This window comes from Loxodonta africana, chromosome 5, assembly GCF_030014295.1.
Source record: "Loxodonta africana isolate mLoxAfr1 chromosome 5, mLoxAfr1.hap2, whole genome shotgun sequence".
NCBI lineage: Eukaryota > Metazoa > Chordata > Mammalia > Proboscidea > Elephantidae > Loxodonta > Loxodonta africana.
In genome coordinates, this window is record NC_087346.1 from 26,981,054 (window position 1) to 27,053,142 (window position 72,089).

The following is a 72,089-nucleotide window of genomic DNA, read 5'->3' on the forward strand; positions in this document are numbered from 1 at the left end:
AATTTGAGAATTAAGAATGTAAAACTCTGAAATCACATTTTCAAAGGCTGAGCATATACTTAGTCACTTCACCTCAGCTAATATTGTTAACAGAGTTAAGATTTTCAATTTTACATTTGTGTGATACTGTTTACTGCTATAGGGTTCTAAAGACCAGGTTATGTATCAGTTAAGAAACATGTTGGAGTTGAATAGGAGTCAAGCTATGAGCTTTATTGTTAAAGTGAGATTAGAAAACAGCTTTGGTCTGTGACTCCAATTGGGCTTGTCCCAACCTGTTTCTGTACCTTTAGGCATACCTTAGGGGAAGACATTTAAAGCAAACAGCTGTAAGATTTGTGACAGGCTTCTACACCATTTTCAACAGAGACATGAAGATTCCAAGAGTCTGTTGGGCCTCTAGACCTGGCCTGGACTCATTCAGTTTTGCTTACCATAGATAGATGAATGAAAACATGTTCCCGTTGAGCCCATCAAAGTCTGAAATAGAGCCCAGAAGGGACTGAGCTACACCTGGTCTCCAGGATCCTTCTAGTGTCTTCAGTCTGAGAAGTCAAGCCTTCATGGGAATGTTCAAGCAGAGGTATAACAATCTCATGTATTAGTTGGCTTTTGGTGCATAGTAAAGAGCCGTGGGATATCAATAAGCTCTTATTCTCACGCAAGTCTACAGGTTAGCTGAAGTTGTTCTCTTCCACATACCTCATTCTGCCTTCAGAGGGGCAGTGACTAGTAAGACTGTTAAGGCTTGGCTTCAGAACTGTCACACTGACGTTTTTCCCACATTCGCCTAATGAAAGCAAGACTCATGGCCAAGCCAACTATCAGTGGGCAGGGGAGGATACATGGAGATAAGGGAGGGGAAACAAAAGCAATCTGGTAAATCAGGGGTTAACAAACTTTTTGTAAAGGGCCAGATAGTAAATAGTTCAGGCTTTGTAGGCATCTGGTTTCTGTTGTACCTACTCAAGTTAGCCACTGTATTTCAAAAGCACATGTAGACAGTACATAAAGAAATGAGCCTGGCTGTGTTACAATACTAAAAACCAAGTGATGGGCAGGATTTGGCCCAATGGTTGTAGTTTGCCCTGTATTTGATCATAGTTTGCTCTTTGGTCACAAATATTAAAACCCCTCCCTACCTCTGAGGATTTGATTTTGTGACATTTATTTAAGGCTCACATGTAAAACTATCATTTGTTGTCTCCATCCTCAGTATCTCAAATCATATGGCAAGTCTCCCTATTTTATCTTAATTCCATAGTCTCTGAAGCACAAATCAAGCACACAATTCTCGGAGGTATTTATTCCCCAGGAACACCCCATAGTAAATTTTGGTCTGAAAACTTGGGAAGTGACTTCTATGGCATTGAATGTGTAAAAAGAGACTCAGCACAGCGTAACGGCTCTATATCTACATTTTCAATCATTCTTTTCACTAAATAAAGTCAAATGCTTGATAAAAATTCTTTTTATTATTAGAATGTACGTGAGTTTCTTATGTGTATTAACCTCCTGTGTATTTTATAATACAGACCCCCCAAAACTTAATAGCACAGTAAGGTATCCTCATAGACATTTTTTTCTTCACCTTTATGTTTTCGTTTGGAAACCCTGGTGGTGTAATGGTTAAGAGTTGGGCTGCTAACCAAAAGATTGGCAGTTCAAATCCACTAAGTGCTCCTTGGGAACCCTATGGGGCAGTTCTACTCAGTCCTATAGGGTCTCTGTGAATCGAAATTGACTCGACGGCAGCAGGTTTGGGTTTTTTCGGTTTTCGTTTAGTTGCTTAGTATCTAAAATTTATTTTAATTACTAAACATGAAAAATTCAAATATCTGTAATAATGCTACATTGTAACTCTTATATTTTCCACCAGATGTCACTAATGTTGTGATATTCAGATTAAGATGAATTTTCTTTTTTACTTTAATGACTATAATATTCAGCTCTTTAAATTAGAGGTTAGCTTTTGGATAATTTGAAAGTTATAAAAGTATAAAGATATTGGAGAAAACACATTTAACATCTATTATTCGCTAGGCACTTTATGTGAATTATTTAATTCTCACAAGAACAATTTGAGTTAGTTTTTAATAGTATTGATTCATCATTTAGGAAATGGAGTTTCAGAGAATTCAAGATATTTACCAAGGCCTTTCTTTCAGTAAATGGTTGTGCCAGGATTCAAAATCAGGTAAGCCTGTCTTCCAAACCCACTCACATTCGACTATATTACCGACTTCCTCTTCCCTCCATCCCCCCGAGTGTGGGCAACTATGGAAACATGGAGACTAGTTACGAAGCTATTGAAGCCGTCAAGGAGAGAGACAGTGCATGTTTGGATGAGTGTAGTGATGGTGGAGGTGGTTAGAAGAGGTTGCTGATGCACTTACTGACGGATGGGATGTGGGTATGAGAGAAAAAGTGGAATCAAAGATACCACTGAAGTTTTTGGCATGGCAATCAGGTGAATGGTGGTGTCATCAACAGAGAACACTTGGTATGGTATTTTGAGGGAGAAGAAACACGTATTCTGTTTTGAATAAAATTTTTGATCGAAGGTGAAAGGAGATGTATGTCAGGTGGACAGTTGAATATTTAATGAGTCTGGGGCTCAAAAACTGAGGAGCTGGAGATTTGTGAATCATCAGAGCATAAACTCACCTGCAGAAAAAGACAGCGAAGAGACAAATGCTGAAGACTGAGTACTACACCACACCAATGTTTAGACAGAGCAGACTCTGTTACTTTTCCATATAGCTGGGAGTTGTTTGGACAATCTTGGCTATCCTGTATTTTGTAATGTTAATATGGTTTTTTAGTCTGTGCATTTGAGTGTAGGAGGTCCTACCTTTTGAGAGAACATTAAATATTAGAACACGTGCAGAAAAGGTAGCAGGGCTGATGAGGAGTTTGGAAGAACTGCCACATGCAGAACATTAACTGGTAATATCTGTAAAATTGAAGACTTAAGGTGTAAGCGTGGACAGTGTGATTATTGTTGTTAGCTGCCATTGTGTTGGCCTCCGACTCATGGTGATCCTGCACACGATGGAATGAAATGCCACCTGGTCTGTGCCATTTCCTCACGATCAAATGGGAATCTGATCATTGTAATCCATGGGGTTCTCCTTGGCTGATTTTTGGAAATAGATCACAGACCTTTCTTCCTACTTGGTCTTAGTCTGGAAGCTCCAATGAAAACTGTTCAGTATCATAGTAACACGCAGTCTTCCACTGGCAGATGGGTGGTGACTGTAGTTACTGTCAAGTGTTGGGATGGTCATGTTGGGCAAGGATAGGATTCATTTTCTTTGGCATTCTAGGACAGAAGTAGAAGTGATTGGAAACTATACAAGATTTATTTGCTCAGTTATAAAGTAGAATTTTATAGCAATGAGTGTTGGGCAACAGTGGTAATTGGCAATATTTAATTCTGAGCTCTCTCTTCCTGAAAATGTTCATACATATCATAAGGAGGTTGTACACTTTCCTTTTTTGATGGAAGATTGAATTAAATGACTTGTAAGTTTCCTCCCACCTCAATGACACTGTGAATCCGTAAAGTACAGTCTTAATAAAGAGGGTAGATTTACAACTGGTAGACCTTTCCACTGGAATGAAAGATAAGTCGGTGAATCATCCATGAGTTCAGTCAGTTGGGAATAGGACAGGTAGTACAAACTGAGTGATAGGACTCCTTGCTCCTCTGACAAATCTAATTTCCAATAAAGTTAAATTTCCTAAGGTAATATATTTATGTAAGAATATCCAATCAACAGTTATGAATTTTCTCTTTCTGTTTCAGGTTGACACTGTTGTTATTGGAATATAAATAGACTCAAACACACTGTTGCTCTTATACTTGAAGTGGTTTTTCATACATTCCACATTGCCAGATAATTTTTATTTCACTTAAAAATATTGTTGATTTCTAGGTTTATTCAGAGTAGTTCTGTTTTAAAAAAAAAAGAAGTATCTTATTTTACAGAAAGTGCTTTTTTAAGAGAAAATTTAATCCAAATAAAAGTATTTAAATCCAAATAAATTTTTATTTATCTCATGACATGGGTCTATATCTACTTTCTTGCAATTTTTCTGCTGGAGTCATTCTAATTTTAAAGTGCTTTATTATAAACATTTGTTTTTTGTTGTTAGTGTGTGGTCTTTATTGTTAATCATGTATGTATATCATACATCAGCCACCAGAGTAACAGAGAACTTTAATTTGTGATAGAAGTCTCTGGCCTTGTATTACTTAGGCTGTGTTTAAGTGAGGTTTGCTTTTCTATTAACTGAGACTTTTTAAAAACATATGGTCAAATATATATTGCTTTTATTAAATATATAGTAAATACTGTACAATTGTAAATGATAGTAGTGTATAAATGAAATAAAAGTAATCACTTTTAATGGGTTGGCATACAGTCTTTGAAACATTTTTCTATAGAAATATATATATATGTATGTGTATGCATATATATATATATATATATATATATATATATATATATATATATATATCTTGGAAGAAGTACAGCCAGAATACTCCTTGGAAGGATGGTGAGACTGTGTCTTAAGTATTTTGAACATGTTGTCAGGAGGGATCAATCTTGGAGAAGGACATCGTGCTTGGTAGAGGGTTAGTGAAAAAGGGGAAGACCCTCAACAAGACGGATTGAGACAATGGCTGCAACAATGGGGTCAAGCATAACAACGATTGTGAGGATGGCGCAAGACCGGGCAGTGTTTTGTTCTGTGGTACACAGGGTTGCTATGAATTGGAACCAACTCAACGACACCTAATAGCAACAAGAACAACATATATATGTGTATATGTTGTTGCTAGGTGCCATCCAGTCAGTTCCGACTCATAGAGACCCTGTGTACCACAGAACAAAACACTGCCTGGTCCTGTGCCATCCTCACATGTTTGCTAGGTTTGAGCCCATTGTTGTAGCTACTGTGTCAGCCCATCTCGTTGAGAGTGTTCCTCTTTCACTGACCTGCTATTTTACCAAGCGTGATGTCCTTTTCCAGGGACTAGTTCCTCCTGATAACATGTCCAAATTATGTAAGACAAAGTCTCACCATCCTCACATCTAAGGAGCATTCTGGCCATACTTCTTCCAAGACAGATTTATTCATTCTCTGGCAGTCCATGGTATATTCAATATTCTTCACCAACACTATAATTCAAAGGCATCAGTTCTTCTCTGGTCTTCTTTATTCACTGTCCAGCTTTCTCATGCATGTGAGGCAACTGAAAGTACCATGGTGTGGAACAAGTTGTTACTTTTGTGTATGGCCTTTCTAGCCATGGTCTTGTGACTCCCAGCCAGGTGATTGTGTGATAGGGTAGTTGTGGTCTACCAATGGGACTGGTCAGTTTGCCTTAAAAGAGCCAATTCCAGAGCAGAGAGGAGGAGCCTACCACCAAGGAAGGAGACACCCAGCAGCAGAGACCCAGCAGCAGGAGACAGCATGGTGGGGTTTCTGGCCCATGGCATGAGAACGCTGAGTGCCTTTGGGCAGAGACCGAGGGCCAAGGAGAGACATGCCTGTGAACACAGCTAGGAAGAGGCTATCCTGATGGAAGAACTGTATCTTGACTCTTCCTGAGCCTGAATTGTAACTGTTATTTCCCTAATAAACGCCATAATAGTGAAAATTGTGAGTTCTGTGCAGCCATTGCAATGATTTATCAAACCCAGTAGAGAGTGCTATGGGAGGAATGGTTGGTGTCAAATTTGGTAAAGATGGCGGAGAGAGGAGGCATGTCTGACCCCCACCTCATAGGAATCAGCCTTGCACTGTTGATGTTGGTAGCCCTTCCCACTTGTGAGGTCTGAGGAGGTCAGACACTGGCCCCAAGCTGCTTCTGCACATGGCTTGGGTCAGGTGCACCTTATTCCTCAGAATGACATCTTTGCTCTTTAACACCATAAAGAGGTCTTTTGCAGCAAATTTGCCCAATGCAATATGTCATTTGATTTCTTGACTTCTGCTTCCATGGGCATTGTTTGTGGATCCAAGTAAAATGAACAACGTCAATCTTTTGTCGTTTTATCATGATGTTGCTTATTGGTCTAGTTGTGAGGATTTTTATTTTCTTTATGTTAAGGAGTAACCCATACTGAAGGCTGTAGTTTTTGATCTTTGTAAGTAAGTACTTCAAGTTCTCTTTGCTTTCTGTAGGCAAGTTTGCTTCATCTGGATATCAAAGGTTGTTGATGAGTTTTCCTCCAACCCTGATGCCATGTTCTTCATATAGTCCAGCTTCTCGGATTATTTTCTCAGCATACGGATTGAATGAATATGGTAAAACATACAACCCTGAGGCAGAACTTTCCTGATTTTAAACCATGCGATATCCCCTTGTTCTGTTCAAACGACTACCTCTTGGTCTATGTACAGGTTGCTCATGAGCACAATTAACTATTCTGGATTTCCATTCTTTGCAATGTTATCCATAATTTGTTAAGATCCACTCAGTCGAATACCTTTGAATAGTCAATAATACACAAGTAAACATCCTTCTGGCGTTCACTGCTTTCAGCCAAGATCCATCTGACATCAGCAATGACATCCCTCTTTCTACATCCTCTCCTGAATCCGGCTTGAATTTCTGGCAGTTCCTTGTTGATGTACTGCTGCCACCATTTTTTGATTGTCATCAGCAAAATGTTACTTGCATGTTATTCATGATAGTGTTTGATAATTTTCACTTTCTGTTGGATCATCTTTCTTTGGAATGGGCACAAATACATATAAATGTATGTATATTTTTTTAAATAATTTTTATTGTGCTTTAAGTGAAAGTTTACAAATCAAGTCAGTCTCTTACAAATAAACTTATACACCTTACTTCATACTCCCATTTACTCACACATAAATATGTTTTATTGGATCTTGTTAAATACATTTTCCTTGTGCCTCTTTTTTCATTTAATACTATATAGTGAAGTCTTTAGTATTATACAGCAAAGTATTTAGTACTTTTTAACCTTTTTATTACATAACTTTTTGTAATAAACATTCCTAATTTTTATGATAAAATGTATTCAAACATAGTGGAGTCTAAAGTGAAAAGTAAAAGTTCATCTTCTGCCTTTCCCCCTTCACTGAATTAACATGATAGTCCAATTGTCAACTTGATCATGGAGATGACACAGACCAGGCAGCCTTTCTTTCCATTGTGCATAGGTTTGCCATGATTTGGGGGTTGATTCCACAGCAGCAAACTGTAACAACAGTTTCTTATCCATGCTTCTACACGGAAGCATTTATGTATTTTATATTTACAGATATATATAAATAGGTTCATACAAAAGATGTTATTTCACAACTTGATAATTTCAATGAATACATTTTTTCAGTATAAATTTGCATGTATCTGTCTTTTTAAAACTGTTCTGTAGTATTCCATTAATTTATTTAATGAATCTCCTCTTGATGGCACTTAAGTCATTTTAACTTTCTTGCCTTTCCAAAATAATGCTGAAAAACATGTCTTAGCGCATGTGCCACGCTTTAGTCAGAAGCGGAATTGTGGGGTCAATGAGTAAGTAACTGGTCCACAGCCAAGGAGAATCCTCTTCTGACTCCCTGACAAGCCTATCAAAAGGAGTGTTTCCCCACCTTTTCCCAATGGCTTTTAATTTTTATATCCTTTTAGAAACTGAGTTTCTGGAACAAATTGGTATTCCTTTACTGTGCTTTACAAATTTTGAACTTGTTTTATTGGATGACTTTGTATTTATACTCTCCTTAGATATTCCATCTTTACTTTTTTAGATATTCCATCTTCAGATGACCTCGACAAATGGATGTAAGGAACCAAAAGACAGAGGACTTAATCCTACACCCTACTTGTGCTCTCTAAAGAGTAAATCAGGCATGAATTTGTGAACAGGTATGACATGTAATTTTTTGACTAATAAGATTTGTTCATTAAGCAACCTCAGTTACTTAAAATCTCTGAGGAATTAATTTTTGGCTTAATTTGACAATTTATTTTTCATTAAATATATGAAATTCTATTTCACATTATTTTGTTCAGCGTGACCATGATAAAAGTTTGTGTTGGAATAACTATAGAATGAAACTTGTCTACTAGATTTCAGATGTTATTAGTTGTACTTACTAAAAACAGATCTTTAGAAATCTTTCCATTTTTCTTATTATGGCTTTGAAAGCCAGAAGTATTCACTGATGCTTATTTAAAAAAAAAAAAAGAAAAAAAATCTAGTTGGGCAAGCGACTTAATCTCTATTAGAGCTGACAATCCTGTTCCAGTCTGGCAAAAACATTGTAGCCGTAGCAACAAGACTGTTAGAAAAGGCCTAGAGAGAAAAATGTCAGAATTGGCCCTCTGATTACACAAGTCATTTTATGTTACCATTTCACCTATTTTTGTACTCTTACCATCTGACCTATTTTTATGCTAGAGAAATGTAATACAGTTTCATTTATTTGTTCAAAGTCCATTTTCATCTGCATTTATCTGCCCCATTTTGCTCCCCAAGGTTATTTGCACAAAAGAACTTCTATCAGAGAAAGATCTTTATCGTCTTGGCATTCTACCTATGCCACAACAGGTCTTCGAGCATAAGCTGGACCAGCCAGACTCCATTTCCATGCAAGGGAAAGATCTCAAACGTGTTTCAAAACGATCTAGATATGGACATAGCCAGTGGATGCCTAGACACGGATGTGAGTTTCCTTCTGAAATGGCAGTTTTGCTAAATGCAGATGTTAGTGGTTTTGAGGATTGAGGCTGCAATGTCCAAACTATTTCATGTCTAACATACAGTTACTGGATCATTGTGTTCACAGTCATAATAGCCAGTACAGCTCTGTAAAGAACTGTCTGTCCAGTCCACAGCTGCAAGGATGAAAAAGGAAATTCCTGTGTATTGATCATCTACTGTGTGCCAGGCACTAATTAGGTGCTTTTCACCTGTTCAGCTCGGTGCCTCTAAATGAATGGAGGTTGGAGTTGGAGAGAGTGTGGGGGTGCTTGGGTCATAGTCTTGGCTGTGGTCTTGGAAATATGGGGTTAACCATGAGGCAAAGGAAATGATGAAGTCTCATTCCTAAATGAGGAGTCCTCAAATGAAAGAAACCGCCACCCTAAAGCCTCAGTTCATACCCATGGAGGAAGAATAGTACAGAGAGAGGAAAAGAACTGGATCCACAATGAAGATTTATAACTGCTGATGCCCAGTGAATTCCAGTGGAGAGCCATAAAGCAAAACCATGAGAAAATGCTATTAAGGATGAGAGAACCCTTTATAAAGTATTTTTAATTCAACTTGTGAACAGGGAGGGAGTCACACATGAAATTCTTTCAAACATGTGTTCTCAGTCCTCACAACAGCCCTGTAAGTGTTATTATTCCCATTTTACAGATGTGAAAACTGAGATTCAGGAAGGTTAAATAATTTTTCCACTTCAGTCATCCAAAATCCAACCCAGGCTGACTCCAAAGCCAATATTCTTTCCACTATTATCTCATTTCTTTTCCATTACTAAGAGACAGAAGAGTCCACTTACTCCGGTATGCCCAGACTTAGCTTCAAGAAGACTAGAATATCACATGAATTGCACCCTAAGTTGGGGAAGTGAGAACCTGTCCCCACAATATTTGAATATGACTTGCATTTACTTTCGAAAAAACACTTCTTTTTCCCGTTATAAGCTCTCATTAAATGTTAGTATCCTGCTGTGGGACAGAAATATTCCTTTTCCTCTGTCACCTTTTTCTTCTGTCATTTTTTTGTTTTTGTAAGCAAGTGATGTATTTGAATTTGGGCTTAACACAAATACCAACCTTGTACTCTATAGGTTTTAACCAGTTTGTGAAATAGACACAGGAAACAAAAGGGGATTGAAATATAATGTCTACATTATTACCCGAATTAGGGGGTTCCCTGGGTAGAAGAATGAGGTTTATACCTAAGGCAGAAATAGGATTTGCTCTTTCTTCTGACGTGAACTGAGCAGCGCGTGTAGTCACAGGTAGAACAGGCAGATTACCTTAATCTTGTTCACCTCTGTCCGCCCTGCATCTGGGTGTAAGCCTGCATGCTGAACTGTCCAGGGCAGATGTACTTCAATGCCTAGAAATCCTGGAAAGAGGTGAGCTGTGGCATTTTCTCTTTGTTGCTTGGGGTGGAGTGAGAAAGAATCCTGTTTCCCTCATCAGGATTGAAATGGAAACCTGAAGCATGGAGTAGCAAGCATCCCTCTCAACCTTTGCCAGCTTTTTATTCTCTTAGTATATTGCAGTATGTATTCATTATGTGAGTTTATTTTAGGTAGTATGTTGACAGGCTTTTTGTTTTTAAATTTTAGTACATAATTATGTATTTTTATCAGTGTGTATAACTAACACACTTAACACATTGCTTATCATGAGCCAAAGATTCTTTTAAGAATACACACTCAACATTTAAAGAAAAATATTAGATCAGCCTTCATATGAATGATGGGCTGATGTGAAGGCAGCATGTATATGACGGAAAGTTTGAAAAGAATGTCCTATCCAGTTGGACTTAACAAGCAAGCAAAAAGGAAGCCAGGATTGGCTGTCTTTCTCAGCAGGGAAATATGCATGCTTGCAGGGCTACTGTGTTCTTATCCTGAACCCTGCTTCTTTCCACACTTAAGTCCTTTTGGAAACTGCTGGTGGGAATTTCACTTTTTGTCCACAAAAGACTAACAACATGAGTCAGAACAGGGTGCCATACAGCACCCTAAACTGAACATGCATTCCCTATCCTATTTCTTATGGCTAATTATGTCGTCATGTTGTCCAAAATAGCTCAGCAGATTTTATGAAATGAATGCGAAAACTGTATCAATGTAAAAATGTCCCAAATATGAGCACTATGAGACTTTTCTCTTTATCAAACTTCTTAATCCTCTTGCAAGTGAAAGCCCATAGAAATTAAAGTCCAAATTACTTCATTCCCAATTTTATACATTTGGCTCAGTCAGCCAGTCTTTCTGAGATTCCCAGGTTCCTGTAGCTACAACTGTATTGTATCCTGGGTTGTCTTTCGTAGGAATTAATGTAGGTTCTTTAGCCTCTTCAAAGTTAAATTAATTCAAATCTGTCATTAGTTCAATTCTCCAAGGGGTCAACAAATCATACAAAAAAACCACAACTCCACTATAGAAGTTATCACAAGCAAAATTACAATCCCAGAATTAAGTGAATGGTATAATCTGTTTTAACACTACTAGCTGAAAGGTAGGTGGTTTGAACCCATCCAGAGGCGCCTTGGAAGACAGGTCTAGTGATCTGCTCCTGAAAACCCTATGGAGTAGTTCTACTCTGCACTCATGGGGTTGCCATGAGGTAGAATCAACTGGACAGCAAGTAAAAACAACAACAACATTGTCAGCCAAATAGCATGGCAGAAAGATTTGTGGTATCTAGGGTAGGAATCAAGAACATTAGAACATCTGGCTTTCATTCCTGTGGAAGACAAATCAGCTGCACCAGTGTCAAGAGTCCACAGCCTTTGAATCCATGTTCACTGAGCAGAAATTGTCCATCAGCAGGTTAATTGTGTTTCCATGTGTTTAATATCTGTGTGTGTGTGTATTTGTTGTTATTGGTGGTGGTGGTGGTGGTGCTTTTGGGGGTCTCCTTGTATGTATTACTGTCTGAGAGAATGGCATTTAAGGCAATATTGTCTTCTTGCATAATTTAGATATTCTGGTTTCCACATATCCTTGTATCTAGTGTCTTGTGCTTTTGACACTTAAATGCAAAATTGTGGCCAGTTTAGAGAAAACTTCTACTTCCAAGTTCTTCCAGGTGTATTCTCTCTAGGACAATGGAATGAAGTCGACTCTTCACTGTGACCATGAGGAATGAGGTAAGGACTACTCCTTCAACACTATCTTTTAACTAATAATGTGTTATACTTAATTTATTCTGGTAATAGTAATTGTCATCACTCTTGCATAGACTTCATTCCTACATAGACAGGTAAAGTTGGACCCAGCTGGGCAGTAGGTGACCACAGTCAAGATTAAAAAAAGAAAAAATTAAAATAGGAGGCTTACAGTAAGAGACAATGAGTCAGAACTACTCTTGTCAAGAAATAACAGAATGTGTAAAAAAATGGCCACATAAACCAGAGACTCCATCAGCCCAGGACCAGAAGAATTAGATTGTGCCCAGCTATCAGCCATGACTGCCCTGACAGGGAACACAACAGAGAATCCCTGGTGGTATAGGAGGAAAGTGGGATGCAGACCCCAAAGTCTAGTAAAAAGACCAGACTTAATGGTTTGACTGAGACTGGAGGGACCCTAGAGGTCATGCCCCCAGACTCTCTGTTAGCCCAAAACAAAAACCATTCCTGACGCCAACTCTTCAGACAAAGATTAGACTGGAGTATCAGACATAAAATGATACTGCTGAGGAGTGTGCTTCTTAGCTCAAGTAGGCACGTGAGACTGTGTGGGCAGCTCCTGTCCGGAGGCGAGATGAGAAGGCAGAGGAGGACAGGAGCGGGTTAAATGGACACGGGAAATACTGAGTGGAGAGGAGGAGTGTGCTGTCACATTGTAGGGAGAGCAAGTAGGGTCATTTAACAATGTGTGTATAAGTTTTTGTATGAGAGACTGACTTGAATTGTAAACTTTCATTTAATGCACAATAAAAAATTTTTTAAAAAGGAATAACAGAAGGACCCCAAAGTTAAGCAAAACTTTCAGGAGATTCCAGATATCATGAATTAAATTAGTCGAAAGTTAGTATTCCAGCGGTAGAAAAGACAGAAAAAGCACATACAAAAAATACCCAGAAAACCTTAACTTCAGGGCAGAAGCCAGTTCTGTTGTCCTCTTTTACTCCTTTCTGTCTCAGTAGGATGTGACCTTGAGTGTAAGGAGAGTCGCTGCAGCTGAGGAAGGAAAGGGTGCCAAGAGCTGTTTTATTGAAACACTATGTGACTTTATAGTCAGACAAATACACTATTTAGGTACATGGCTCTCAGTTACTTAACTTTATGAGCCTCAGTTTTTTCATCTGTAAAAATGGAGATAACGATGCTTACCTCACAAGGCTGCTGTGAGGAAATGAGATGACACGGGTGAACTACTCACAAAGAGCCTGGCAACTTATACTTGCTCGATCAATTTTACTATGTTTTCTCTCCCTTGTTTTTGGTTCATGGAAAATTTGCTATTTTTGAATATAAAGTCTTCCTGTCTCATATAAGCATAACTAAAATATTGAGGCATTACTGCGTCTTATACCTAGCACCCCCACAAAAGACATACCACAATGGGTTGCTTTAAAGAGCACAAATAGATTTTCTCACAGTTCAGAAGGCTGGAAGTCCAAATTCAGGGCGTGGCTCTAGGGAGAGGTCTTTCCTTGTCTATTTCAGCCTCAAGTAGCTGCCAGCAGTCCTCAGCGTGCCTGGATTTGTAGATGATCTCTCTCTGTCGTCTGCGTCCCTCTTCCCCTGCATGTGTCTTTATGTCTATTCTTCCATTTTTATAACGCAGTAGTGATTAGGTTTAGGATCCATCCTAACTCCTGTTATGACCTCATTGATACAGCAAAGGAAAAACCCTATGTCCAAAATGGATCATATCCCTAGGGGCAGGGATTAGGATTTCAGCACATATTTTACGGGATACAATTCAATCCATAATGCTATGTCAAAGCCATGCTATGTTTATTTTAGTATTATCTAATTTAATTCTCATAACCACCCTATAAGTCTGGTCTGCAGATGAGAACACCGAGGCTTTAAAATTGTAACTGGTTTGCTTAATATCACATAGGTAGTAAATAATGAGGAGGGATTCAAAACCAGGTAGTTTGATTTGAGAACTTAACACTTCACAACCTGCTTCCTTATATAACATTTAATCAAAACATAAAAAATTGAAGGAAAAAAATAGAATTAAGAAAAGAAAGTTTTCTTTTGCGATGTGCTTAGATATTGGTAAGGTTGGCATAGCGTCACCTCATACCCTCTCTTCTATTTGATATTTAGGGTGAAAGTTCAATGAACTAAATGAAAACAGACTCTATCACTGTTATTCTATTTGCAAGTTTTCATGAAATTAAAAGAAATACCAACGGTACTTTGGAAGGAATTAAGCAGCTATTGTAAAGGTAACTTTTACATGTAACTACAAAAAAAAAATTTTTTTTTTTAACAAACTAAGGAAGGACCCCTCGATGTAACAAAAGGCTTCCTTTCCCTTGTTTCCTTTGCTACAAGGGGAGAGTGTATCAGAACACCACGTTTTTCTCAATGTACACCCAAAGGACAGTCATTCGCAATCCTGGTTACACACCAGTATCACCCAAAGCCTGTTTTAAAATACAGATTCTCCAGACCTGATTAATCAGAGCCTGGGTGGGCAGATGCCTAAAAAGCTCCCCCATGTTGTTTTGATGCAGACCGGAATTGGTTACCAAGGATTATATTCTAGAAGGAAAGAAGTTCTTGGCCTCTAACCTCTCTGAAGGAGAGGCAGAGAGTGAGAGTCACCTGGTGAATATTCTGCAAATAGGGGGAAGTGCCTGTTCATTGTGCCTACATTTCTTACCTTAACTAAATTCTGACGATGTTTGATGAGTGGACAGAAGGTGTTGCTTAATGAACTTCCATGGTGCTAAATACAGTCAGCATGTCCCAGGCTAGCACTATCGCTTTAAAATATTTTAGAAGTCTCTGGAGCCCACTGTCTACATGCCACTTGTATGCTAGTTTGGTTTTAAGACAAGAGGCCTTAACAAGGTCTAAAAGGACCTGGCCCCTACTTAGCTCTTCAGGTTTATCTGACTTTCCTGTGCCTTCTATTAGCGTGTCCAATGCAGCAAACTCATGGCTCTGAATCCTCACATATTCTATCCCCTTTCCATGGAATATTCTCTCCCAGTACACACTGATCTCTTTCTTTCCCTCCTTCTCTCCCTCTGTCTCTCTACTTCTTCACCTCTCTATACCTCAGTGTCTATCTCTGTGTCTTCATCTAGTTCATCCCAAATTATCCTTTAAAGCTAATTTCAAACGAGTTCTTCGAATAAGCCCCCTTTGACTGCCCTCTCTGCAGAATCTAAGTCAGGTGCCGGGTCCCACTTCTAATCTCTCATCTCCCTCTTTATTTTTTCTTTGCAGTATTTTTCTGAGTTTGGTGTTACATACAAGGTTATTGATGTGATTATTTGTTTAATTTCTGTTTCCTGTATTCAGATGTAGGTTTTGTCAGTTGGGCCTGGGTCCTTTTTGTTTTCTGCTGCCCAGACCTAACCAAGTGCCTGTTTCATAGTACAGGTTCAGATGCTGTTTCTTGAATTAATGAAGTAGATGAAAGAGGGTCTATTTTAGGTTGTCCCTTTCTTTTCTCCATCCATGGCAAAAAACTGTCTCACTCATTTACTTCAATAAAATGGTTTTTCATTCCTCTGATATGCCAAGGCCTGTGAGAATTAAATGATAAATCAGATACAGACTTTTTCCTTAAGGTATTTAAAAGATATGTATTCAAATAACTATTATAGGACTATAAAGAAAACCACAAACTTTATTAGTCAGATCATATACCAGTCCACCAAGGGCTCAAGGAAAGGAGACACCATATGAGAAGAGGTTCGGGTACCTCACTGCCCTGAGACTTATGTGGCCTCCAGAGTCAGCTGAGTTTGAATTCCTAACATCATGGCTGTTTGACTTCAAGATATTTAGCCTACCCATGCAGCATCTGTGAAATGGTTGATTAACTCTTGGAAAGGGAACACTATATTTAAAGTGTTTTTTACCAGAATACTGTAAGTTTCATCAAACTGAAGAAGATATGCATAGAAATGAACACATGAAAAGATGTTGAACATCATTAACCGTTAAGGAAATGTAAATTAAACCCACAATGAGATAGTGCTCCACACCTCTCAGAATGGCTAAAATAAAAATAGTGATAACACCAAATGCTGGTGTGGATGTGGAGACGCTGGATTATTCAGATATTGCTGGGGGTGGGGGTGAATATGAAATGATATTGCCACCCTGGAAAATAGTTTGACAGTTTCTTAAAAAATTAAACATGCAGCTACCGTATGGCCTAGCAATTGCACACCTGGGCATTTATCACACCAAAAGCTGTACAGAAATGTTTATAGCAGCTTTATTTGTTACAGCCAAACACCAGAAACAATCCAGATGTCCTTCAGCAAAGGAATGGTTAATGCATGGTATACACCCATACCATTGAGCACCACTAAGTGATACAAAGGAATGAATTATTGATACTGCAACAACCTGGATGGATCTCCAGGCAATTATGAGTGAAAAAAGACATTCCGAAAAGGTCACATACTATATGATTCCATTTATATAATATTCTTGAAATGACAAAATTATAGAAATGGAGAACAGCTTAGTAGTTGCTAGGGATTAAAGAGGCAGTGGCATGGGAAGGAAGTTGGTGTGAATGTAAAAGGGCAATATGAGGGATCCTTGCGATGATGGAAATGTTCTGTATCTTGACTGTATCAATGGTAGTATCCTGGTTATGATATTGTACTATGGTTTTACATGATATTACAGGGTTCTCCAGAGAAAATCAGTAGGCAAGAGAAAGAGAGAGATTGATTTTTAGGAACTGGTTTGCACAGTTGTGGGGACTGGCAAATCTAACATCTGTAGGACAGGCCAGAAGGCTGGAAACTCAGGAAGGAGTTGATATTGTAGTCTTGACTCTGAAATCTGTAGGACAGTCTGGTGGGCTGGAAACTCGGGCAGGATTTCCATGTTACAGCCTTGAGACAGAATTCCTTTTCTCCAGGAAACCTCAATTTTTTGCTCTTAAGGCCTTCAACTGATTGAATGAGGCCCATTCACATTATTATGTGATCTTAAAGTCTGCTCATTGTAAATGTTAATCACATCTACAAGATACCTTCACAGCAACATCTAGACTGGCATTTGACCAAACAACTGAACACCACAGCTAACGCAAGCTGACACATAAAATTAACCATCTCATTACCATTGGTGGAAACTGAGTAAAAGATAGATGGAAACTATATTTATTTCTCACAGCGGCATGTGAAGACAGTTTTTTTTTTTTTTTAAATCAAGCTGAGGGGGTAAGATATGTCAGTTAGTTACAGTTTGAGCGTCAGAACTTTAAAATCATAATAACAAGTGACCGTGGCAACTGCAGAATCCTCAGTCTCATGGATTTGTTTGGAGGACTGGACTGGTTTTCACTCCCAGGAGTTGAAGAAAAAAAAGATGTTTACGTCAGTCCAAAAGCACCCCAAGCTTCTAAGTGGTCTTTCAAGACTTAAGTGGACAAGGTAGTCTTTTAATATACTGTTTTTAATCATCAGGATAGACTGGGGATAACAGGAAGTGTTGGGTCTTGTTTACTCTAAAATACATGAACTAATTCTCAACTTCAGCACTGGTTTCATGAAAAGCTACTCATGTTCATTAGATTTAGTGCTGCTGAACACAAAGGAATAGGCTTTACATTCTCAGGAGAGACAATTTCTTGGCTCCATGGGAGAGACTTTTCTGTAGGTCTATGAAAATGTCTTCCTTGTTTATGAAAGCTTTTATGGTCTGTTCAACTTAGAAGATGTTTTACCTCTTAAGGTCAGATACTCTTAGATATTATTTGGTCATAGCTCAGCCAAATAAAACCTAAGACCATTTTATTGATACTTCTCATGTTTAGAAACTTTTAAAAAAATGTTTCCAGTTTTATTTGATATTCTTTATCAGTTTCCCCAGAGATCAAATACTGATCTAAAAAAGATGGGAGTCAATCCTCAATTATCTAAATTTTCATGTTAACATAAAACTAAACTGAAATTTCTTCTTCACAAATATCCGTATTATTTTGTCTATGCTGGGTTAGAAATTGTCTTTTTTTCACTAGGTATTTAGTAGTGTTTGAATAAAAGCTCTCACATCTGTCACAGTCTTCTCTGCAGCGTGTAGCAGAGGAGCTTCTGTAGATTCAATATTAGGTTATGGAATGGAATGAGACTTTTCAAAGCTATAAGTTGGTTTAAAAACATTAGGGAAATATGATTATATTTTTTCCTTAAAAAAATACAGTAGATACTTTCCATTAAGACCATGTTGACAGTTACTTTTTTATAATCAAGATTAACTAGTAACAGATATTTGTGGACAACTTTACAGTTTAAGAATACTTTTGATATCTTAAACTTCATATTAAGTTTAATCACAAACCAATCACACTGCCATTGAGTCGATTCCGACTCATAGTGACCCCATAAGGCTTCCAAGGCTGTAAATCTCTATGGAAACAGACTGCAACATCTTTCTTCCACGGAGCCACTAGTGGTTTTGAACCACCAACCTTTCGGTTAGTGGTTGACCAGTTTAATCACTGCACCACTAGGGCTCCTTTAAGTTTCATTAATCCTGTTGCCCTCGAGTCCATTCTGACCCATAGCAACCCTACAGGGCAGAGTAGAACTGCCCCATAGAGTTTCCAAAGAGCTGATGGTGGATTCAAAGTTCCAACCTTTTGGTTAGCAGCAGTATCACTTCACCAGTACACCACCAGGACTCCCATAATTTTCATTATCCTCCTGTAAATTGACAATATTTATTCCAGTTTACATGTTCTATTTTATTACTATTATTGACATTTGCCAGATTAAATAAAGACCTGGTAATCTGAAACTTTTAAGTGACCATTGAGATATATTTTGTATGCAAGATATAATATGTATTATATTATTAACTTGAAAAGAGTATCTCCAAAGATACACCAAGAATAGTTCTCTGTGGCTCTCAGCTCCAACCTCTGGGTACTTGGATCTAACCCCGAGCTTCTGGTGTTGCTTTCTGTGTGATTCTTCCTTTTTCATGAAATATAGCGATGTTGGCAGCTGAGCAACTTTATCAGTCTGCTTTCTGCCAGTAGGATTTTGCGGATCTAACAGCCTTCTTTAATTCTGTTCTCTTCCTATCCCTTTCACTTTAAACTCACATTGTTTCTGCTAATATAAAATTCTCGAGAACCTTGTAGGTCTACCACGGATGTCACTGGCAATCACTTCGTTAGACTCCACCCATCTTTCTGAGATACTTCCTTTTCTGGTTTTGGCTTCTGCTGATATGGCTGATGGACAATGCCCAGAAGCTTCTTAGAGGCCCCTTAGAAGAGATCTGTGAGTCATACCCTTAATCTCTTCAAAGAGGCTTTTGTATGACTGAACACTCTCATCTTTTCATCTTTCTAATGTTTTAGTAAAAGATCTTACAATCACATGCTCAGCTTTTTATCTATGCCACACTTTTAAAATCAATTTCTTAATTTTAGCATCTTTTGCCATCTGAATAGGCTGAGAATTTCCCAAATCATCAAGTTATGGTTCTTTTTTGTTGAATAATTTTCTCAGTTTATCTTTCTTTTCTCACACTTTACTATAAGTAGAGAGAAGAAACCAGGCCTGACCTTCAACAGTTTGCTTGGAAATCCCCTCACCTAAGTATCCAAGTTCATCATTTATAAGTTCTACTTTCCACATAACTACAGAGCAGAATTCCATTAAGCTGTTTGCCAGTATAAAACAAGAATCTCCCTCCAGTTTTCAATAACATATTCCTCAATTCTTTCTAGAACCTCACCAGCAGTGTCTTTAAAGTTCATATTTCTACCAATAGTCTGTTTATAATGATTCAGGTGTTCTCCAAGTCAACACAGGTTTTCCCTATAGTGCTTCTCGCCCTTTCTGAGCTCTCATCAGCAAAATTTTTAACATCTTTATTTCTAAAATAGTGCACTTAAGGTAATCTAGGCTTTTTCTATCATGTTCCTCAAAATTCTCCCAGTTTCCATGTACTGCCAATTCCAAAGCTACCTCCACATTTTAAAATATTTGTTACAGCAGCACCCACTTGCAAGTGCCACAATCTATATGAATTTTTTTTATTGTAGCTATAACAAATGACCACAAACTAAGTGGCTTAAAACAATAGGAATTTATTACCTCATAGTTTTATATGTCAGAAAGTCCAGGTGGACTTGGCTGGATCCCCTGCTTAGGGTCTCACATGGTTGATCAATGTGTCTGCAGGCCCTTGTGAAAACTCTGCTTCCAAACTCATTCAAGTTTTTGGTCAAGTTCAGTTCCTTGAGGTGAGAATACTGATGTGACTCTTTTCCTGCTGGCTGTCAGCCGGGGCTGGCTTTTGCTCTTAGAGGCTGACTACATTCCTGTTTCAAATGTGGTTCGTTACAGCAATGGAGGGTCAAAACTCACTCACGCTTCAAATCTGTCTAACTTCTTTCTATGCCATCTCTCTAAATCCAGCTGGAAAAAGCTCTCTGTTTTTAAGCATTCTTGTGATTAGATTGGACCCACCAGGATATTTCAGGATAATCTCCCTATTTTGAAGTTCATAACCTTAATTACATTTGCAAAGTCTCTTTTTCCATGTGACATATTCATAGGTTCCAGGGTTTAGGGCATTGGGCACCTTTGGGGGAGAGGGGCATTCTGCCTCCCACAGTCCTACAAACAAACTTTCCTCCCATTATTCCACCAACTTTGTTCTTGTCAGGGTCTCCAGTGACCTCCAGGTTACTAAATCCGATTGTCAGTAACCATCTGCCTTGGTCTTGCTGCAGCATTTGACATGGCTGATTGCTCACTTCTTTTAATAGTATCTACTCTTGGCCTCTTGGTTTTCCTCTTCACTGACGGTTCATGAACTGCATTGATATTTCTCCTTTTTCCCAGCTCTCTGAGTTGCCATACCTCAGAGCTCTTTCCTTAAATATGCTCTCCATCTACACCAACTTCCTAAGTGACCTCATCATTTCTAGTAGCTCTAAAAACTATAACCCAATGACTGCTAAACTTGAATTGGGGAGCCCTGTTTTAGGGTTGAGATTGTAATTTTTAGCAGTTGTGTCATCCTCAACCTTTGGAATAAAACTCTAACCTACATTTGACCGTTGACTAGCTGTTCTGTGGTTTGTGGTGTGTTGCAGAAAAAGCCCTTCCACAGAAGTGGACACCCACAGTGAGACAACTACATTGTCTGAGGGCCTCCATTGTAACCTACTGATTCATGGCCCTGTGGAATTCAAAAGAGGCTGGAGAAGGCAGAAGCGACACCTCTTCCTCTTCAGCGATTTGTTGCTTGTGTCTAATTCCAAGTAAGTATATTTTACTGACTCTTCTGCTTATAGTTAGAATTGCATTTTCACTAAGAATTTGCATTTTAATAGTCCTTACCATAAGCAAAGATAAAGCTTTTTTTTTTTTTTTTTTTTGCTCTTGGAAATGTTTTGATCTTTGCTTTACTCAACAAGTATGTGTGAAGATCCTGCCCTATACTGTGCCCCTGGAGAGGATACAGTCAAAAATATGACAGGAAGGTCCCTCTTCCTGGAAACTTAGAGAGAGATAATAATAACAGAGGAGAGAAAGAAGAAGATATGTTGGGTGCCATTTGAAGAAGATAGGACAGTGTTAGAAAAGGGGTCATCGGAAAGGTATCTGGTGGCAGCATTTAAATCCCTACCTATGGGATGGGAAGCAGTTACCATTCCTAGATTTGGCAGCGAGCCATCTAGCATGAAGGAATGGCAGACCCTACAGTGGTTGCGCCTTCTCCCCTTTTAGGGAGAGCTCAAGGAAAGCCCATATGACTGGAGTCTGACACATGGGGTTGTGATCTCAGTTATGACACTTGAGAATTAGGTAAGGATCTGGTCACACAGGATCTCAGTAACCTTTGGTGAGGAGTTCGGAATTTATTCTAGTAGAGTGACCATATCTCTTATATTTTTAGTGTATTGCTCTGGCTGTTGGTAGATAATGGATTGGAGGGTAGGGAGGCTAGTTAGGGGAGGCAGTAGTCCTGATGAATGAAAACGAGGGGTGCATCTTGGGAGTGGCAATGAAAATGAAAGAGAAGCAGACAAATTTGGAATATATGTTGGAGACAGAGCCAACTGGGTACACTTTTACAGCAATACATTTTATGCCCAGCTTAGAACATGGTGATTGCTCAAGAAGTATATGAAGGCGAGGAGAGTGAGTGATGGTGGAAGGAACTGACTAATCTGATCATCTGTTTACCTGCTTCATCTCCATTTTCATTATGAAATATCATGAAAGTGAAAGAATAATTCAGCATAGAAAATCTCATCAGGAAGCTATTTAGTCACTACAGAAAAATGAAACTCGTTTCCTTTGCCTTTACCTTGGTTCCCAGTTAAGCCCTGCCATGGATAAAACATGCAAGATTAAGTACTAATTTTGTAAAATGCTATATTTAATGCGAATGACAATAATAATAGGTGGGATTTATCAAGGGCTTATTATGTGTCAGGTATTATGGTAAAGACTTTATATACCTAATCTTGTCTCACCCTTACAACCACCCTGGAAGATGAGATTGTTTGCATTATTTTACAGAATACCTTTATGCTCAGAGGTCTAGTGGCTTCCCCCAGGTCACCATGTTAGTAATTACTGGAATGCTCTTTTGAAACAGACCTATTTCAAAGCACGGCTTTTACCCTATAGTGCTCTGGTCACCATTCTTCCATTCTTTTGGATTTCATAGAACATTCATAACCATGTAGTTTCTCTCTCATCATTGAAATCAATCTTTCCTTTGGCTTAAATAAAAGACTAATTCCCATCTGTTTTGTATCTAGTAAGAAGTAGAACAGAATGCTTAATAAACTAAAAAGTTAATGAAAAGTCCAGCTAACAACAACAACAACAAAAAAACCCAGAGGCAATGATAAAGATATAAATGTCTTAGATTGCATTATGAATGAGAGAGATTGCCTACAGATATAACTGTGGAATTGGTGATGTCTTTAGAAGTTTTTTTTTTTTTTAGAAGTACAGAGAGGAAAAGACACTGTGTCCAGGCCTTGGCTTGAAGAGAGGTCCACACCCAAGGGCTTTTAGAGATTTCAAGTGGTTACAACCATAGCCTCAGGACTTAGGCTGCCTGAGTTCAAATCCCAGCACTGCTATTTTGGCAAGTTGCTTAACCTCTCTGTGAGATTCCTCATCTATAAAATGGGGGTAATAGAGACTATCTGATGTAGTTGTTTCAGGATTAAATGACATTCATAAAATGTTTAGTGCTTGGCATGTGATAAGTGCTCAATAAATGTTATAGTAGAATTGAAAGTGCATTCTGGGTTTTTAGATGGCTCCTTGGTTTGGTTTCCACTGTGGAGTAGATAATCTTGAAACTTTACTGAACTAAGGAGAGAATTATAGAAATGGCTTCTTTCCAAGTCAATATATTTGGAAGTCCTGACTTAGTGTCTTAAGTATCTTTAGACATTTAAAACCCATTGCTATCAAGTCAATTTCAACCCATAGCGACCCTACAGAATAGAGTAGAACTGCCCCATAGAGCTTCCAAGGAGCACCTCGTGAATTCGAACTGCCAAGCTTTTGGTTAGCAGCCGTAGCTCTTAACCACTATTCCACCAGGGTTTCCTCTTTACACGTAGATGCCTGTGCTCAAAAATACAAAATCTGTAAAAACAAGCAGATATGTGCTTGTCCTTCCAATGGCCATGTATTTTAGTTTTATAATAACTTTAGAGTTGCTATCCAGAAAAATGATTTTATCTGATAATTGTTTCATAAAAACTTCAAAGGTACAGAAATAGGGTAAAACTATTGAAATAAAATGTACAAAGAAGCCACCTTGTATCACAAGGCACTTTTCCATTATACTTATATTCAGTTGCTCTAAGCTGTGAATCTAGATTATCCTTCAGGTGAACCTCCTGTACAATTCTTTTCATTTTATAAATCCCATTCAAGAGCTTTAGCTCTAACTTGTCCTTGACTCAGTGGAGTCATAGGGATGTTTCCACATGAGGTGTCTTTGATCTTATTTTAGCTTTAGTTTTTCCACAAGTGGTTCTGAATAGTCGTAAGTCCCAGAGCGATGTGCCCAGGTCCCCTAGGCATTCTTCAGAGGGCTGTAACTATTTAAACTCAGACCCACCTGACCGTTAAATTTGCAAATTAAGTCAAGGGATATAGTGGTTTCATGTCAGAGATATAAGGGGGATTAAGCAGAAATTGTCAGAAAGCAATTTCACTGCTGACAAAATCAGTCATCTTCTGACTCTCCAGAGTTAAACGGAAGTGTGTTCATCACATATATATAAGACCTCTTGGCTTCTGGTCTGAATTTTATATTTTTTTAGTTTGGTTCAGTCTTTAGACTATAGTTTCACAATTTTAGCCAGAATCTAAGGAAAAATCATTTGAACAACATCTCAAGAGAGGAAATTTGAAATAACTTGCACTTAAAGTGTAACCCTTAAAGGGCTACAAAATCTTACAAAAACTGAAGTTGAAAATGCATTTTAAATCAATTATATTTTTTGTCTCTCTTAAAAAATATTTTATGAATATTTTTATAAATCATAAATCATGTACTTTTTATCTTTGTTCAATCCCTCAAATACTCTTTCACATAAACAAATCGTAAATAATGAATGAATTAATGTTTCCCTAAGAAAGTAATAATTTTGGTGACAAATGGTTAAACACTTGACAGCTAGCCTAAAGTTTGCCAGTTTGAATCCATGCAGAGGCCCCTCAGGAGCAGTTCTGGCTAACTGCATCTGAAAGGTCACAGCCTTGAAAACCCTGTGGAGGGATTCTACTCTGCACGCATTTAATAACCATGAGTTAGAATTGACTTGTGGCAACTAACAACAACAACAATTTTAAAATTAGAAGTTTCACAGAAGCTGACTGAATGGACATGGGGAATACAGGGTGGAGAGGAGTGTATTGTCTCATTAGGAGTACATAGCAAAGTATGTATAAATTTTTGTATGAGAGACTTGATTTATAAACTTTCACTTAAAACACAATAGAAAAAAGAGAAAAGAAAAAATTAGAAGTTTTGGTTCCAAGGCAATAGTCAGCACTGAGAACAATAAACCAGTCAGTCTGTGGTTACTTGCTTCCTTCAATGAAGTATTTTCAGGGCCCTCCTCAGCCAGGCTTCCATCAGCACTTAGGAAAGCCCCATCTGACCATTGACTGTGCTGTGCACCAAGGATAATAGAGATGAGGAAGGCATGCTTTGCTCTGGCGCCATGAAAACTGCTATCTCATCATGAGCATAGCTGCTCACTTGACATTTAAGAAACAAACTAACAGAGTTTCTGTTGGGTTATCTTCCTAGGTATAGAAAAACCTTCAAAATTAAAGATAAAATACCACTGAACACCATGTGGATGACAGACTGTGATGACACCAGTGCCAAGAGGTCCCTTGTTTTGGGCTGGCCCACCATGAACTTCACAGCCACCTTTAGGTAAGAAGCACAGCTTGGCTCTGTATCTGTGTGGGTTAGCTATGTGAAGGGCATAGTCAACTTTTCTAGAATGGAGAGAAAAGTATAATCACAATTTTTTCCTCTGTCTTTTAAAAGGAAAACATTTTAATCTGATTGTTTTAAAACAATGACTCACCATTTACCTCCCATAAAGACACTTACATGCCTTGTATTTTCCCAAATTTTTTTACTCAAATATGTGCAAATTGATAGTAAACCATGGGAATTATCAGAGCCATTTCCTTTGGTTTTGACCAAGTGGTTATTAAAAAGCTCTAAGAGCTACATTGAGGAGTGAGTATTCAGGGTTCTGTTTGGACGACTCTGTCCTAAATCGGTTCTGACATAAGTCAAATACCTCAATTTTTTTTTTAGTTTTCATTAGTATTGCCTTTTATTTTCAGTATCTTTGTACATCTGGCAGTGTTTTGAACAGTAAATCATAAAATTGAAAATCTGCAAGTGAACATCTGAGAATAATAACATCAGCAAATTATGCCCTACAGCATATCACTAACAATAACATGTACAAAAAAATGGACAGTTAAATGAACTTGGTCATTACCTGAATACGTTGTAAGTTGGGTACTGCCTGTGCTGGAATAGACCTTTCTTAAGAAAGTATCATTAAGTAGTCCAATTAAATGTGAAAAATTGCCTTTATGCTCCCAAATTAATTCCTTAAAGAAATAGTCATTAATTGTATAAATAAAATCGATCATATTGTCAATTACTGGCTTGCTTAAATCACTGTGATTACCTGATTTAGGGTCCTAGAAGGTGACAATCAAAAACAAAGATATGATTCATGAAGTGCAGATTAATTTTCCAAGACATATTTCTAGGCTTAGGATAGGATGGGAAATGTCAACAGTCTGGGGTTCACAGTGACCAGGCAACGCTTCTATCTACTCTTCTGAACAACTGCACCCCAAGTCCTGTACTTGTTTTACATAGATCGTGAGTGTTCATGAAGTGCACTCAACACTCTTCTTTCTGACTTCTTGTCCTCACCTCACTCCTCCAAAATCCCACACATCATCTTCAAGTCAAGGCAACTAAAATGTCTCTGAATTGTTCATCTATTAAACTCTATAATGCAGCTGTTGACATAAAAATTTTCAAAGGTTATTAGGAAGAAACATGTGTTCCTATCATCCTCTGCATGTCTTCTTTTCCATAACAGATTTCTCTAAACATTATCAGTTGCTATTATCCAACACCTCCTTCATGTTACAGATGAACGGAAGCAGTTTAAATTGGGAATTCATGAAGTCTTTGATGAGGGAACAGAATACATTTACATAGGTTGATACAGTGTTATTGGTTCTAAAGCTATGTGACTATGTATAAGGCATTTAAAACAGTGCCTGGCCCTGGTGCTTGCTATTATTATTCTTCTACAAATGGGTGTGAGTAATTAGAGGCTGTGTACATGTGCGTATGCAGGTTAGGGAGCCAAGTGGAAGACCCCTTGTCCTGATGAAGAAGATCCTGAAATGGTGACTTGGGGAGAATTACCGTGTTGTTGTTAGGTGCTGTCAAGTTGATTTTGACTCATAGAGTTTTCTAGGCTGTAATCTTTACGGGACTAGATTGCTGCATCTTTTTCCCATGGAGCCACTGGGTGGGTTCGAACCACCAATCTTTCATTTAGCAGTGGAACACTTAGTCATTGCACAAACACTCCTGGGTGTATACTCAAAAGAACTGAAAACAGGTGTTCAAAAAAAAAAAAAAAAAAACACACACACAAATGTGCACAGCAGCACTGTTCATAATAGCCAAAATTTGGAAACAACCCTGATCTCCATCAACTGATAAATGGATAAACAAATGTGAAATATCCATACACTGGATATTAGTAGGCCATAAAGAAGAATGAAGTACTGATCCATGCTACAACATGGATGAACCTTGAAAAATGATGTTAAGTGAAAGGAGCCAGACAGAAAGGACCACATATTTTGATTCCATTTATGTGAAATATCCAAAATAGAGACAGAAATCAGATTAAGGATTGCCAGGGCCTAGGTTGAGGGGAGAATGGGAAGCGACTGCTTAATTGGTAGGGTTTTTTTTTTTGAGGTGAGGAAAATGTTCCGGAACTAGATAGTGGTGATGTCGGTATAACATTGTGAAGGTACTAAATGCCATTTATGGTAAATGTTATGTGTCTTTTACCACAAATAAAATCTGGTAAATGAGAAATCCACATGCAAATGAAGTTTAAAATACTTTAACCTTGAATATTTGATGCTGTAGTAACTTTAGCAGGGAAAATATCAATCATTAGTAATTCAGCAGTCAGTGAATTGAGGTTGATAACAGGATCCTACAAATTAAGTGTAAGTTGAAATAATTTAACATTTTACAATTTTGCTACCTGTAAATTAATTAAATATTGAGTTCTTTTTTTTCTTTAAAGAAATATTCTTGTTTCTAGGCCAAGATAGTTCCAACCAAATGCCAAATATCCTGGGTATGATTTCATCTGAATAGTACCCTACTTTATATATGAGCAGGGCTCTGGGGGGCAGTGGATAAGAGCTATATGGCGTGCTATGGCTGTTAACCAAAAGTCCGGCAGTTCAAATCCACTAGCCTCTCCTCGGAAACCCTGTGGAGCAGTCCTGCTCTGTTCTATAGGGTCGTTATGAGTGAGAATCGACTCAATGGCAATGGGTTTGGTTTTTTGGTTTTGTACTTGAATAGCACTTTAAGTTATCTCTATGAGTCGGAATTGACTCGATGACAACAGGTAGGTAGATATTAAGTTGTAATAAGTTGAGGCGTGATTAACTTCCTTTCCACTGGTGGCAACTGAGGCTCACATCTGTTAAATGTCCAGATAACTTGCGTATATGGTTGCAATCCAGTGTTTAGATTCCAGACCAACTTCTGTCCCACGGTCAGATCTACTTCCCATCGCTATAACGTTGCCAGTAAAAGAGCAGGGTCACTCAAGGGTCCAGGTGTGTGAAGGGCACCACTTACATGGGCATCCACAACAGTAGCAACTGGCTGCTGATATTTTATCAGGAATGGCAGTCATTACGATGTTAGTATAAGTGTTGCATACAGTTTAATTTTTTTTCCATTTTTATTCATGCAGTTCTTCAGAACAAAAGGAACAATGGCACTCTTCCCTTCGAAGGTATTTGTGATAAAAGATATAATCTGTGATAAAAGATATTAAAAAATCCAGGTCTCTGCAAAGACGTGCCCCCAATTATTCCTCCCTGCTTAGCAGAAATTGTCATACTGTCCTTGAATAACTTATTTAGATTTACATTGGTTACTACTATAAATAATGTGCTCCTATTTTTTTATTTATATGCGTATTTCGCTTATTTTTGAGGATATTCTGGTTACCAGTCTTATATTTCCTTTCTCTCCAACTTATACGTTGGAGCTAACTTTATTCTCAAAACATATATTAAATCTTTATAAATACAGTTTACTTTAGTGAGAAATTCACAAACCAACTGTTGCTACCTACCCTTGAACCTAGGAAGGTGCTGGGCCCCCCAGTGCAGACAGGAAAGTTTTTAGGACCTAATCTGTTGCCCAAATCTCACATGACAGGGACCCCTTTATTTTCTAGGCCACGTCTTATTTTCCTGAAATATTTTTGTGTGTTTTCTTCTAACCCATCACTTGAGTGAGTCTACCCACCTGCTTTTATAATGGCATACAGTATATTGAAAATATTAGCAACATAGGTTGATTTTCAAATAAGCTATTGGCTAAATTAATACTATTTTGGCTTATTATTGAATTCGTCTAGGTACATCAATCTAGCCAAAGAGAAAGACCACCTGAAGAGCATTCCCCTGAAAATCTTCACTGACGACATCAAGAACTGTGCCTGTTGTGTAAGTGACCTTAAGCCCTTAAATTAAATTCCTTGTCTCTGACTTAGGCAGGAGAGAGAGAGAGAGAAGGCATGGAGACAGTACCATGTGGAAAAGCATATGTCTTTGTAAAAGGCAAACAAGTGCTAGGCAATATGAAGCCAGAAGAATCCATGTTACTTCCACTGTTTAGCTTTGAAAGAATTTTGCATGTTAAACGTCCTTCATGTTTCTCTGGATTTGTCTAATAGCAACCAGAGTGACTTGTGGTAACAAAGTGATTTCCACAAGCAGGTATTTCCTATCAGAATTCAGCATTGTTTTTCCAATTGTCACATACATATAGATTGGTTTTGGTTGTTTCTGCAGGTTTTGTTAACATTTTATTTGGAAATGATCTTAAACTAAGAGAAAAATTTGCAAATATAAATAGTAAAGAACATTCATGTATCCTTTAACCTGATTTTTGTATTGATAACATTTTAACACATTTGTTTTTATTATTTTTTCTTCCTTGCTGTTTGTTTGTCTCTGTCTGTCTCTTTCTATATGTATGGGGGCATATATACATTTTCGAGAGTCAATTACATCCACCATGGCCCTTTATTCTTAAATATTTATATATTTCCTAAGAGTAAGAATACTCTGTTACTTTACTGCCATACAGGTTCACTCTTGTCAGGTGAGACATAGATGTAGCGTGTGCATGATTCTTTATAGCCCTTTCCCTTTCTAAGGTCAGGTATTGCGTTTAGTTATGTCAAATACAGAATAGTTTTGAAATATTCTTCATTCTGAGGATTGTCAGAGATTGAATTAAACTGGGATGTATGACTTTCTAAAGGATCAGTATGTTTCTACCTCTTTTGTTTATGCAAATGGAGGAAAAGCATTTAGCCCCAGTTATTGTGTATCATTTGATTTCTGCGATTGCAGTGCAGTAGGCAGGATGCTCACACTGATGAATAAGATGGATACGTCATGTTCTGAATATTTTTATGACATTGTGGCCTGTCATACTTTACACCAGCTGTAGATCCCACAAAACAGAATTTGTAGGTGAGAAAAGGAGGTAGTTCAAAACAGTTATTCCTGTTCAACAGCAAAAGGCACGCAGATGTTTTGACCTATTCCCAAGTGCCTGACGCCACTGCACGAAGGACAGGAGACTAGAGAGTTCTCCTATAGTGAAGCACATGCTGGTCTCTGCCTGCTTTGTTTTTAATTGGTTCCATTCAGAATTTTCATGGAAAATCACATTGGAATTAAAAAAAAAAAAAAACTTAAAAATAATATCTGTAGTGTTCTACATTGATTTGCTACATTCATCAGAGATCAGAGTTTTCCTTTGACTTTCATTCTTAAGAAACTTTCCTTAGCATTTGTCTATAGTACACATCTGATGCCAACAAATTTTCTTAGTTTTCTTTTATCTGAAAATGTCTTTATTTCTCCTTTGCTCTTGAAGATATTTTTCCCGGATACAGAATTTTGTTTGCAAGATTGTTTTTTCCTTATAGCTCTTTAAAGCTGTTCCATTGTCTTTTGGTCTCTGTTCTTTCTGACGAATAGTCTGTGATAATACAAATCATTGATTTTCTCTACATTTTTAGTTTTCAGCCATTTGACTATTATGTCCCAAAGCATGGTTTTCTTTTAATTTAACCTGTTCGAGGTTTACTGAGCTGCTTCAACCTGTAAATTTATGTCTGTCACCAAGTTTGGGAAAATTTTAGCCATCATTACTTCAAACATTTTTTCTTCCCCATTTTCTCTCTTCTTTCCTTCTGAGAAAAGATTATTACACACTTTGATATTGTCCACAAGTCTCTCACACTCTTTTAGTTATTTATCTTTAATCCTTTTTCTTCCTCAGTTTGAGTCATTGTTATGGATCTCTTTTCAAATTCACTGACTCTTTCATTTGTCATCTCTATTATGGTGTTTAGCATATCCAGTAAATTTTTTCTTTCATGTATCTTTCAGGTAAATTTTTCATTTTAAAATGTTTTCTATTTCTATGCTGAGATTTCCTATATTTGATATGAACATATTTTCCTTTATATCACAGAACATAGTTATAATAGCTGCTCTTTGGCTCATGATTTGAACATCTGGGCCATTTGAGAGTTTACCTCAGTCCTTCAGACTTGGTCACATTTTCCTCGTCCTTCATATGTCAAGTAACACTTTAGCTCATCGAACAAAGTAGACATATTTGCATTTTTTAATTAAATTATGCAATAGGTTTTTTAAAAATTATTATTTGTTTACAAAGATGTGTTTATTAGAATGTATCTGATTTGTTTACAAAGAGCAGCAGAAGGGAAAAATACACAGATCTCTGTAGTTATTGTTTTGAACAGGTGTGTTCCTTATGCTAAGAAAAACCATTATCTCACAAACGAAATAAATTAGGGAGGGATATTAGCATTGCAAAAGAGATTTTCTACTTTACAAAAGATTTCATGGGAGAATTCCTTTCAATTGGATGGAAGAGTTTTCAGATATTTGAAGAAACAGCAGAACCTTTACTTGTAATTAAATACCGGGCTAAAGCCTGATGTGTGAACCCTCCTAGGCGCTTTAACAATTGTTGCTGTTGTTAGGTGCCATTGAGTTGGTTCCCAGCCACAGCAACCCCATGTACAACAAAAGGAAACGCTGCCCGGTCCTGGGCCATCCTCACAATCATTATGTTTGAGCCTATTGTTGCAGACATTGTGTCAGTCTGTCTTGTTTGGATCTTCCCCTTTTTTCACTGACCTTCTACTTTACCAAACATGATGTCCTTCTCAGGGACTGGTCCCTTCTGATAACATGTCTACAGTACATTAGACGAAGTCTCACCTTCCTTGGTTCTAAGGATCAGTCTGGCTGTACTTCTTCCAGGACACATTTGTTTATTCTTCTGGCAATCCATGGTGTAGTCAGTATTCTTCACCAACACCATAATTCAAAGGCATCAGTTCTTTGGTATTCCTTATTCATTGTCCAACTTTTGCATGCATATGAGGCAACTGAAAATCCCTTAGCTTGGATCAGGCACACCTTAGTCTTTAAAGGGACATCTTTGCTTTTTCACACTTTAAAGAGGTCTTTTGCAACAGATTTGCCCAATGCAATACATCATTTGGTTTCTTGAGTGTTGCTTCCATGGGCATTGATAGTGGATCCAAGTAAGGGGGAATCCTCTATAACTTCAATATTTTTTCTATTTAGAGTGATAAATATCAGGGTAAACTTTAGGAATGGGAAACCCTAATGCCCCTGATTTTGGGTCCCCTGAGCTCTACTTCTGGGTTCTTAGACAATTTTTCAGAATCCTTGGGGCTACTAATAGCACAGTTTGAAACCAATGCATTTAAGATGGTTTTGTTTCTGAAAATCAAATTAACAAAAAACTTTTAGGGCCATCTGTCATATCAAGAAATTGGCTCGTAAAAAAAAAGAAAGGGCAAGTGATGAATTATGATGGGATTTCCTTTAGCTTTGTTTTTAATATCATTTTTGTTTCAAGGCCTGTGAGTGTCCACTTAGGCTGCTTATTTTCCTCTTTAAGACTGTTTACCAGAGGACATAGCCCTCAATGTGGATTCATGTGCTAATACTGTAAAACTTATGTGTGTATCTTGGTTACATGTCATAATCCCATTTTTAAATGTCTCTTAGAATTCCAATAGTTGAACAGATATCATCTCAGAATCCTCAGAGTCCCTTTCAGGTTGTTTTCTGCAAATAGTCTCCTTACTTTTATGGATCAATATGTCAATGTGAGGTGTAGATGAGAGCTATTATAGATACCCCGTTCACTGGCAGAGTTGAAACAGAACTTAGATTTCTAAAGTTTTCAGTCTTGTTTCAAACCATTGGTTTTATTTTATTTTTCTAATTCCATTGTATTTTGAATGGTATTCAACATTAAAAACGTCGGTAGCCACTGTGCGTGACTTAGAAAATGGCGACTGAATAGTCTTTTGAAAAACATTTTTTATGACCATTTCTTATTCTGATGTTACTATAACTGTTGGTGAAATGCAAACCAATAAAGCCAGACTATAAAAACAGAACTCAGGAAGAGAGAGAAAGGGTCCAAATCTCTCCATTTTAAATCGTCCCCTCCATATGGAAATATTCTTGAGGGGCCGAGGACCAGTCTGTGTGCCCTCTCTGAATTCTCAGCCTTTCTTAAGTCATTACGTTCGTGTGCGACACATCTTTTATTTTAGAAGAAATATGTGTTTTACTGAAATACTTTCTACTACCTTCATATTTAAAACAAAAAACCAAAACCCACTGCATTCGAGTCGATTCCAACTCATAGCGACCCTATAGGACAGAGTAGAACTGCCCCATAGGGTTTCCAAGGAAGGCTTGGTGGATCTGAACTGCCGAGCTTTTTGGTTAGCAGCCATAGCTCTTAACCACTGTGCCACCAGGGTTTCCTTCATATCTAAAGGAATGAAAAATAAAATTATACTTAAGGATCTATGCTGTACATGTGCTTTACTTTGTCAGTGTCTGAAAATCAAGCTTTGCCTTTAGAATATGGGTAACAATTTGCAATCATTATTTACAGAGCTGTTTTAAAATTCTTTACTTACAACTGTATTTTTTATTTCATTTTTACAGCCTACAACTATAACAGTAACAAAAGCAGATACAACCAACGACATTATCAACAAGTCACTACCAATGCTTGGAATAACTGGAAGTTACCTGCAAACAATTTTTAGTTAAAAACCAACTTTGATTTTTGAGAGTTGTGTGCGTGTGTATAAAATACAACTCCTTTCATAAGGCAGCTGATTTTTATAGATAAAAAAAAAAAAAATTTTTTTTATAACAATTAAAAAATTTTTTTTTTTTTTTTTAAATACCAAAGGCTTATTTTGTCCTCCAGAATTTAGAGTTTGAAAGCAGCAAAACTCTAATGTTACTGTCTACACAGGTGTTGTTCTTATACTCTCATTTTAAATTCCATGTGAACTTGAAGTCATAGAATATTTAAATTGAAGTATAATTTTAGATTGCTAATAACAGCATATATTTTTATTGTATATATTGTGTATATAAAAAACCAAAAACCCGATGCTGTCAAGTCGATTCTGACTCATAGCAATCTTATAGGAACAGAGTAGAACTGTCCCACAGAGTTTCCACACAGCTGCTGATGGATTTGAACTGCTGACGTTTTGGTTAGCAGCGGAGCTCTTACCCACTGAGCCACCAGGGCTCCATTATATACGTATACAACAAAATTTTTATAAGATTTTTAGTGAGATAGTTGTAACCTCCGCCTTACCTGTTCTGTTTTACTGTTCTTTCTGAACCACCTTTCCTGGTTCCTCCCCTACCATACCTCACTTATCCTAATTGTCACTCTAGGACTCAAACTCAGTATGATGGATCCTACAGGACGTGTTTTGTAGTAAATTTTGATGTAAAGAACCCACGGCCAGAAGTCATAGCTCCTGACTCCAGGTCCTGAGGATGAGATGACTGATGCCTCTAATGAGTTGCTAACGAGGGAGACAAGTTCTCAACGAGACTATGAATTTAGGAGCATTTGTGTGCACACCCCTCTTGTCCTTGTTTTGCTTTGAGTGTCTGCTCCTTTCTATTTTGATGGGGCTGACCTAAGTTAATGAAATTTTTCTGATGGAAGAGGTAGGCATGTTTGAGGATGAGGGTGAGGTTGGGGAAAAGGAAAGAGTAATTGCAAGACTCTCCTGCTATATGAACACCAACCACGCAGTTGAGAGTTTTAAAGAGTGACATCCAGGTGGATAGAAACTGAAGGAAGGACTTGTATATCATGGCTCCTTACATAAATAATGTATAAATATGAAAATGCCTTGCTATTGTGGTGTGAATTGAATTCTGCCTGTCCTAATGATATAATACCAGACCAAAAACCAAACTCATTTCCTTCGAGTCAGTTCCGACTCATAGAGACCCTATAAGTGATATAATAAAGCCCCTTAAAAGCCAGAATTTGGCATAAGAAATCAATGATTTTTTTACTAGTGAAATTTAATAATACATTTAAAATAAAATTGAATTTATATTCACTGAGTAAATCGGATATCTCTGTACCTATGTATACATGCCCTGAAAAAGAAAACTTAAATCTTGGAGAGAGTGAGTAGCTTTAGGTATGGAGTAGATTGATTAATGATACAGCTCATTTTATTTCACATTTGTAATTTTCTTTTGCTTGAAGTCATCAGTTTCACCAGACAAGAAAGAATTTCTACTTTAATAAAAAATCAGTGTTATTTGACTCTGCCTGTTCTATGGGATTCCAGCATACTGTTCTCAGCCCCTACCTTAAAAGAAAAGATTTTTGTTAGATCTTACTTCCTATCTGAAATACAATTTTGAGCATATTTAGCTGAGAGAGTATGTGAGTGTGTGTGTATGTGTGTACGTGCATACACATATATGTGCTTGTGATAGCCTCCATAGCTGGGACCCTCCTTCATACAGGCAAGGCCATGATATCTTACCAGGAGTCAAGGGCAGGCATATGAACTATCACCAACAACTCCATTTGAAATATAATTCTTACTTTATGTTCTTCTGGAGGACTGTAAAATAATTCAGTAGAATGTGTATGATTGAGATGTGGTTGCTTCAAGGGGGCTTTCTAGAATTGCTGGGCAAAGCCAGTGGACTTACTTACCTCTGCCCATCTCCTCAAGGTCTCTGGGCATTTGTCTGTCTGCTCAAGGCAGCTGAACTTAAGATGTTTTTCAAGTGTTCCTTTGCTCAGACATAGTCACAGCAGGCTGTGTGTCTCTCTGAGCAGCACACTTATCTGGGGAGAGGCATATGAAGACAAAGCCTAACATTCTCCAAGGAGTCCAGAGACAGCCAGAGGCAGGACTGTCAAGAAGAGATTAGACTTTTCTTTCTTAGTGAAGGAGCCTAAATGTGATTTCATATACACAGGCCACCCATAAAATGAGGGACTGATTGAGTTGTTGTCCCGTAGATCCCTGGCCTATCAGAAGGGACAAAGCAGGAATCTGGAGTAGTCTACTGGGTGCTGGGAGACGGACAGGTTGCTGAAATCACCACTGCTAACTCAAAAACTGTGGCCACCTCCATGGACTTACAGCATTTACACTGGTCCCAATTCTTTTTCTTTTCAAAAACATGGAAATGTGAAAGAAATATGCCCTCTTTCAAGTACCTACTGTGAAAGAACTGTTGTGATTTATTTATTTATGGTCTCCAAGGGCTCTGAGCGTGATTACCAGTTGTGGGTCAGTTCTGGCAAGAAAGAGGCCCCATTCCCACTCAGTGGTAAGTGGCAGGGAACTCTAAGATGGGGTTGACTGGATTCAAAATTATAACTCTAAAGTCTCAAAGTATTGATTCTTTGGTTGTAAGCTTAAATATCCTTTGGAGTAAAAACCTCTCACAATATCCATTCATACATTTGATCAATAAATTATGATGCTTTACTCTATCCCAGGCAATAAATAATAACATCTCTTCATTCAGCAGCTTGTGGTCAAGCTGGGGAGAAAAATGTGAATTTTTCCTCTCTGCTTTTCCACTTGACATACAGCCCTGTCTTGATAAACCTCTATTTTTTATGAAGGCAACATGAATTGAAATTTCTTTTTCCCGTACATCATATTTTATATTCCATTCTTGAATTATTCTGTTCCATTTTCTAACTACAAAGTAGCCTCTGTTTTGTAAGGATCATCTGAAATCCAACCAGGTCTCTCTATCCAACTACAAGTATTTGCTGAATACCTGCTCAGTGCCCAGAACTTTTCTCAGCATCATAGGCAAAATGAGATAATCACATCTAGATTCCTGAAGTCTTCTCTGACTGACTGACCTGCACTTTGCCATTTTATATTTTATATGCTGTTTTGCAGCATTTGTTCTTGAAATTATTGGTGAATAGATTACACTTCTCCTGAAATAGTTATTAGAACCATTTAGCTAAAAAAAATGTTCTTGGATTAGTAAGTTGATTTAGTGTGGTTAAAAGAAATAGAGCAAACAAAATAAAGGAAAGGACAGGCTCTGTAGCAGACCTTGCCATGGGGCGATGGTGATAACTGATTTCCCCTAAAAATCCTGTGGAGTGTTCCCTCTTATCTATGTTCTTTTTAAATTCTTTCCACAGTCCTGTGAGGCTATTTCTGTGTAATTCAGGATGTTTCCAAGTGATCTGAATAACCTAAAAACCAAGGTTTTTAGAATTCACAGATTGCATGTTCTTAGTCTCAGAATATAACAAATCAAGTACACAGCTGAGGACCAAAATCCCATTTCATATTTTGTATTAATGTCAACATCTTTATAAAAGTCATTCTGCAATAAAATACAGGAATAAAATCAGATGAATACTTGAAATATATTTATTTTAATAAAATGTGTTCATTTAGATGAAATGAATGTAGATGGTAACTTCTAAGCTTAGAACAGCTTCAGGCACCACTGCTGACTCTGTGGAGTCTCAATCTTCCGTCATTTATGAGGGTCCTTTAACAGCCATTCTGTACATGGATTTTCATGTGCTTTCGCTTCTCAGTTGTGGATTAGCTCCTGGTTACCCTGATGAATTTGCTTTATTTTCTTGCTCTCATGGAAGCTTCTATGTGGCTTAGTTCTTGTTATGAACAGAGCATTCATATTGTATTTATACCAGGAGAAAAGGAAAGGCAAGAACTCACCACCTTACTGTCAGTCAGAACTAGAAGAAAGGGAGTGTTTGCTCTCTTCTTACAAAGCTCAATCTACATTACAGCACAGGGCCTTTGAGTATTCGATGAAGAGAAAGCCATTGGAAGCATGAAAGAGCAAAGGAAATCATTTGGCGGTCAACACCTAATGACTGAGGGTTCCTTTTCACTCTGTAAACACTGTTTTTTAGTTGGTTTCTTGGCTTCCAATACTCTGCAGCCTTACCTCTAATTCTGCCTGTGAGGGCCACCCTCACTCCAGCCGGGGGTGGTGGGGGGCACGGTGGGGAAGGAGGGCTTAGCATAAGGGCAGCTCTACCTGCTGCTCTGGCTATAGCATTAAGGAAATGTAATGAAATACCTCTTAAATGGACAAATGTGTTAGAGAAGAGTGATCATAGTGAGTCTTAACACGTATCGTCCAATTATTTAAAGGACATTAACCACAAATGTTCATGAATATATTTACTTTTTTACTTTGATCTGCACAAGTCTGTGTAATACTGATGGTGTTTTAAATGATGAATTAAGACTGGAGGTTGGTCAAGTAATTTGCCTAAGCTGCTCAGACCTACTTAGTTTCTAGGCAGAAACTAGAAGGTTTTAAATATTCTCAGATGGAAACATAGTAAAAGTCAACATGGTGTAGTGCTCAAACTGATCTATACTTTCCAATCAGGGAAATATGTTTTAAAGACCATTTTCTCTTTCCTTTTTTTTAAACACCTTACTTGGGCCCCTGCTCTCTGCATGGTCTCCCCTTTGGGAGCACACGCAGGAGACACAGCCTTCTTTATCTAGAAGCACAGCAGGCCAGTGTGGTGCACGTGGGTGCCGTAAGGTAGCTTTGATCACACCCATCACTAGTTGGCCTGAATCTGTATGTACATGTTTCTCTGTATAGGACATGAACATCCCGATGGAATAAAAATGAGCCATATTCAAGCCACTGCACTTGTGCCACACCGCCCAAGGAGCTCCACATCTCCATCCACCCTCCAGGAGCCCTTCTTACTGGAGCAGCTATTATCAGAGATGGAAGGTCAGTTTGTCCTGAAGCCCAGGCACCCACTGAGGGGCCAGGAGCAGAAAGGTGAGTCCCCTCTCCTCCTGCAGGTGTGTTCTCTCAGCTCATGTATCCATTCCTAGAAATAAAATCATAACACAAAGCTGATTCTCCATGCCAGGGAGAAGGGCAGTGTAGGTAAGTATCCAATCTTCACCAAGAATCAGACTGAGAGAAATGTCAAGGGTCTATCCTCAAGACCCAACTCACTCCTAGAAAGCTTATTTGCATTCCTCCAGGTAGTAGTTCCCTTCTCTGTATCCCCATAGCCCTTCATGCATATTTTAATTGTGTGTGTACCTATCTGTGTGTCTTATTAGAATATGAGCTTATTAAGGCCTGGAAACTCATGTTTTCCCCATCTCAGGGCTTTCCTCAGGATCTAAGCCACAGCAGAAGGGGACTTATGACTGCTTAGCTTAGACACACAGTGAATAGAAAACTTTGAGTGGAGTAGAAGAGTTTCGGAGTAGAATTGGAATCTATTCCACGCTTGGGCTGAAGTGGCCTCTCAATTCTACCTCCACAGCGAGCCACGTGGACGAAGCTCAGTTTCCCTGTGTGCTTCTGACCGAGGTCTAGACTGGAGCAGGACTGAGTGTTTATGGTTGGGGGCTTTTTAACTTTCCTTCTTACCATTCTTTTTCCTACCATTCCTGTATTCTCCCATCAGTATTTCTCTTTCTGAAGAAAATGTATTGTTAATTTGGGGAATAGTGTGGCCAGAATAGAATTCCCACTTAAAGTGTTTTATTTTTATGATAGTTATCCTATAAGCACGAAGTTTCACACATTTTATTTTTTAATATTAATACCCTATTTGCAAGCATGGGGTAACACTACTTAAATCTTGCCAGGACCCTTTAAGAAAGGCTAGGTTTCTATGAAGTTAGCTTGTTGAATTACCCCATAGTTTTCATGACAATAGCATGTATTTTCACTGGTCACAGAGGCAACATGAACTCTCACACCAGATAATGTACAAAACAAAAGGTCCAGCCAAGCCCGAAAGTCCTTTTGAGAAAGTACAGAACTCAGTTTATACTTTGCCCTCTGTTTATGTTGCAGTAGCTTTACATATAGCTTTAAATCAAGAGATAGAGCAATGTTCTTAAGCGGTATTAAAGCTAAATAACTGAATACATTTGGATAGTTTTAGAAATAATAAAATCAGGTCAAGGGGAGGGAAACCAGGCCGAGTACAAGTACTTCACCTATATATTTACCTGTACGTTCAACATTTGCACATGTTGACATTGCTGGATGTATAGGAATCCCTTCCTGGATTGAAGAATGTGTTTGTTTTCCTTCAGACTTTTAAAATGATGGCGTGTGAATGTTAGGGCAGGAAGAAAGAGTCTTAGTTAGGTGGAATGGTGCCAATCCTTCATGACTGCATACCTTCTGGAGGGTGCTAAGCCAAATGGAGAAGGGGATGGGGTCTGCTTTAGTAGGAAGATACTGATGTCTTGATTGCCTCAGGCCCTCTGAGTGAGAAAAATCGTTCTCATCAAGGTTGCTATGAACTGTTCCTTGTGCTGAGGAGTACATTATACATTTCATCCATTTTAGTACTCAGTTCATGTGGTGTCATGTTAAAGTTGAGGAACCTGAAGTTCAAAGAGATTGAGTAATTTGTTCCCGTACCTGGCAGAACCCTCTGAACCAGCACCGGAAGTACTGCACCTAAGGTTATACTTGCCACATCCTAGAAAACCCAAGTCGATGGGCATTTAAGAATATTTGGTGAAATGTTGTTCATCTGTTTATCCTCCCACAACTTGGCTCATCTATATACTCTTTTAGCATCTGGTTCTAAGCAGCTTAAGAAAATATTAGGATACCTTATCAGGAAACATTCATAGCTGAGTAGTAGAAAAGACCTCTTTGAACTCAGGTTTTCATTGCTGACCACCTGGTCTTAGAAGAGCTCTTCTTGTTCAGCATTCCTTTGACAGGGACTGTTGGGTAGCTAAAAATCATCTCTGGGTAGCATGGGTGGGTGTTACAAGAAAGAAGGCCACCTGGGTTCTTATCACACAGCCAGCATTTAAAGGTGACTTCCCAAGAACGCTGTCCTCAGGTGGAGGCACATCGTCCATGGAACTGCCTGAGGGTTGTGGCCCCTCAGAGTGAAGGAGTTACAGGCTGCCCAGGAGCTGGGGTCAGGGAGGTTGAGTCATGAAGGGCAGATCTTTTTGATAAGAAAGAGTTCACAATAGCCAGGCACTCAGAAAGCAAAAGAGGAAATCTAGAGGGGGGAGACTTACCGTAAAGGTAGGTGATTATCAAACTCCACTTGATTTTGATACCACTTTTTTTAGCTTATCAAATGGGATCTGACCCTCATGGATCGTATTTAACATCAGTGAACTTGTACCACCACGCATTCGGTGCCTCAGGAGGCACTGCAGCAGGAGCAGATAGCACCTGTAGGAAGTGTCTCCTCCAGAAGAATTGAACCTGAGTCTGATCAAGCCTCTGGATGTAACTATCCATTTATGGAATAAGGGAAAACAGAACAAGTTACCACCACGGGGATGTGATCCACTTGCCCAGGACGGGGGAAATTCTACACACTGAATGACTCCCTTTCTCTCTCTTCTAGCCCTAGGAAACAACATGCTCTGCAAATGAGAACAGTGGAAACAAGTTTAAGTGAATTAATCTACTACTTCTAACAATCTCACTTCTTTCTTAGATGCAGGCCAGAGGACAGGTGAAAAGAAATGGCCTGTGGTGAACTGGGCCTTTCGGCGGAACCCCAGCACTTGCCAGGACAACGTGTGCAGGGCTCTACCATCCCCCGAGCCAGGGAAGCTCTTTGGGGTTTCACTCAAAGATGTTTGTCCCAATGATGACCTGCCCACTCCTCTCCGGGTAGGTCTCCTTTTGGCCTTCTGTGGCCCCCTGAGGAGGGAGATTGAGGAAGGGAAAGCTCTGCAAGCCCATGTGTTCTCATCCAAATCTATTTCTAAGCAGAGAGAGCACTAGACAGTCCCTGGCTTTTGCTGAGAAGCTTTGTTATATTATTTCAAAAAATAAAAATTTGACTTAGTTATTGCGGGATCCTAAGGTAGACACAAGAGAAAGAGCTAATCTTGTCCACTCCACTGGTTTCATCAAAGACCCACATATGTCTGCTCAGATGAGTCAGAACGTGCTCTGTGTTCACCAGTCTCAGAAGCAGAGGTTCCACCTCCTTTCACATTCTCCTTTCAGCTCCTTGCTTGAACTCCACGCTACTCTCAGCTTTCCCTTAGTTGCTTCTTCAGCTGAGACTTCTCAATCTTACAACTCAAAATATTTCAGGTGGCATTTTATTTTATTTCAGATGGCATTTGATTTTATTTCAAGTGCTTAAGTATAAGACTCAAGACCTACCTTCTGGCACATACCAATATCTTAATCCTGATAAAAAAAAAAAGTCCTGATAGAATGAGTCAAATGAAATACACAAGGTTTGGCTTGTGTTGTCTCAAAGTAGTGTTTTAAACCATCCGTTTTTACAGTTATTGAGTATCTAGTATCCCTCCAGGGGCTGTACTAGTGCTTCACATGCTTGATGTGAAGAAAATCATCATCTTAAGTGCACGCTAGGTGCCACCCCAAACTCTGCAAATTTTACGGCGAATTTGGGGTAGTTATCATTATCACAACACGATGCAGGTTTTTTTTTTTTTTATCATCAGGGAGCCCTGGATGCACAGTGGTTAAGACCTGGGCTGCCGACCTCAAGGTTGGCAGTTTGAATCCACTAGCTGCTCCTTGGAAACCCTATGGGGCAGTTCTACTCTATCCTATAGGATTGTTGTGAGTCAGAACCGTCTCAGAGCAACAGGTTTGGTTTGGTTTGTGATTATCATCATCCCCATTTCACAAATGGGGAAAACAAAAGTTTTAATATAGGTAAGTACTGTACTTTCCCCAAGGTCACACAGTGAATAGGTGGTATAATAGATTTCAATGCCTCAGATTACCTGACTCCAACACCTATTATCTTTCTACATTGCAAGCAGAGGCCTCTCTGGGGGTAGGGGTAGTTGGGCAGGTAGGGTGCCAGTCCTGTGCTCTGACTACGTGCCCTGGGCACCACTTGAGGCAGGGTGCCAGAACAGGTTCTATTGGCCACCACAGTTTCCGTGGCCAGCTAGGAGAGATTTAACACTAATTGCCCTAGGCACTGCTTTCCCTAGATAGGCCCCTGACTGCAAGCAGGATACATGAAGATAGAGAATAAGAAAATGAAGAAGTGAGAAACCAAACTAAACCATTGCTATCAAGTCAATTCTGACTCATAGTGTCCCTATAGGACAGAGTAGAAGTGTCCCATAGAGTTTCCAAGGAGTACCTGGTGGATTTGAACTGCTGATCTTTTGGTTAGCAGCGGTAGCACTTAACCAGTATGCCACCAGGATTTCCAAAAAGTGCCAAGAGGGTTTAATTGGAGAAGGCTATCTAGTTTTTGAGCCTGATTTTGAAAAAGGAAAGGAAATACAAGAAGTAGGAATGGGGAATTCAGTTGCTTAATGGGGGATAAGCAAATGGGAAAAGAGTAGGGCAAGATTTCCACATTTGGGGAAAAACACCCATATTACAGTGAGAAAAGAACGGTGAGGTAGGAAGGGGAGGTTTAATAGAAACCTTAAAGTAGACATAGAAGTTTGATTTAAAAGCTTAAATTCATTGAAAAAGGAAAATCTGAATAAACCAAGTGTTTAAAGTGTTTCAGTGTACGAATGTTGAGTGGACCAATGAATAGAAAATATTTCTGGAGACACCAAAAAAAAAAAAAAATCTAAAGAATTTACTTAAGTTCTTCCAGCTTCAGCCCCGTGCTCTCCTGTAGCCTAGCGCTAGCTGCCGACAAGGACAAGCTTGTGCTGAGGCCTGTGTGTATAAAATTCTGCATATTGTCTTTTCCTTTCCTTCCCCCCAGGATACGCTTGTCTTTCTTAACCAAAAAGGGTCTCTGACAGAGGGCATCTTTAGAATATCGGCCAGTGTCAGAGCATGTGGAGCCCTCAAGCAGAAACTAAACTCAGGAGAGAAGGTAAATTGGGAGGATGAGTCGGTTTTGGTCATAGCGTCTGTCTTAAATGTAAGGAAAGTTCTAGCATCGTCTTCACAGATTGTAGCTCTAAAGAAATATGGTTGGCTTCCTTCTTCATATTTGGCGAAGAACCATAGTAGGTATAATACATTCAGAATTTGAAAAACTGAAAAACATAGCAGAAAGATAAGGAAACTTCCTTGGGTGTTAAAAGCACACCACCCTCCCTGCCTGAACACCATGTGCAAAAACGTAAATAAATAAAAATTTCAAAGCATGTACTTATGCACACACAAGCATCCTACTTTTGAAGAGTTCGTCCCTGGAAATGATGGCAAAGTTTCCAAAAGAAATTTCTTTTTAAACTTTTGAAAATAGTGACAAAAATTTACCATAGTAAGGAAATTTTTACCTTATGATGGGTCAAAAAATGCTTGGTCAATGAGACTAGAGGGACCTGGGAGGTCACGGTCCCCAGATGCTCTGTTAGCCCAAGACTGAACCATTCTCCAAGCCAACTCTTCGGACAGGGACTGGACTGGATTATGGGACGGAAAATGATACTGGTGACAAATGAGCTTCCTGGTCCAAGCAGACACATGAGACTATGTGGGCAGCTCCTGTCTGGTGGTGAGATGAGAAGGCAGAGGGGGACAGGAGCTGGTTGAATGGACATGGGGCGTACAGGGTGGAGAGGAGGAGTGTGCTGTTCTCATTAGGGGAAGAGCAGCTAGGAGGACATAGCAAGGTGTGTATAAGTTTTTGTATGAGAAACTGACTTGATTTGTAAACTTTCACTTCAACTACAATAAATAAATAAATAAATGCTCAGTCAGGCCACCAACAGCTCCACTGGTTTTATGATCATTCCTTCCCGTTCTCTTCATGCCTTTCACTTTAAAAGTGCCATAGGAGTGATGCTACCATCGGGCCTTCTTTCATCTTGACCACCTTCGACATTCTTCGTTAATACGTGTTATGCTTAACCTGCCACGCGGTAACCTGCTCTTCTCAGATGTGTTGCTCTTCACATCCTTAGAGATGCCTCACATGTTTTGAAAATAGAACCTACATCCAAGAGCAACTTTAAACAAAGTCTTGATCCCAGAACAGCCTCTGCAGGCCTGCTTCAGGGCTCTGTCCCCAGCATGGCAGAGATACAAGGAAGACAGGGTAGAAACAGGGCCCAGGGCCTCCAACTCAGGCTGAGGCACAAAGATCAAAAGTGCCTGCCCTAGACATAAGTAAAGAAGAACTTTCTACATTCCCTTTCCAGTCAACTGGCCAGGTGCCCATTTAATATTATTTCATGACTTTATATACAATCAAACCTGTCTAGATAATTGGGGCATAAATGGCCATTTCTTGCAAACGTGTGTCTTGGTCCATATTAAAATATATAGCAACAAATATTCTATCACTGGTATGTACCCACTTTTCTCTATCACCCTCCTGCCACTAGCTTTTAACAAGTTGATTAGCATAAATTAGCCAGCTCCCCGATCAAAAGGCAGTGGCCCCTTACTGTGAGACTTCCACTAAGACAGTATGCAGAATTCTTCATGTACCAACAGCCTAAGCTGAATTTTTGCCCTATTGTTATTGATTTATTTTTTTATTAACTTTTATTGAGCTTCAAGTGAACGTTTTCAAATCAAGTTAGTCTGTCACATATAAGTTAATATACATCTTACTCCTTACTGCCACTTGCTCTCCCCCAATGAGTCGGCCCTTCCAGTCTCTCCTTTTGTGAAAACTTTGGCAGCCTCCAACTCTCTCTATCCTCCCATCCCCCCTCCAGACAGGAGATGCCAACACAGTCTCAAGTGTCCACCTAATATTATTAGCTCACTCTTCATCAGCATCTCTCTCCCACCCACTGTCCAGTCCCTTTCATGTCTGATGAATTGTCCTCGGGGATGGTTCCCGTCCTGTGCCAACAGAAGGTTTGGGGACCATGACTGCCGGGATTCCTCTAGTCACATCCAGACCATGAAGTATGGTCTTTTTATGAGAATTTGGGGTCTGCATCCCACTTATCTCCTGCTCCCTCAGGGGTTCTCTATTGTGCTCCCTGTCAGGCCAGTCATCGATTGTGGCCGGGCACCAACTAGTTCTCCTGGTCTCAGGATAATGTAGGTCTCTGGTTCATGTGGCCCTCTCTGTTTCTTGGGCTCTTAGTTGTCGTGTGACCTTGGTGTTCTTCATTCTCCTTTGCTCCAGGTGGGTTGAGACCAGTTGATGCAACTTAGATGGCCGCTTGTTAGCATTTAAGACCCCAGACGCCACATTTCAAAGTGGGATGCAGAATGATTTCATAATAGAATTATTTGCCAATTGACTTAGAAGTCCCCTTAAACCATGGTTCCCAAACCCCCGCCCTTGCTCCACTGACCTTTGAAGTATTCAGTTTATCCCGGAAGCTTCTTTGCTTTTGGTCCAGTCCAGTCCAGTTGAGCTGACCTTCCATGTATTGAGTGTTGTCCTTCCCTGCACCTAAAGCAGTTCTTTTCAGCCAATTAATCAGTAAAAAAACCGTCTCCCTCCCTCCCTCCCTCCCCACCTCGTAACCACAAAAGTATGTGTTCTTCTCAGTTTATACTATTTCTCAAGATCTTATAATAGTGGTCTTATACAATATTTGTCCTTTTGCCTCTGACTGATTTCGCTCAGCATAATGCCTTCCAGGTTCCTCCATGTTATGAAATGTTTCACAGATTCGTCACTGTTCTTTATCGATGCCTAGTATTCCATTGTGTGAATATACCACAATTTATTTACCCATTCATCCGTTGACGGACACCTTGGTTGCTTCCAGCTTTTTGCTATTGTAAACAGAGCTGCAATAAACATGGGTGTGCATATATCTGTTTGTGTGAAGGCTCTTGTATCTCTAGGGTATATTCCGAGGAGTGGGATTTCTGGGTTGTATGGTAGTTCTATTTCTAACTGTTTAAGATAACGCCAGATAGATTTCCAAAGTGGTTGTACCATTTTACATTCCCACCAGCAGTGTATAAGAGTTCCAATCTCTCCGCAGCCTCTCCAACATTTATTATTTTGTGTTTTTTGGATTAATGCCAGCCTTGTTGGAGTGAGATGGAATCTCATCGTAGTTTTAATCTGCATTTCTCTAATGGCTAATGATCGAGAGCATTTTCTCATGTATCTGTTAGCCGCCTGAATATCTTCTTTAGTGAAGTGTGTGTTCATACCCTTTGCCCACTTCTTGATTGGGTTGTTTGTCTTTTTGTGGTTGAGTTTTGACAGAATCATATAGATTTTAGAGATCAGGCGCTGGTCGGAGATGTCATAGCTGAAAATTCTTTCCCAGTCTGTAGGTGGTCTTTTTACTCTTTTGGTGAAGTCTTTAGATGAGCATAGGTGTTTGATTTTTAGGAGCTCCCAGTTATCGGGTTTCTCTTCGTCATTGCTAGTAATGTTTTGTATTCTGTTTATGCCTTGTATTAGGGCTCCTAGGGCTGTCCCTATTTTTTCTTCCATGATCTTTATCGTTTTAGTCTTTATGTTTAGGTCTTTGATCCACTTGGAGTTAGTTTTTGTGCATGGTGTGAGGTATGGGTCCTGTTTCATTTTTTTGCAAAGGGATATCCAGTTATGCCAGCACCATTTGTTAAAAAGACTATCTTTTCCCCAATTAACTGACACTGGGCCTTTGTCAAATATCAGCTGCTCCTACGTGGATGGATTTATATCTGGGTTCTCAATTCTGTTCCATTGGTCTATGTGCCTGTTGTTGTACCAGTACCAGGCTGTTTTGACTACTGTGGCTGTATAATAGCTTCCGAAATCAGGTAGAGTGAGGCCTCCCACTTTCTTCTTCTTTTTCAGTAATGCTTTGCTTATCCAAGGCTTCTTTCCCTTCCATATGAAACTGGTGATTTGTTTCTCTATCCCCTTAAAATATGACATTGGAACTTGGATCGGAAGTGCATTGTATATATAGATGGCTTTTGGTAGAATAGACATTTTTACTATGTTAAGTCTTCCTATCCATGAGCAAGGTATGTTTTTCCACCTAAGTAAGTCCTCTTGAATTTCTTGGAGTAGAGCTTTGTAGTTTTCTTTGTATAGGTCTTTTACATCCTCGGTAAGATTTATTCCTAAGTATTTTATCTTCTTGGGGGCTACTGTGAATGGTATTGATTTGGTGATTTCCTCTTCGATGTTCTTTTTGTTGATGTAGAGGAATCCAAGTGATTTTTGTATGTTTATCTTATAACCTGAGACTCTGCCAAACTCTTCTATTAGTTTCAGTAGTTTTCTGGAGGATTCCTTAGGGTTTTCTGTGTATAAGATCATGTCATCTGCAAATAGAGATAATTTTACTTCCTCCTTGCCAATCCGGTTGCCTTTTATTTCCTTGTCTAGCCTAATTGCCCTGGCTAGGACTTCTAGCACGATGTTGAATAAGAGCAGTGATAAAGGGCATCCTTGTCTGGTTCCCGTTCTCAAGGGAAATGCTTTCAGGTTCTCTCCATTTAGAGTGATATTGGCTGTTGGCTTTGCATAGATGCCCTTTATTATGTTGAGGAATTTTCCTTCAATTCCTATTTTGCTGAGAGTTTTTAGCATAAATGGGTGTTGGACTTTGTCAAATGCCTTTTCTGCATCAATTGATAAGATCATGTGGTTTTTGTCTTTTGTTTTATTTATGTGGTGGATTACATTAATGGTTTTTCTGATATTAAACCAGCCTTGCATACCTGGTATAAATCCCACTTGATCATGGTGAATTATTTTTTTGATATGTTGTTGAATTCTATTGGCTAGAATTTTGTTGAGGATTTTTGCATCTATGTTCATGAGGGATATAGGTCTGTAGTTTTCTTTTTTTGTGATGTCTTTACCTGGTTTTGGTATCAGGGATATGGTGGCTTCATAGAATGAGTTGGGTAGTATTCCGTCTTTTTCTATGCTTTGAAATACCTTTAGTAGCAGTGGTGTTAACTCTTCTCTGAAAGTTTGGTAGAACTCTGCAGTGAAGCCGTCCGGACCAGGGCTTTTTTTTGTTGGGAGTTTTTTGATTACCTTTTCAATCTCTTTTTTTGTTATGGGTCTATTTAGTTGTTCTACTTCTGAATGTGTTAATTTAGGTAGGTAGTGTTTTTCCAGGAATTCATCCATTTCTTCTAGGTTTGCAAATTTGTTAGAGTACAATTTTTCGTAATAATCTGATATGATTCTTTTAATTTCATTTGGGTCTGTTGTGATGTGGTCCTTCTCATTTCTTATTCGGGTTGTTTGTTTCCTTTCCTGTATTTCTTTAGTCAGTCTAGCCAATGGTTTATCAATTTTGTTAATTTTTTCAAAGAACCAGCTTTTGGCTTTGTTAATTCTTTCAATTGTTTTTCTGTTCTCTAATTCATTTAGTTCACCTCTAATTTTTATTATTTGTTTTCTTCTGGTGTCTGATGGATTCTTTTGTTGCTCACTTTCTATTTGTTCAAGTTGTAGGGACAGTTCTCTGATTTTGTCTCTTTCTTCTTTTTGTATATGTGCATTTATCGATATAAATTGGCCTCTGAGCACTGCTTTTGCTGTGTACCAGAGGTTTTGAAATGAAGTATTTTCATTCCCGTTGCATTCTATGAATTTCCTTATTCCCTCCTTGATGTCTTCTATAACTCAGTCTTTTTTCAGGAGGGTATTGTTCAGTTTCCAAGTATTTGATTTCTTTTCCCTAGTTTTTCTGTTATTGATTTCTAGTTTTATTGCCTTGTGGTCTGAGAAGATGCTTTGTAATATTTCGATGTTTTGGATTCTGCAAAGGTTTGTTTTATGACCTAATATGTGGTCTATTCTAAAGAATGTTCCATGTGCGCTAGAAAAAAAAGTATACTTTGCAGCAGTTGGGTGGAGGGTTCTGTATAAGTCAATGAGGTCAAGTTGGTTGATTGTTGTAATTAGGTCTTCTGTGTCTCTATTGAGCTTCTTACTGGATGTCCTGTCCTTCTCCGAAAGTGGTGTGTTGAAGTCTCCTACTATAATTGTGGAGGTGTCTATCTCACTTTTCAGTTCTGTTAAAATTTATGTATCTTGCAGCCCTGTCATTGGGTGCATAAATATTTAATATGGTTATGTCTTCCTGATCAATTGTCCCTTTTATCATTATGTAGTGTCCTTCTTTATCCTTTGTGGTGGATTTAAGTTTAAAGTCTATTTTGTCAGAAATTAATATTGCTACTCCTCTTCTTTTTTGCTTGATATATTTTTTTCCATCCTTTGAGTTTTAGTTTGTTTGTGTCTCTAAGTCTAAGGTGTGTCTCTTGTAGGCAGCATATAGACGGATCATGTTTCTTTATCCAGTCCGAGACTCTCTGTCTCTTTATTGGTGCATTTAGTCCATTTACATTCAGGGTAATTATAGATAAATAAGTGTTTAGTGTTGTCATTTTGATGCCTTTTTATGTGTGTTGTTGACAATTTCATTTTTCCACATACTTTTTTGTGCTGAGACGTTTTTGTTAGTAAATTGTGAGATCCTCATTTTCGTAGTGTTTGACTTTATGTTTGTTGAGTCGTTACGTTTTTCTTGGTTTTTATCTTGAGTTATGGAGTTGTTACACCTCTTTGTGGTTACCTTATTATTTACCCCTATTTTTCTAAGTAAAAACCTAACTTGTATTGTTCTATGTCGCCTTGTGTCACTCTCCATATGGCAGTTCAATGCCGCCTATATTTAATCCCTCTTTTTGATTATTGTGATCTTTTACATATTGATTTCAGTGATTCCCTGTTATGAGCTTTTTTTTTTTTTTTAATTAATCTTAATTCGTTTTTGTGATTTCCCTATTTGAGTTGATATCAGGATGTTCTGTTTTGTGACCTTGTGTTGTGCTGGTGTCTGATGTTATTGGTTTTCTGACCAAACAATATCCTTTAGTATTTCTTATAGCTTTGGTTTGGTTTTTGCAAATTCTCTAAACTTGTGTTTGTCTGTAAATATCTTAATTTCGCCTTCATATTTCAGAGAGAGTTTTGCTGGATATATGATCCTTGGCTGGCAGTTTTTCTCCTTCAGTGCTCTGTATGTGTCGTCCCATTCCCTTCTTGCCTGCATGGTTTCTGCTGAGTAGTCTGAACTTATTCTTATTGATTCTCCCTTGAAGGAAACCTTTCTTTTCTCCCTGGCTGCTTTGAAAATTTTCTCTTTATCTTTGGTTTTGGCAAGTTTGATGATAATATGTCTTGGTGTTTTTCTTTTTGGATCAATCTTAAATGGGGTTCGATGAGCATCTTGGATAGATATCCTTTCGTCTTTCATGATGTCAGGGAAGTTTTCTGTCAGGAGATCTTCAATTATTTTCTCTGTGTTTTCTGTCCTCCGTCCCTGTTCTGGGACTCCAGTCACACGCAAGTTATCCTTCTTGATAGAGTCCCACATGATTCTTAGGGTTTCTTCATTTTTTTTAATTCTTTTATCTGATTTTTTTTCAGCTATGTTGGTGTTAATTCCCTGGTCCTCCAGATGTCCCAGTCGGCATTCTAATTGCTCGAGTCTGCTCCTCTGACTTCCTGTTGCATTGCCTAATTCTGTAATTTTATTGTTAATCTTTTGGATTTCTACATGCTATCTCTCTATGGATTCTTGCAACTTATTAATTTTTCCACTATGTTCTTGAATAATCTTTTTGAGTTCTTCTACTGTTTTATCAGTGTGTTCCTTGGCTTTTTCTGCAGTTTGCCTTATTTCCTTTTTGATGTCTTGAAGCATTCTGTAAATTAGTTTTTTATATTCTATATCTGATAATTCCAGAATTGTATCTTCCTTTGGGAAAGATTTTGATTCTTTTGTTTGGGGGGTTGTAGAAGCTGTCATCGTCTGCTTCTTTATGTGGTTTGATATGGACTGCTGTCTCCGAGCCATTGCTGGGAAACTAGTTTTTCCAGAAAATCCGCTAAAAAAAAAATTGCTGTCAGATCCCTACCAGAACTGCCTTTGGATTATAACCGCCACCTCGTTCCCTGTAAGGATGAAAGTCTGAGATTTGGATCATATATGCTTGGCTGTAGCTGGTTCTGTGTTTTTAGTCCAATTAGGGGTGGATTTTTGGTCCCTGGGTTTTTTGTATTTCCTTCTCTCAGGCCGGAAGATTGGGTTAGGAAAAGACCAAAAGAAAAAAAAAAAATAGGGGGGGAAAGCAAAGCCGTTGCGGAGCTGGAGCCGTTCTCCCTCTGGCTCAGGAAATTCCAATGTTAATGAAGCTGCCTGGGGAGGATGGGGGAGGGATCAGAGAGATTGGAGAATAGCACCTCAGAATATAGCCAGAGTTGCTTGTCTTGCTTGGAATGACTATTTTATCTGAGATTCCCGAGGGGCGTGTCGCCTATGTGTGCTGGATGTGTGGAGATGGCCCCCGGGGATCTGGCCCACTGAAGCCGCGGTCAGATCCTCTGCTGCCAGCCCCACGCCCAATGTCAAGGCTCCCCCACTGGGACGGCACTCCCCCGACTCCAAAATCAGTCGCTGCCTCCCAGGGACTCCTCGTCCCACCAGCCGCGTCGCCGCGCTGCCTCCGCGAACTGGCTGGACCCCCTTCCGGGGTTAGTTCAGGGGAGTGGGGCAGCTGTCCGTGCTTGCGTCGCGACAGCGCCCAGTCAAATGCCCGGCGGCAAGATTCCCCGGCTGGGACGTTGCCCTCTCGGCTCCAGAATCAGTCGCTGCCTCCCGGGGACTTCTCATCCTGCCCGCCGCGTCATTGCGCCACTCCCACGGACCGGCTGGGCCCCCTCCCGGGGTTAGTTCAGGGGAGTAGAGCAGCTTTCTGTGCTTGTGCCGTGACAGCACCCCGTCAAAAGCCCGGTGGCAAGATTCCCCGGCTGGGACGCTGCTCTCCCAGCTCCAAGACCAGTCACTTCCTCCCGGGGACTTCTCCCACCGGCTGCGTCACCACGCCGCCAACGCAGACAGCTGGGCCCCCTCCCGGGGTGAGTTCAGGGGGGCAGGGTTGCACCCCTTGTTTGCACCGTCAGCTCCCCTGGGCCCTGCCCTAAATCGGGCGCCAAAGGTTACCTGACTGGGACGCTGGCTCCAGGCTCTGAAAGCAATTGCTGCTTCCCCATATTTGTTCGTTTTCCGTCTCTAAATCTGTGTTTGTTGTTCAGGGTTCGTAGATTGTTATGTATGTGATTGATTCACTTGTTTTTCCGAGTCTTTGTTGCAAGAGGGATCCGAGGTAGCGTCTACTTAGTCCGCCATCTTGGCCCCATCCCCTATTATTTTGTGAGCTCGGTGTTTGGTCTCCTTGGAATCCTTACAGGGCACTGGTAATGGAAGAAGGGGCATGCTTCTGTTCAGGCAGTGCCCTGTTGGAAGGATGCAGAGGAAGCAAGGTCACCATTGCTCTAATGAGTGGAGGGTGGGAGGGACTTGGGAAACTGACTTTGTCCGTTTCCTTCACAGCTAAGTCCTCAGAACACAAAACAGCCTGACACACACAGGACCTCAGTAAATATAAGAAAGAGTGAATGATTTCCAGATTGTGATCATGATAGTTGCCCTGAGGCATTTCCTGTAGTAGCTGCTATTCATAGAGGTCTATGTGGCGCAGTGGTTAAGAGCTAAGGCATGCTATGACTGCGAACCAAAAATGTTGGCAGTTTGAATCCACCAGCTGCTTCTTGGAAACCCTATGGTGCAGTTCTACTCTGTCCTATAGGGTCACTGTGGGTCAGAATGGACTCAAAGACAAAGGTTTTTTTTTTTCTTGGGGGGCATGTTGGGGGCGTGTTTGAGCTATTTATTTAGTGAGACCACTGGCAGAAAGATGTCACTTTGAAGCTAGCAAGATGATGTGACATTTTGCCCTCTTTATCACTCTGAAATTAAGCTTAATAAATTTTAATAGGCAAACTGTATGATGTTAAAACAGATATTCCAGGTCACCACTTAGGAAGCTGGCCTGTGCATGCCTGTAGCTCTGGTTCTCAGAGGCCTGAAGTTTTGCTGTCTCTAAATTTTGATTATTTCTTTCTGTTTTGGAACATTTTACTTCTCAAAGAAACTGAAACTCCAGAAAATGTGATATCCTACCTTTCAAATTTAGGTAAGGAGCCCTGGTGGTGCAATGATTAAGCGCTCGGCTGCTAACAGAAAGGTCAGCAGTTTGAACCCATCAGCTGCTCCTCGGGAGAGAAGACCCGGCGATCTGCTCCCATAAAGATTACAGCCTAGGAAACCCTATGAGGCAGTTCTCCTCTGTCACATGGGGTCATTATGATGAGTCAGAATCCACTCAGGGGTGCACAGAAACAACAAAAACCCTTAAAGAGATGAAAAATGAAGATTTTATGAGAGGAGGTTTTTCCCAAGAAGCACACAACCTCAAGTAAGAAGACCTACTCCTGTTTTTATGTGTGTGTGTGTGGTATTTGTTTCAGAACTTTTCTTGGCCAGGAATTAAGAATACCATGGCTAAAATGCATAATCAAAATGTGTATGTGTATCTCTTTTAAAGAGAATAATAGGTTTTAGGGTGTTTATCACCAGGCCTTGTAGTTTGGACCAGTTGGCTAAACTGTACATAAGAAGATTTCAGAAGATAGAAAGGGGCTTTACCTTTATTCCCATCACAGCCCAGACTCTGCTTTGATGCCACTAGTTTTGGTTGGAGAAAATCCAAGCACCTGCTTATGGGTGTGCAAGTCAGCAAAGAGGTGGAGCCGAGCTCTGTGGGTGTCACAGTGTGGGTGGCTGTGAAGGAAGTGGGGACCAAACTGAATTTTTCAACTAAATGTGATTTCTATCATTTGTCTAATACATGTTTGCCCTAAGAATAATATTATTTTTCATCTATTTTAGGATTTTTTTAGAAATCTCCAAGAAAATGTGTTTTTATGTGATTTGTATGGTCAATGGCTTGCTGTTATTGATGAAGGGAATGAAGAGGAGAAAATAGCTGGAATCCAGAGGTAATGATGCAGTCATTACCCAACTCTGTCCATGCCTCAGAAATATAACCAACACACTCTCAGAAAAAAAATAGCTTCTATTGTACAGCTTTGCCTACTAAATAAGGACGAAAGGGTTTCATGTGGTTACACCCGTGGAGGCCAGTTTAAAAATAGTTGTCTACCTTACTGGTGTCATCAAATTACTGTTTTTCTCCTAACCTTACTAATAGGGGATCCTTGACCATTGTCCACCTTCTGAATATTTGAAATTAATAGGAGGCGAAATCCGTTAGTCCAAGAGAGGTGGTAGAGGCCAACTCTTACAGTGTTGTTATTTAAATTTCTCAAATATATAACTAACCAGAAAGTCTCATCATGCTCAGGAGTTAAATTTAATGAAGCATTTCTGTATGGGTTCACGCCTGCAACTCTGCTAGTCTCTAGACACACAGAGGTGAAGGACGTAATCCCTAACCTCAAGAAACTCAGAAGCTGGTGGAGGAAAGAAGTAGATAAACTGAAGTGTCGTCAGTGCTATAAAAGGAACACTCACAGGTACTGGGGGAACATGGTGGAGTGATAATTAACTCTTTTTTTTTTAAGACCCAGAGAAAACAGAAGCTCAAATTGCAAAGTCAAGACATGATCACAAAGAATTCCAGGTCTATGCCCATGCAAGTAGAAATTTCTGGCAGGACTCATCATGAATGTTACGTACAACATAGCAGAATAGGAAAAAAGTATCCAGTAATTCAATTTCCTAAGCTTTCCTTCTGTGAAAAACCTGAGAATTCCAAGAGTATCTACTATTTATATATGTCTGTTGAACACAAATCTTTTTTAGCGACTCCCAAATGTACGAATTATCACCTTCACAATACTATTGGTAAACCCCTTTTTAGCAACAGAACATTGTATTTGCATTGAAGAGTTAGAGACTAAGGAACAGCTGTGAAAGACACCAGAAAACAAGGCTATGGAACAAAATACCACCTCTGTCCCCATTATAGTTTAGAGAAGACCGTTTGAGTACAGTGAGCACCAAGTCCTGTAGCTCTCTGTTGTGCGTGTTACCAACTGCACTCCTATTACACTTCAGAGGAGACCGTTCGGGTACATCAAGTATCACATCCCATAGCTTGTTGCTTCTTCTAGTATAAAACCTGTGTATTTAACACTGTGTTAAGGGTGCATCATCAGTCTGTAATACTGAGAATTGGGCTCCCTGTTGCTGGTGTCATTTCTGATGATCATATTTTCTCCAAGTTTCAGCATCTTGTTGTGAAAAAACAAAAAATTAAAACTCTGAATATGAACTGAGAAACAGTTTCAATGCACGATTAAAAAAAAAAACCCATATCAATCACAAATATTAGAACATTGAAAATTATACTATTATAAACTTGTATGAGAAAGTGGTGCCATTGAGATTGATTTGGAATAAAATTGACCTTGGATGCTGCTGAGCAGAGCATAAGATCTCGGAATGTACTTATATGTCTTAGTAGATTAGATTTGAACTCTCACTCTCAGAGAGCATTTTTTTTTCATTGTTACCTTGGAAATAAAGGGAGTATTTTCAATGTAATTGCTGTTTAATTTCACCAGTAACTTTTGTGAGTTTTAATTGAGAACATTCTGGAATGTTAATGTGGTTTTTAATAAATTTATATCACATTCTACATTAATAAGGTTAGCCCAAGTGAAACGTGGAAACCCTGTGGCATAGTGGGTGAGTGCTATAGCTGTTAACCAAAGGGTCGGCAGTTCGAATCCACCAGGCACTCCTTGGAAATGTTGAGGCAGTTCTGCTCTATCTTATAGGGTTGATATCAGCTGGAATAGACTCGACAGCAACAGGTTTTTTTTTTTTTTTAAGTTAAACACATGGTAGTGGTTTCTGTGAAATATTCCATGCAGCAGTTTTTATGAGACAGAATTTTACCTTCTTTTACGTTTTTCATTGGGTTGTGGACATGGTGGACAAAAAAAAAGTCTCTCTCCTTATTTACAAGTTCTTAAATGAAATGACTTGTTTTAAGAGTATGTTTTCCTGTATTTTAGGGCTTTTAGACCAACCACCAAGAGCCAATATTGTTCTCCTGCGATACCTTTTTGGGGTGTTACACAACATTGAACAATATTCTGCATCCAATCAGATGACAGCATATAACTTATCAGTCTGTATCCCCCCAAGCATTCTTTGGTCTTCTACTTCCTGCAGCCCAGGACTGGAAAATGAATTGACAAAAAAGGTAATCCTATTTCTCCTTTTTATGCCTTTGGGGCCTGAGTCCTCACTTCCAACTTGAAAATCAGGTTGTTATCTAAAGGACCATTTTTTAAAAGTGTTCACTTTAATCCTACTCCTCTGGGATGGCAGAGTCATTTATCTTATCATGGTGGGGTATGGGAAGGTGGGTTGTTAAGTGGGAAATTGAGAGCAGCTGAGTCACTTCTTCTTTCCCGTTCAGGAGACTAAATACTAGACTGACTGAACCATAAACCAAAACCCATTGCCATCAAGCGGATTCCGACTTATAGCAACCCTATAGGAAAGAGTAGAACTGCCCCATAGGGTTTCCAAGGAGTGGCTGGTGAATTTGAAGTTGTGACCTTTTGGTTAGCAGTGAGCTCTTAACCACTGTGCCACCAGGCCTCCGACCAAACCGTAGATAAAAAAGTAGAGTGATATGATAGAAAAACCTGGGCTTTGGAGTTAGTTAAGCCAAGCTTCAACTCTAAACCTTAACATTGCTGGGCAGAGTTTCCAAGCCAGCCTCCTCATCTGAGCAGCGGCAGTGCTGACAGCACCCAGCTCATTTAGACATTGCTGCAGTTGTGCCCTTGCACATCCCAGGGGGCTGGGCAATATGAGCACCCTTGGTTCCACGTACATTGGGCTTCTGCCAACACTGGCCTGCTTAGAGAAATACTTGGCTATCAGAGTGAAGAAACTAGTAAAAGATTCCAGAACATCCTAAGGGAGCCTCAGGGTGCCTCATGAGATCACAGTGTTCCCCCTAGCACCCCCACAGAGCAAGCCTAAGGCAAGACAATGGTTGGGGAAGGACAGCAGTTAGACAGACAGACAGATTTTCTCCCCAGCCGCCTCATTCCTTCACAGTCAGCCCACAGAGAAATTCCACTTCTCATGTTTAAGATACTTCTTCACTTAAGAAGTGAATTTCATGAGTTTTCATGTATTGGATTCTTTATAAATTGAATAACATCTTCACCTCCAACACCTTATGTGGGTAATTTAAAAATTATCTGAATGTTAACTGTGTAGCCATCGATATAAAATATTAGCCATTAAGCCAAGGACACAAGTTTCATATTTATTTCACTGCTTATGGGTATTTTAAAGTCTTTGCCCAAACTACTCTTGAAAGTATTGCAGTTTCTTAGAGAAAACTGGTTTATATGTTTTCATATCAACGCTGAATTTTTCTCAGAATTCTTTCACATTTTTGTTTGATTGAGGACGTACATATGAAATGTGATTTATTACTTTGTCCTATGGGAAAAAAAAATATTTTTGCCATTCTGTGTTCCAGATTTCTCTTGTACAATTTGCTATTAAAAATTGCTTGAAAATATTTGGAAAAGACATTACTTCCCTCTTGGAGGAAAGCTCAATGATCACAGCAATGAGTTGTGATTGTTCAGAGAAGGCTTCAGGTACTGTGAATAATTTAATGGCTTTTCTAAGAAAGAGTGAGCCTGGTAGGAGTCATGGGTGATGCGGAGACAGCAACTGTCCTGGAGCCCACAGCATGACCCAGGACAATGAAGCTGGGCCCAGGGGTCTTCTTACTGCTTCTTCAGAAGGGTGGCTCATGGATAGGGGGAGATAGCACACTGTTGTGAGATCAAAGAAAAGACCAAGTCCATGATCTCAACAAGTTGCTAGTGGAGCTCGTAACAGCATCAGGAGAGAGCATGGTAGGATACAGTGGTTTGGAGACTTTTTCAAACAAAACTTTAAATGGAACCCTGATATATCTAACAGATGCGCTCTGGTTGAAACCAAAGTGAGGGGCCAAGAGCACTGCCTGTTTTATTTCTCCCCCTTTTCTTGCTCAGTGTCCCTGAGGTACCTCAGGGATCCAGTGCTCTTTGAAACAGTTTGAAAAAAATGGGCATCATTGAGAAAAAAGGACTTGACGTCAAACAGCCTTTCCAGAGTGTGAACCCCTGCACCACCGTTACCAGTTCTGTTATCTGTGGCCAGTTTTTCCATCTCAGCCTCAAATTCTTAATCTCTAAAATTCAGATAAAAATGGTATCTAAATCTTAGGATATTTGTGAGGATTAAATAAGATAATGATGTCAAGTAAATTTGTAAAAAAGACAACAATGGGCTAGTAGAGATTTCTCTGAGGCCAGAGTCAGTAGTTAGTATTATTTTAGTCTAGCTAATCATAACTAAGAAGTCCCTGGGTGGTGCAAACAATTAAGCGCCCTGCTACCAACTGAAAAGTTGGCAGTTCAAACCTGCTCAGAGTTGCCTTGGAAGAAAGGCCTCGTGATCTCCTTCCAAAAGGTCACCGTCATGAAAATCCTATGGAGCACAGTTCTGTTCTGCAACACATGGGGTCACCGTGAGTCAGAATTGTCTCAATAACACCTGGACATCATAGCTAACTGCCAACAGCCCATTTTACAAGGTGGATTTTAGATTCAGAACCTGTATCATGTATCATGTGTCTGTTCATGTTTTTGCTATTTCTTGGCTGTATGATATTTATCTCAGTGCTTTGAGGAAATCTTTAAGAAAATCCATTTTATCAGGAACTGAGATGAGTCCAGTATCTGAGAATGTGTTTATGCCAAGATGGCTTTTTGTTTTTCATTCAGAAATAACAACGGAGCAGCCTCTTGAATCCAAGCCAATAACATACAGATTTACAGAAATAGACAACTGCGGGATTCTGCCCAGGCCCTTTCTGATGTGGACCAACTACCTGTCACCATTTTCTGAGTCCCTGAAGATTAGAACATCCATAATCATATTGGACTCTTCCGTATCACTCCTATCTATAAGACACCACTGAGAGCTGTTGTGTTTTCCAAAATGTTTACAGGGCTTTGCTGAATTTGGATTAAATCCTGAGATGCTGTCCAGAAATAAGCAAATTTCTTGGCACAGGAATGTACCAGGAATTCGAACTGATTTGAAATGCTTCAGTCAGGGACACGGAAACAAGGAAAGCCCTATGTGTTGCACTGCAACCAAATCTCTTGCCCATGAGGTTTTGGCCCTAGTAGGAAACAGGCAGCGGTGCCCCGCTCAAAAATGGCAGCCTGTGGCACTGCTTTGAATGTGTGTCACTCTCCACAGTCCTGCCAGGAATCCAGTCTCCTGGTTTCCTGATGTGAGAGTTTCCTGATGCAGGAGATTGGATTATTGGCAGGACTGTGGAGAACAACACACATTCAAAGCAGTGCCATCAACAGCCATCTTTGAGGGGGGCACTGTCACCTGTTTCCTACTCAGGACAAAATCCCACAGCAAGATCTGATTGCTGTGCAACCATAAGCTTTCCTTGTTTCCCTTGTCCATGACTGATGCCTATCAAATCATTTCAAAGCCCTGCCTTGTCTCCATCACTATAACTGAACTGTTTCAAACCAGTTTGAAGCCCTAGAAAAGTGAACAGAAATCATCCTAAACTATGGTATCTTTACATCATTTGTTTTTAATTGGAACACTGAATGAAAAATGACCTCTGTATCTCTTCATAGGTATCTTTGAGCTTTCTTTTCCTTGATCCCACATACTCATATTTGAGAAAAATCTTTCTACAAAATCTCTATTCCATCTTTCCATTCCTACTATATTGGTATTTATATTATTTAGATATTATTGTTATTTAGATATTATTATAGATTCATCATAATTTATGTATCCTTGCAATAAAAGCAACTCCAAAATTTAGTGGCTCAGACCACCATTTTACTTGTGTCATGTTCCTGTTATAAGCACTTTGGTCTAAGCTCAGCTCAGCAGTTCTCCTGTTCTCACCTGGCAACTCTCAAGCACCTACAGTGAGCTGGAAGCTTGACTAGGGCTAGTTTTTGTGTCCATTGATTGGTGCTGGTCCACAGTTTGTCCACATGTCTCCAATGAGCTACCCTACCTAGGCTTCTTAATATGGTAAAAGAATTGTTCTCACTAGCAAGGGAGGTAAACACTTTTCAAACCTCTGCCTGTTTCATGTTTGTTAATGTTGCCTTGGTCAAAGCAAGTCCTAGAATCAGCATAGGAGGGGACTGCAGAAGCATCTACAAGCACAATGAGTTATGGAGAAGGGGCCACTCATTTATTGAGGACTATTGCTGTAACCTGAGGAGCCCTAGTGGTACAGTTGAGAACTCGGTGGCTAATTGAAAGGTCTGTGGTTCAAACCCACCAGCCACTCCACAGGGAGAAGATGTGGCAGTCTGCTTGCATAAAGATTACAGGCTTGGAAACCCTACAGGGCAGTTCTACTCTGTCCTTTGGGGTCACTATAAGTCAGAAATGACTCAACAGCAACGGATTTTTTGGTTTGTTACTATAATCCACCACAGATGATAATCAAAACTCAAGACAGCCCCACTACAACACTCATCTTGTTCATCAGCTTTTAACCCTTCGTTCTTTAAATCAATTTCCCAGAGGGTATTTCAATTGTGGTGGGAAATACTTTTGAAACAGTAACTAACTTTTTTCTCAGATAGTCCTTTCCTCCATCCTTCTTTCCAGACAGCTAGGGCATTGCCTCAAGGAAGAGACAGAAATATGAGGAAAAGGAAGTTCTTTGTAGCTTATGAGTTTTAAAAATTCAGTCCCCTAGGGAAAAAAAAGGGTTCGTGGTATAGAATTAAGATCTGGGGGGAGACCTCATGATTAAGAGCAAGGCTTCTTCCTCATTATTCCCCAACTAGCATTTCCTAGGCAGAAAGTCAAAGGAGAAGCGGTATAAGCTTCCGTATTTCTGATGCCCTTAGAGAGAGGGGCCATTTAGCCTATTCCATGGGAAAAGCCCAAGGTCATTAAGTTTATATAGTACATATGCTCCATTTTCTGGGTAGAAACCAAAGGAAGTAGGAAGCCCTCAATGAATAGCTAAATGTGTTTAAGAAAATGAAGCCCTGAACATTCTTGTACTTTGCCATGGGAGCAATCAGGAAAATTATTCCCATCAACCCATGAATAATATGGAAGTAGCAAAGGGAGCCACTGGATTTAAACGAGACGTGTCTCAGCATCAGTTGTACAGATCAATTCCCCAGGACCAAATGGCAATTAAAACATCTCAGCAGATGCCACTATAAATAGATATCACGGATGATCACGTTACCTGACTGTCCTAGTTATCTTTTGCTGCTGTAACAGAAAAACCGCAAGTGGGTGGCTTTAACAAACAAATTTATTTTCTCAAAATTTGAGGAGTCTAGAAGTTCAAATTCAGGGCACTGGCTTTAGGGGAAGACTTTCTTTGTTGGCTCTGAGGAAAGATGCTTGTCTCTTCTCAGTTCCTGTTCCTTGGTTCCTTGGTGACCTTCATGTGGTGTAGCATCTACCCCCATCTCTGCTTCCTTGCTTACTCTGCTCTTTTGTATTTCAAAAGAAATTTATTTTAAATACATACCCGATACGAATATCTCCTCATTGACATAACAAAGAAAATCCATTCCCAAATGGGATTATAACCACACGCACAGGGGTTAGGATTTACGACACATTTTTGAGGGACACATTTCAATCCATAACACTTATCCTCCACAACCCTAAATTCTTGGCACTTTAAGACCACAGAACATAAACATATTCATGGAGAAAATAGAGAAATCCAGAATTCCCGTCAGGGAATAGGGGATCAAAATAGAAATTAAATTGAGTTATTAAGTACATTTCTTTTTATCTCAGATTGTAGACTTGATACCAATATCATGGAATACTTGATCTATGCACTCTTTTTTTATAAAGGGTTCTCTGGCCGGATAGTTTTGTCAAATGCTGTATTTCCTTCTTGGAGAGTCAGGATGTCTATTAAAGTATTAAAGTAGACCTGCAGTAAAAAAAAAAAAAAAAAAAAGGAAAGAAAAGAAAACTCAGTGTTTCCCACACTTATTTGATCAAGGAGACTCTTGGAGTAGCCCCATAAATTAATATTCCTGGAAACATACTAATAAATATTCCTTTAAATACATCTTTTTAAACCACAGATTTTACACTTATTCACTGCTCAAAAACCAATGGACTTCAATGGATCTCCAGATTTTTGTTTCCAGGAAAGTGCCCTTTTAAAGATCTTGTACAATGTATTTTGCTCTGGTAGTGTAATTTTATCTTCAGTGTTTCCCATTGTAGATATTTTACTTTAGCTAGGTCAGACATCTCACTCTTCCCTGAACAAGACACACAGTTTTCTAACTATGACCTTCAGCTCCCCTTCGCCTCTGTGTATCCAAACACTATGTAGCTGTGTGGGTTCTCCTCTCGCAGCAATTCCTCAAAGCCTCCCCTGACCATCCCAGCTCAAAATGGTCATTCCTTTATGACACATAAGCACTTGCACCACCAGGGAATTATGCTGCTATGTTTATAAGTTGTCTGACCAGTTAAAATTTCTGTGGTAAAAGACTATATCCTGTGTTGCTTTTATATTACTTTCAATGCTTTGCTAAATGTCTACTCAAAACACACACACACACACATACACAAAGACATACACACACACAGAGGAATGAGTGAATGTGTGCATTTTTCTAAAAATTTAGTGATTTTGCATGGATTGGTAATGTCTGTAAATTTTAAAACTGACAGAAAACAGCACATATGAAATCAGTTTGGTGAGCTCAATGAATTTTTTATATATGACTTCACAGCCTTACTTATCATAGATCCTGGGAGATACTATTTTTATTCATTATGCAAAAAATAAGATATTCGTGTACTATATTTGGGAATGATTGTGTGAAATTTCTTCTAAAGTATCTTATCAACAATTGCAAATAAAAGTGGTCAAAACAAATGTGGCTGGGCAATGCACCTGTGAATTTTTGAGCCAGAAAAGAAAATACACAAAAGTTCCTCTAATTTCAATATAAGAGGAGACAGAAATAACAGGAGGGAAAGAAAAACTAAGACTTAACTGATTTATCAATTGCAACTCACAGAGCAGATTCTGGCCGTGGGGAAATAGTAAATGTCAGTTTTTCCCTTTGGATACTCAAGAACAATATCTTCTTGAGAAAGGCAATTTATTAATTTTGAGGAAAGATCTAGGGACTGATAAACTCTTAAAAGATCCCAATTGTCTACTCTAGAATGAATAAAAGGCGATTAGACTTTCTGATGTTGGCCTTTAGCGAGCATAGCTGTGAGTCAGACTCATGTAACCATTAATCAGTCTGCAGTTAGTGTTGTAATTAAGATTAAACATTTCAAAAAGCAAAGTACAGGTTCTTAGGATGAACATCTTATTTTACTCTAAAAAGAAAGCTACTCATAGTCTATCTATATCAGAAAATTAGTTCTCCTTGATGGTGGGGATTAATTACTACGATATATTGAATGAAATATATGTGCACACACTTAAGTTTTATTTGACAAAAGCAACCCATAAGTATACAGGGAAAGGAGCATATATGAGTACAAAAAAACACCATTTAAAAAGCATTTGACAATGACTTTCATGCTTTTCTACAAAGCTTTCCCGCCAACCAAACAAGGCAGTACTCTGAAGAGCTGTTATAGATGGGGACCGTATTTTCCATTTTTATTAAATGTTTTTCTTGTCCACAGCATAGCATAGCAGCGCTCGCCAAGCTTTTATTCAGCATGAATACTGGCCATATCACAGATTGATTCACAGTACTTTGAGTTTAAGTCTGCTTCCTGCCTTCTAAAAGGCTCCCTGGGCAGTGTTTTGTTCTTTTTGGCTTCCATTCATGGAGTAGGATGGGGACTTACACTAGCCTTGGTTTTCAGCATTGAGCTGGCTCTTTCCCTTGACTCTGCTGGGCCCCTGTTATCCACAGGCATTGGTTCCAGGCTGTCTCTGCCTGTTCCTAAATTCAGGGCAGTCATACCCATGGTCTCAGCTCTTCTCGCCACTTCGTGTTTCTGCTGTTTCCAATCCAAGGAGGTGCTCATCTGTCTTGTATACAGCTGTATCTTCTTTGCTCCACTTGTTGGTCACCAAAGGCAACAAATCAACAAATGAGGATACTCCATGCATTTCCTAGCAATCATTCAAAGCTCTCTTCCCTTACTCTCAATCTGCCACTCTTCCAGTTATATATTCCACTGATGTTCAGTTCATGGGGTCTCCCACTTGAAAGTCTGTCCTTGCTTTCTTGACTAAATATTTGTAGTGATGATAAATAAAATATAAAAATAAAAAGTTACAAATATATCTCTCACATGTTGACAACACCATTGTTTCACTTCTACCAAGTCATCCCGTGATTCACGGTGACCCCATTTAAAACATAATAAAATGCTACCTGGTCCTGTGTCATCCCCCAGGACCAGATGCAGATCAGACTGCTATGATCCACAGGGTTTTCGTTGGCTGATTTTCGGAAGTAGATCACCAGGCCTTTCTTCCTAATCTGTTTTAGTCTGGAAGCTCTGCTGAAATCTGTTCAGCATCATAGCAACACAGAAGCCTCCACTGACAAAGACGTGGTGGCTGAGATGCATTGGCCAGGAACTGAACCCAGGTCTCCGGCATTGAAGGCGGGAATTCTACCACTAAATTTACTTCCCTGAAAGACTTTAGCTCACATTGACCCTTCTTGTGCTCCTCTCTCTAGACTTCCTTGGTAGAATATCTATCCTAATTCTGTTGCTATGCCCTGGTACATGGGCTGATGCCATGATGTCACCTGTCCCTAGGGTTGACAGATTAAATAGAGGATGCCCAGTTAAATTTAAATTTCAGATAACTAATGAATAAATAGTATATTTATATCCTAGATATTGCATGAGACAAGCTCATCCTAAAAAATTATTTGTTGTTTACCTGAAGTTCAAAGTTAACTTGACTTCCTGTCCAGTTAAATTTTATTTGCTAAATCTAGCAACTCTACAGACAGTTACCGTGATGGTGATTCAAGAGTTTCAGATAGAGGGGCGAGACCAAGATGGCCAACTAGGCAGAAGCTTCCACTGATCTCTCTTGCAACAAAGACTCAAAAAAACAAGTGAATCGATTACATACATGACAACCAATGAACCATGACCATCAAACTCAGAACTACAGAGTTGACCTGAGTGACAGGGTAGTGAAAAGCTGGCGCTGAAGCAGTGACCACTTCCAGAGCCAGTGTGCCACGCCTCGGCCCTGAGCCCTTGCAGTTCCTTGGTGCCAGGGTGGTGGGGCTGATCGCGGCTTCCTGAGACAAGGCAAGCTCAGGGTGCAGCCCTAACCCCCTGGAGCAATCGTGATGGGGACCCAGCCAGCACACACAGGCTGCACACTGACACAGCTGACAGGGGAACGAGAAACCACGGGGAAGCAGTGACTGGTTTCGGAGCCTGGAGTGCAGCGTCTCATCCAGGAGACTTCGGTGCTGGGCTTGGGACTAAATGTGGTGGGGCTGATAGTGGCCTTCCAAGACTGGGAAAGCTTGGGACGCAGCCCTAACCCCCAGGGGTAAACACCACGGGGACACAGTCAGCACACACAGGCTACAAACCAACCTGAGTGACAGGGGACCAAGAGTCCGCACACAAGCAGACACCAAGCCCTGATCCCTTGGTGCTGGGCCTTGGAGAGAGTGCCATGAGAATGACAGTGGCTTCCTGAGACAAGGCAAGCATGGGACACAGCCCTAACCCTCTGGGGCAATCTCGATTGGGACCCAGCCAGGGCAGACAGGCTACATACCCTTCTGGAATCTCAGATAAAATAGTTCTCACCAAACAAGACAAGTAACTCTGTCTATTTTGCCATGTTATTCTCTCCTATCTATCTGACCCCTCCTCTCCCTGCCCCAGCCAGCTTCATTAACATTGGAATTCCCTGGGCCAGGGAGTGAAGTGCTCTGCTGTTTTTGTTTTTTTTTTCCTAACCCATTCTCCTGGCCTGAGAAAACCAGCAATTAACAATTGGGAAAAATCATTTCCTGACTTTCCTAAACAGGAATAACAATACAGAACCAGCTCCATCCAAGCATAAGAGATCCACAGTCTTTGCCTTTCACCCCTACAGGGAACCAGGTGGCTATTATAATGCAAAGGCAATTCTGATAGAGATGTGACTGTAATACTTTTAGCTGAGCAGTGGAAAGGCAAATTTTAGAGGTCTGATACCTCTCTACCTATTAAACAGAGCCCTCACTGATCTACAGCAGGGAACTGAGGGCTGAGGCTACATCCACATCACCTAGCCACCAGCTAAAGGGGACTGAGGATAGTGATGCCTACCAATCTTTACAGGTACAAGCACTGGGTGCCTAAGGTACAGCTGCAGAGCCCACCCACCAGGGAGCTCTGGAGAATAGAGACACTCCTACCTCACTGGCACTTGGGGGAAGGCTGTCAGCATCCTGTTCTCCTCGGAGTGTGACCCCCTGCCACTACTAGAAACCGGTGTGTACAACCATCACCACTACTCCTCTGAGATAATAGATAAAAGCCTACACTACACACTAGGTGACCCACTATCAGGACACCTGAGCTGATTCTATTAAAAAATAGTGAATGGACTCTTAGGCTTATATACCTGGTAACAGATCAAACCAGCTTCTAACAGCACATAAGTGATTCAAAGGCTACAACAATCAAGTCAGCACACTCTACTAGCCCATCTGGGTGTATTGAAACAAAACAAGAAGATTAAGACTGAGTGAGCACATAAAAGTAAATCATTACGATATCTTATAGATGGTTCAGATGCAGCAGTCGATATCATATCACATAAAGAAGCAGGCCATGATTGCTTCTACAAGCCTCCAAAGCAAAGAATCAAAATCTTTCCCAGAGAAAGAAACATTTCTGGAATTGCCAGATGTGGATATAAAAAACTAATATATGGAATGTTTCAAGACATCAGGGATAACCTCAGAAAAGAAATAAGACAATCTATAGAAAAAGCCGAGGAACACACTGATAAAGCAGTTGAAGAAATTAAAAAGATTACTCAAGAACATAGTGAAAAATTTAATAAACTGCAAGAACCCATAGAGAGACAGCATTCAGAAATTCAAAAGATTAACAATAAAATTACAGAATTAACTCAATCCGGAGTCTGAGGAGCAGAATTGAGGAATTGGAATGCAGAGTTGGGGAGATGGAGGACAAGGCCATTGGCACAAATATTTAGCTGGAAAAAAAATCAGATAAAAGAATTAAAAAAAATGAAGAAACTCTAAGAATCATGTGGGACTCTATGAAGAAGAATAACTTGAGTGTGATTGGAGTTCCAGAACAGGGAGGGATAACAGGAAATACAGAGAGAATAGTTGAAGACCTGTTGGCAGAAAACTTCCCTGGCATTGTGAGAGATGAAAGGATATCTATCCAAGATGCTCATCGAATCCCATACAAGATAGATCCCAAAAGAAAATCACCAAGACATATTATCATCAAACTTGCCAAAACCAAAGATAAAGAGAAAATTTTTAAAGCAGCCAGGGATAAATGAAAAGTCACATACGAACGAAAATCAATAAGTTCAGACTACTCAGCAGAAACCATGCAGGCAAGAAGGCAATGGGATGACATATATAGAGCACTGAAGGAGAAAAACTGCCAGCCAAGGATCATATATCCAGCAAAACTCTCTCTGAAATATGAAGGTGAAATTAAGATATTTACGATAAACACAAGCTTAGAGAATTTGCAAAAAACAAACCAAAGCTATAAGAATTACTAAAGGAAATTCTTTGGTCAGAAAACCAATAATATCAGATACCGGCACAACACAGGGTCACAGAACAGAACATCCTGATATCAACTCAAATAGGGAAATCACAAAAACAAAATAAGATTAATTAAAAAAAAAAATGCTCAGAACACTGAATCATTGATGTCATTATGTAAAAGGTTACAATAATCAAAAAAGAGGGACTAAATACAGGAGGCATAGATCTTCCATATGGAAGGGAAACCGAGGTGATATAGGGTGATACAAGTTAGGTTTTTACTTAGAAAAATAGGGGTAAATATTAAGGCAGCCACAAAGAGGTCTAACAATTCCATACTTCAAAATAAAAACCAAGATGACCATAATGCCTCAGCAAAAATAAATTCAACTACTATGAAAATGAGGAACACACAATTTACAAAGAAAAACTACTCAACACAAAAAAGTAAGTGGAAAAATGAAATTGTCAACAACACACAAAAGAAGGCATCAAAATGACAGCACTAAATTCATACTTATCTATAATTACACTGAATGTAAATGGACAAAATGCACCAATAATGAGACAGAGAGTTGAAGATTGGATAAAAAAACATGATCCGTCTATATCCTGCCTGCAAGAGACACACCTTAGACTTAGAGACACAAACAAACTAAAACTCAAAGGATGGAAGAAAATATATCAAGCAAACAACAATCAAAAAAGAGCAGGAGTGGCTTTAAAGTTAAATCTACCACAAGGGATAAAGAAGGACACTATGTAATGATTAAAGGGACAATTTACCAGGAAGATATAACCATGTTAAATATTTATGCACCCAATGACAGGGCTGCAAGATACATAAAACAAACTCTAAAAGCATTAAAAAGTGAGATAGACACCTCCACAATTATAGTAGGAGACTTCAACACACCACTTTCGGTGAAGGACAAGACATCCAGTAAGAAGCTCAATAAAGACACAGAAGATCTAAATGCTACAATCAACCAACTTGTCCTCATAGACTTATACAGAACACTCTACCCAACAGTGCACAGGGAACATTCTCTAGAATAGATCACACATTAGGTCATAAAGCAAACCTTTGCAGAATCCAAAACATTGAAATATTACAAAGCATCTTCTCAGACCATAAGGCCATAAAAGTAGAAATCAAAACAGAAAAACCAGGGAAAAGAAATCAAATACTCGGAAACTGAACAATACCCTGCTCAAAAAAGACTGGGTTATAGAAGACATTAAGGAGGGAATGAAGAAATTCATAGAATGCAATGAGACTGAAAACACTTCCTATGAGAACCTTTGGGACACAGCGAAAGTAGTGCTCAGAGGCCAATTTGTATCAATAAATGCACACATAAAAAAAGAAGAAAGAGGCAAAATCAAAGAACTGTCCCTACAACTTGAACAAATAGAAAGAGAGCAACAAAAGAAACTGTCAGGCACCAGAAGAAAACAAATAATAAAAATTAGAGCAGAATTAAATGAATTAGAGAACAGAAAAACAATTGGAAGAATTAACAAGGCCAAAAGCTGGTTCTTTGAAAAAATTAACAAAATTGATAAATCATTGGCCTGACTGACTAAAGAAATACAGGAAAGGAAAAAAAAAACCCAAATAAGAAACAAGATGGGCCACATTTCAACAGACCCAAATGAAATTAGAAGAATTATATCAGATTACCACGAAAAATTGTACTCTAACAAATTTGAAAACCTAGAAGAAATGGATGAATTCCTAGAAACACACTTCCTACCTAAACTGACACAAACAGAAGTAAAACAACTGAATAGACCCATAACAAATAAAGAGGTTGAAAAGGTAATGAAAAAACTCCCAACAAAAAAAAAGCCCTGGTCCGGACGGCTTCACACTGCAGAGTTCTACCAAACTTTCAGAGAAGAGTTAACACCACTACTACTAAAGGTATTTCAAAGAATAGAAAAGGATGGAATGCTCCCCGACTCATCTATGATGCCAGCATATCCCTGATACTAAAACCGCTAATCCAGCTAAAGACGCGAGAAAAAAAAGAAAATTACAGATCTATATCTCTCATCAACATAGATGCAAAAATCCTCAACAAAATTCTAGAATTCAACAACATATCAAAAAAATACTCCACCATGACCAGGTGAGATTTATACCAGGTATGCAAGGATGGTTCAATATTAGAAAAACAATTAATGTAATCCACTATATAAATAAAACAAAAGACAAGAATCTCATGATTTTATCAATTGATGCAGAAAACACATTTGACAAAATTCAACACCCATTCATGATAAAAACTCAGCAAAATAGGAATAGAAGGAAAATTCCTCAACATAATGAAGGGCATTTATACAAATCCAACAGCCAACATCATCCTAAATGGAGAGATGCTGAAAGCATTCCCCTTGAGAACAGGAACCAGACAAGGATACCCCTTATCACCACTCTTATTCAACATTGTGCTGGCAGTCCTAGCCAGAGCAATTAGGTATCCAGATGGTAAGAAAGAAGTAAAAGTATCTCTGTTTGCAGATGACATGATCTTTTACACAGAAAACCCTAAAGAATCCTCAAAAAAACTACTGAAAGTAGTAGAAGAGTTCAGCAGAGTATCAGGTTACAAGATAAACACACAAAAATCAGTTGGATTCCTCTACACAAACAAAAAGAACATCGAAGAAGAAATCACCAAATCAATGCCATTTACAGTAGCCCCCAAGAAGATAAAATACTTAGGAATAAATCTAACCAGACATAAAAACCTATACAAAGAAAACTACAAGGCACTACTGCAAGAAACCAAAAGGGACCTACATAAGTGGAAAAACATACCTTGCTCATGGATAGGAAGACTTAACATTGTAAAAATGTCTGTTGTACCAAAAGCCATCTATATATACAATGCAATTCTGATCCAAATTCCAATGACATTTTTTAATGAAATGGAGAAACAAATCACCAACTTCCTATGGAAGGGAAAGAAGCCCGGATAAGTAAAGCCTTACTGAAAAACAAGAAGAAAGTGGGAGGCCTCACTCTACCTGATTTTAGTAAATCTATTTAGTGGACCTATTATACCACCACAGTAGTCAAAACAGCGTGGTACTGGTAGAACAACAGACACATAGACCAATGGAACAGAATCAAGAATCCATATATAAATCCATCCACGTATGAGCAGCTGGTATTTGACAAAGGCCCAGTGTCAG

General features: G+C 39.2%; 1 protein-coding gene across 3 annotated transcripts; it reads left to right on the forward strand.

Annotated features, from left to right (window-relative positions):
- The first annotated feature begins 10,194 nt into the window (after positions 1-10,194).
- LOC111750793 (rho GTPase-activating protein 20-like) lies at positions 10,195-39,027 on the forward strand. 3 transcript variants are annotated; one of them, XM_064285405.1, is made up of 7 exons: positions 10,195-11,897; positions 14,040-14,161; positions 21,040-21,207; positions 25,248-25,379; positions 28,516-28,557; positions 29,191-29,278; positions 38,879-39,027. In XM_064285405.1, the coding sequence occupies exons 4-7, from the start codon at positions 25,294-25,296 to the stop codon at positions 38,900-38,902; spliced, it is 240 nt and encodes a 79-aa protein (XP_064141475.1). In that variant the 5' UTR covers positions 10,195-11,897; positions 14,040-14,161; positions 21,040-21,207; positions 25,248-25,293; the 3' UTR covers positions 38,903-39,027. The 3 variants fall into 3 exon arrangements, with proteins under 3 accessions (XP_064141475.1, XP_064141473.1, XP_064141474.1); XM_064285403.1 differs by lacking the exon at positions 38,879-39,027 and having other exon boundaries at positions 29,191-29,537; XM_064285404.1 differs by lacking the exons at positions 10,195-11,897; positions 14,040-14,161; positions 21,040-21,207; positions 38,879-39,027 and having other exon boundaries at positions 25,138-25,379; positions 29,191-29,537.
- Positions 39,028-72,089: the final 33,062 nt, after the last annotated feature.

Bases quoted from the DNA above. Each gene is read 5' to 3' on its own strand.
- LOC111750793 (XM_064285403.1), top strand. From the start codon at position 25,294: ATGTGGATGACAGACTGTGATGACACCAGTGCCAAGAGGTCCCTTGTT. The intron at 25,380-28,515 runs GTAAGAAGCACA...TTATTCATGCAG, and splicing joins AACTTCACAGCCACCTTTAG to TTCTTCAGAACAAAAGGAAC. The intron at 28,558-29,190 runs GTATTTGTGATA...GAATTCGTCTAG, and splicing joins TGGCACTCTTCCCTTCGAAG to GTACATCAATCTAGCCAAAG.